Here is a 67,604-nt window from a genome sequence, read left to right as displayed (position 1 = left end):
ATAAATGGAAAGATATGCTGTGCTCATGGATTGGAAGAATTAATATTGTTGAAATGTCTGTACTACCCAAAGCAATATAGAGATTCAATGTAATCTCTACCAAAACACCAATGGCATTTTTCACAGAACAAGAACAAATAATCCTATAACTTGAAGTTCCTCAAAACATTAAAAATAGAAGTACCATACACGCAATTCCACTTCTGGGTACTCACCTAAAGAAAACAAAAACATTAATTTGAAAAAAAAAAATGCACCCTATAGTTATTGCCGCATTATTTATGACAGCCAAGATATAACATGAAAGCAACCTAAGTGTCTATCAATAAATGAATGGGTCAAGAAGACATGGTCTACACACACACACACACACACACACACACACACACACACACAGAGGAATATTAGTCAATCATAAAAAGAAAGAAATCTTGCCATTTGAGACAACATGGATAAACCTAGAGGGTAAAATAAGTGAAATAAATCAGAAATACAAATACTGTATGATCTCACTTATATGTAGAATCTAAAAAACAAAACAAAATGAACAAACAAAACAAACAAAACAAAACAAAACAGAAATAGATTAATAAACACAGAGAACAAACTGGTGGTTGCCAGAGAGGAGGAGAGTGGGAGGATGAGTTAAATAGGTGAAGGAGATTAAACAGTACAAATTCCAGTTATAATAAATCACAGGGAAGTAAAGTACAACATAGGGAATATAGTCAATAATATTGTAATAACTACACATGGTGACATATGATAATAGGACTTATTGTGATAGCCATTTTTTAATGTATATAAATGTCAAATTACTATGTTGTACATCTGAAACTAATATAATATTGTGTGTCAACTATACTTCAGTAAAAATAAATAATAAGACCTTGCCTTTGTCAAACACGCAACGAGGAAGTCTTTATGTCTGAAATCTAAACTGGTTGAATAAAAGAGACTGTCCATCTAATGATACTGAATTAGAACATTACTGAAAATGTTCTGAAAAATCTTATTTATACAGGAAAAACTGCTCTAAAAATTAGAAATAAGGCAAAAATTTTGCTTGCTTGATTATTCACTCTCATACTTGAATACTTTCTCATAATTCTGCCTGATCACAATCTGGGTGTGTTAGGGATTGTAACTTGACTAAAAAGAACCCAGCCAGCCTTGTACTATTAGAGATTAATCTGTAGAAAGCTGATAAGGTATGATGGCTTTGCTTTTTCTCTGGTAAAGAAGATATGTCAAGGTTGTGATTTTATTGCTCTGTTGTACATTAATCATTTTGAATCTCTAACAGCAATTTTTCCTGACTACATTCATCTTGGTTTTGCAAATCTCTCTCTCACCCCCACCCCCTTTTTTTTGTCTTTGAATCAAGTCTCTTTTATTCTTCCTGGGTCCTTCATTAATGAGTTTGATAAGACTTCAAAAAGTCCAAAAAATACATTTCTCTCAGACTTAGGGTTTTAGAGTAGAAATGTGGAGACAACAGATGGAAGGCTCATTATAAACAGGACAAGACACCCCCCCCCCCCGCACCCCTTCCCCCACCCAGACACAGAATATGTCTGATAAACTGCATCACTGCTGCTGTCCCACTTCTTCTAAAGCTTGCTTTTTCCTCTGTTGTTAGGAACGGGACTTTACCACAATTGGTATTGAAGACACCTCCTCAACCACTTCTGTTCCAGGAACTTCTTTTTTTTTAACCACTGCTTCCCCAAAAGCCAGTTACTTCTTCTGTCACCTTTGTTAGTGAAATAAGTGCAGAGTGGACCTCCATTTTCTTCTGTTGCTCGGTGTTGAACTGAAGTCACAGGTGGATGAATTTGATTGGTGCCCTAGCTTTAAAGATGGCCTAGGGAATTGAGTTTTCTGATTTCTACTCTGGGGAGGCAGGACTCATAATGCAGGGCAAGTTTTAGAGTATTCTAAGGATTGTGGAACCCCATAGTCAGCCAGAAAACATAACTGTTGTCCATATATGGAATGTGAGATGCTGTGTGGAGGATCTGCCATGAATAAATGCTTTGGTTCATGGGCTACATCAGTACCTCTTAAAGCCCAGTTAACCTACAGACTCTCAGGAGATAATAAAATGATTGGTTTTGTGTTAAGTCATGAAATTTAGGGGTGGTTTGCTACACAGCAATATATAACTGAAAGATACTTGTATATATTTTTTGTGTGTCTGCCTTCTTCACTCAATATTGTTTCTATCAGATTTATCCATGCTATTGAATTATTAGTTTATTCATATGGATTTCTTATATAGGATTCCATTGTGTGAATATAGTACATTTTATTTATCTATTTACCATTGAGGAACTATTTTGTTAAACCATTTGAGAATAATCTGTGGACGTTATGACAATGCATCCATCAATAGTTTGGCATGTGTGTTTCAAGAACAAGGATATTTCTCCTACATAACCACAATACCACCAGCATCACCCCCAAGACACTTAAAATTGATACAATATTATCAAATACACAGTCCATATTCAAATGTCTCCTATTGTCCCAATAATGCCCCAAAGTAAATGTTTATTATTTTAAGCTGCTAAATTTTGGTGCCATTTGTTACACAGCAATAGATAACCAATAGAGTGGGTATGACAGGGTAATAAATAACTAATGCAATGGGTCTGCTTCTTCCAGCAAAGATGTTTGGGAGATTGAGGATTCACAGTTGTCTGACTTCCCTGTGTCTGTTCATATATCACCATGTCATATCTCAGGGCCCGAATCTTCCCAACCAGTGGCCTTACCTTAGCATAAGAGACACTGTGGGGTTATACAATTAATGGCTCTATGACCCTCATCTACATCTGTGCTAGGGTACAGAAGAAAAGGTATCCTTTAAAACTGCTACAGCGGTTTTTAGAATTTCTCATTCATGTCTTGAGTTTGGATGAAAAGCTTTTAATTTGTTCTTTTTTCTATGTATGCTCTCTAAGGCAGTCTAAGGCAGCTAGCCCATAAAGGTAGGGACAAAAAATCCTCAATGAAATCACTCAGTAGTTATTTGATACCTAACTTAATCTAAAACCTGTTTGCATGTTACCTGGGATGTGAGGTCAGTCTGACACTTCAGTGATCTTTCATCTGTCCTAATGGGTTAGCACCTAGTCCATTTCCTTCCTCAACATTCCCACCACATTTATCTCAAAGTTGCACCTTGAGCCATGTGATGGCTGATTTTGTGTCAATTGGGTTAGGCTATGGTACCCAGATATGGTACCCAGGTACCCAGAGGACTCTGACTATTACATTTCCTAGAGAAAGCACTTCCCAGAGAAATCCACTCTCTTCCCTGCCAACACAGTTTAGATAAACATTGAATATCTGTACTTCATCTCTGAGTTTTTGAGAGCATATAGTCTGTATTACACATACCTATACTCCACATACAACTCTGTCATAAACATTGTTGGGTAAAGTTGAATATTGTTGAACCAATTTCCAATGCTTCTGAATAAGGTCAATGGAATTAAGACAGTTTTCTTCTTACAATGTATGCCCATAACCAGCAGAGTTAAGAATTTGGTAAAGAGGACCAAAGATAATCCATATATTCTGGCTCATTATATAAAAAAGAGGATGTTTATTAGATTCTAAAATACTTAGAATAAAAAATACATATTACTGGAGATAATTAATTGGAAAGAGATGCTGTAAATGTAGGGAGGAATCTAAGCTTTTTTAATTTCTATCTCCCCTGTCTAAATCCTGATCCTCAACTGAACACTTTAACTATATTCCCTGTATTTAATTAGATGGAAAAAATAGGGAATTATCAAATATTTGTCATGGAAATATAGAATAAATTGCTCTCAGAGCTATGATTTTCTTTGAGTCATTAATTTTATTTTTTTTTTTAAATTTTTTTTTTCAATGTTTTTTATTTATTTTTGGGACAGAGAGAGACAGAGCATGAATGGGGGAGGGGCAGAGAGAGAGGGAGACACAGAATCGGAAACAGGCTCCAGGCTCCGAGCCATCAGCCCAGAGCCCGACGCGGGGCTCGAACTCACGGACCGCGAGATCGTGACCTGGCTGAAGTCGGAGGCTTAACCGACTGCGCCACCCAGGCGCCCCAATTTTAAAAAAATCTTACACACAAATATTAGAATTATATTCCTCAGTTCGTGGCACATGGTCATCACTGGTCCATACAAAATCTTCTCTATGTTTGTTACTATTTATTTCTTTTGATGCACGTTTCCCAAATTCCAGTTTCTTTCCCTTCACCAAAGGCAACCCTTCTCCTGTGTTTTGTATATATCTTTTGGTTATATGTATTCTTGAAAAATGTGTATTGTTTTGTGTGTATATATTCTTTATTCAAAGTGAGTTGCTTTGTGCTTAACAGTTCATTCTATTACCTTTTTTGTTCCCCCGCCTCTTTTAAAAATGTTTATTTATTTATTTTGAGAGAGAGAGAGGCAGAGAGAGAGGGAGAGAGAATCCCAAGCAGGCTCTGTGCTGTCAGTGCAGAACCTGACGTGGGGCTCAAACCCACTAACCATGAGATTATGACCTGAGCCGAAATCAAGTGAGATCATGACCCAAGCAGAAATCAAGAGTAGGACACTTAACCAACTCAGCCACCCAGGCGCCCTCCCCATACCTCATTTTGAAATCAAGATTATGCTAGCCTAATAAAATTAGCTGAACAGCTTTAATCTTTTTTCTATTTTCTGGAAAAAAGCACATATGATAGGAGTTGTATACTCTTTGAATGTTTGATGGAACTCACCTGTGAAACCATGTGGGCATTTAAAAAAATTATTTTTATCAGATGCTATTAGCAACTTTTTTCATTTCTTCAATATTTATTGGTATTCTCAAATTTTTATTTCTTGTACAAATTGCATTAGTTTAAATTTTTCTAGGAGCTATCTGTCTCATCGAAATTTTTCAATTTTCGATTTGATAACTTTACCCTTTATTAAGTTTCATATCTGTAATATTTGTAGGCTATTCTCCCCTTTTCATTCCGTATTTTGTTTCTTCATTTTCTCTCCCCTTTATTCATCATCAGTCTTGTTCTAAATTTGAGTATCTTACAAATATTTTTTTAAGAAGGAGCTTTCGGTTTTGTGAATTTTTACTACATAGTTTTTGTCCTCTATTAAATTGCTTTCTATTCTTATCTTTATAATTTCCTTCCTTCTTATTGCTTTAAGTTTATTCAATCACTCTTTTTCAAAATTTTGGAGAAATTTTAGGCCATTTATATTTAACTTTTCTTGTTGTAATAAATGTATTTGAAGCTGTAAAATTCTGAGTACTGCTTTAACTGCATCTCATAAAATTTGATATGCAACATTTTTACCACCTAGTTCTAAACGTGTTATTTTCTCTCATGACTGCCTTTTATTTTTTAAAATGTCGTTGCCATTTATCATTTACTATTATTGTTATTTTTTAACACTTATTTATTTTTGAGAGACAGAGTGTGAGTGGAGGACGGGCAGACACAGAATGTGAAGCAGGCTCCAGGCTCTGCATGGTCAGCACAGAGCCCGAAGTGGGGCTTGAACTCATGGGCTGTGAGATCATGACCCGAGCCAAAGTCAGACACTTAACTGGCTGAGCCACCCAGGCACCCCATGACTGCCTTTTAAATCCACCTTATTCATGAATACTTTCTTAGTTTGCAAACTGTGAGAATTTTAGGTATCCTTTTGTTATCAAGTTCTACTTTTAGTATAATATGGCTATAAAATGTAGCTTTTTTCAAAGATACTGATACTTTGGAATCTACTGTAGTTTCCTTTAGGGTATCATGCATATCCTGTTTTTGCAAATCCTCTATGTGACTTGAAAATTTATTCATGCATATAGAGTTGTTTTTGTTGGATGGTTTCTTTTTAGTTAATTTTTAAAAATTGAAGTATGGTTGACACATAATGTTATATTAGTTTCAGGTGTATAACATAGTGATCCCACAAGTTTATGTTATGCTATGTCCAACACAAGTTGTAGCTGCCATCTGTCACCACACAACACTATTACAATATCATTAATTATATTCCCTGCGCTGTACCTTTTATTATTTTTTTACATTAAAAAAAGGTTTATTTATTTTTGACAAGAGAGAGAGACAGAGAGACAGAGAGACAGAGCATGAGCAGGGGAGGGGCAGAGATAGAGGGAGACACAGAATCAGAAACAGGCTCCAGGCTGTCAGCACAGAGTCCGATGCGGGGCTCAAACTCACAGACTGCGAGATCATGACCTGAGCCGAAGTTGGACACTCAACCGACTGAGCCACCCAGGTGCCCCAAGTGCTGTAGCTTTTATATGAATCTTTTGAACCTCATACCTGATTTCCTTTCCTTCTTTGTTTTCACTACCTTGTAGCTCAGAGCCAATTGTTTTTTACCCATCTGTAGCTGGTTGATAAATATATGCCCTGTTAAACTGGCTCTCTGGGGAAAAAAATTCTGACATGTAACATTCCTGGTTTCTGTAGAATAAATACTTCCAATCATGGCCAATGTTAAGATACCCATGGTTAGCAATTGTCTTTCACAATTTCTGAATATTTTACAATTTGCTCTTGTTTGCCAGTATAAGACAAATCCAGTACTCCATTTCTTTTCTTTTCTTTTTGATGTTCATTTTTTTAATATGAAATTTATTGTCAAATTGGTTTCCATACAACACCCAGTGCTCATCCCAAAAGGTGCCCTCCTCACTACCCATCACCCACTCTCCCCTCCCTCCCACCCCCCATCAACCCTCAGTTTGTTCTCAGTTTTTAAGAGTCTCTTATGCTTTGGCTCTCTCCCTCAGAGTCTAACCTCTTTTTTTTTTTCTTCCCCTCCCCCATGGAACTGGAGAGTGTTATGCTAAGTGAAATAAGTCATACAGAGAAAGACAAATACCATATGTTTTTACTGTTATGTGGATCCTGAGAATCTTAACAGAAGATGTTCATTTTGTATTTTAGTTTGATCCCCTGGCTTTACTTATTTCCTAGCTTTATTTTCTCTCTGCCCCAGTTTCTTCTCTTCCTTCCCCTTTTTCAGTTGTGTTTGTCTCTGTGAACTGCTACAAGTCCTTTTTGGAATGAGGGACACAAGACACAATTCATTGGCCAATAAAGAAAAAGACAGCTTTCTAATTTTAAAAGGCTTAAATCTTAGTTCAGCTCTCAAAAAGTCCGTGCTGTGCCTCACGTTTGTGTATCTCAGGGTCACTCGGTACTCGTGAGAGTTCCAACCTAGACTCAAGGAATCCCCTTCTCCAGCCAGCTCCCTCATGTGGGAACCTCCCTGCACTCTCCCCCCTACACAGGGTTCCTTTTTCCCGGTTCCTCCATTCCTCCAGCCAGAACAATGATGTTTCTCTAGGCAATTTAGGGCACTGCGGCTTTGCACCTGAGGCCTGACTTCAGGACAAAGCTGGGAGATGAAAGAGGGAGACAAATCCAAAACTACCCATGGGGAGCGTTCCTCTCCAAGTTTGGGCTCTCCTCATAGCCCACCTGCTTTTGTCTACTGTTCAGAGTCCTTCCGCACTTGCTTTTTGTCTGCTTTCCAGAGTTTCTAGTTATGATTAGTGGGAGAGATAGGTTCTTAAGCTATTACTTTAAACTTCAGAATAAATTAAATATCATGGCTAGAAAGAACTCAAGTCTCTACAATTTTAGATTTTTTTTTCTCCTCCAAATGAAACACATACTCCCAAGGGCATAGGCTTGTTTTAGGGTACTTTGAATTTATATGTTAAGCCCGAGATCCAGAAAGAAAAGCAGACAGCAGCTTCCTGGGTAGCCTACTATGATTTCTGTTAAATATATCTCTTAACTGCTCACTTATTAGCAAAATGACATTGGATATCCAAGCCATATCCCACCTTAGAAGTAGCTCAACATCTTTACCTGACAGAAGAGGAAGTGAGGGCTCACAGAAGGGGAATAACTTGTCCTGTCACTTGGTAAGTGCATGGCAAAGATTGGGCTGTAAGTCGGCCTGTTTAACAACAGTTACTCAGGCATCTGGTAATAACTTCTTAAGTGTCAACTACTGTGCTGGTAACTGTTGCAGATTTCAAGGAAGACATGATATACAATGCTTGAGGGAATGGAAAGTTTCATATAGTGGGAGAGGAAGGGCATACGGTAAAAAAAAAGAACTAAATTCCAGATTTCTGCTTTTGAATTTGCTTTGACTTTGGTTAAGGGACTAACCTTTTCTAAGCCTTCATCTGTCTGTAAATGGAAGTAGTAGTCTAATCCAGGTACGTTCTTTTGTTTGGGTTATAAGAGATAAAGTTTATAAGCATTTAGCGAATACCTTGCTCAGTGTTTTGATGGCTGTTATTGTTCTTTGAGACTCACAAATCATTCAATTTTAAGCAATTGTCATGTATTGATCTTTAATGTGAATGAACACATTAAGAAAGGGTATCTAACTTCTGGGAGGGAAGAAGCCCCCTCCCCTAACCTTCATCTCCTTGAGCACCCATTTTCCATTGACCATACCAGGTTCTGGTCCCAGACAGTTTATTACAAAATAAGGAAAGGAGGTCTGAGGAAGATTCACTTGTCATAGAATTTCGGCAGCTCATTACCCAAAATTACTTGATGGTCCACACCAGCAGCTGTAATAGTGGCCAGGTAGATGACACCCCCACTAGAGCCATCCCGGTTCATGGCCAGAGCGATAGCTGCAGAGGGTTTCAGGTTGGAGAGAGGGAAAGAGAATGACAGCCTCAGAAATCTTTTCCTTCCCGTCCTGTCTATAAGCTTACTACCACTTTCAGACCTCAAAACCCATCTCCCAGGGACACATATCAAGTGGTGTGCTGGTAAACCAACTTAAAAAAATAAAGTCTTTATATGTAACATCTCCTGGTGTTGGTGGTCTCAAAACTCTCACCACAAAAGATTTCAAGTTATGAATAGCTAAATAAGCAGCTTATGAATCCTTGAATATTTAACAATTGACTCTCATGAGCTAGCCCAAGCCCACTCTAGCACACCAGTGATTCTTAGAGTAACTGTATATTTTAATATGGGGTACTCAAAAAAACAGTCAGACTTATGCCTTTGTTCTGAAGTCCCATCTAGTGTAGCATTGTCCTGCATTCTTTCACTCTCAAAAGTGTTCCAGTTTGGACATTAAATGGTCACTCATGTATTCCTCATTGTGTTCCTTACTCTTAACTTCCTTCCTGTGTTTGAAAACCCTCCCCAGGCACCCTTCCACTTGGTTAGTTACCTTTGGTGGTGAAACACCTGCACTCCTCAGGGGACATGCCTGGTTTATATGCCGCATCCACATAACCGTAGATATAGGTGCTGCCAGAGCCACCGATGGCAAAGGGCTGCCGAGTCAGCATTCCTCCCAGGGTTCCATACACCTAGGGGAGGTGTCCTCAGGTCAGACTATGGAAGCATCAATCCTCTCCTTGCCACTGAGACAGTCAGGATATCTCTATTCTGCAGCGAAGCCCCACTATCTCTTTTTCCCGTCCGTTGAGATTATACTATGCAGTATAATCTAAGCAGTGTCCTTGGAACTCATTGCTAGAATGACATATGACCTCTATCTCCCTCTCTAGGGTAGTGGGGAACACCAAGGGAGGGAGTACATTGGGAAAGACTCACCTGGCCCCCGTCACGTTGGTCCCAGCCAGCTACTATGAGATGTGCAGACAGGTCCTCCCGATATTTATAAGAGATATTCCTTACCACGTTGGCAGCAGCTAGAACAAGCGGACATTCTTCCAGTTCCAACCTAAAGGAAGTGTTAGTAATAGGGGTCAATATAATTTCCAGACGTTCCACCCTCCTGTGCTGTTACCATGATCCCTGCCAAGGGACACCTGAAATCTGAAACCCATACTTGTAATAGTTCAAACTCCAGCTTCTCTCCCACATGTACAGGGAGACCAATCTCACACCACCAACTGTTAAGAAGATTTCAATGTTCCCCTCCTTTACTCTTTGTCCTACCCACCCATCCCCCAATTGTATAACTCTTGGCTGCAACGGCCCTGCCTCTATGGATAAAAGCAGATAAGCTTTATTTCTGCACCAGTGATCTTGGCTTCTCACAGGGTAACTGCCTGATAGTATGGTAGGCCACATCATCATCTTCTTTCTCGTTATTTATATTAGGATAGTGATTTACAATTTTCAAGTCATTTTCACGTGGATCATTTGATTCTCAAAATAACCATTGGGTGAGATAGGATAGGTATTATTAATTACCTCCACTTTACAGATGCAGAAACCAGGTTTGGGATTCAAGTGCCAGTTCAAAGATAATAAAAACAGGAGTCCAAACAAGAATTTTTCACTTTTCACTGCAGTGCTCCTGGAATAGGACACTATAGTGGTTTTCTGGTTGGGAGAACTCTAGTGATTGTGAACTGAGAACCCCAAAGCTTCATACCCATGGAGCTCCAGTTGGTAGGCGGCCATGTCAACCATGGCTTGGGCATCAGCAGCCGAACCAGAGAGAGCACAATAGATGTGTTGATGTAGTGGAGACAGCTTGTTAAACACTCGGTTTACCACTGCCTTTCTGCCGGGAAGGAGTCAACAGTCATCAGCGTTAGTGTTGCCACAATTTTTGAGGTTAATCATCCAGTGTTTGTCAAATTTATTTGACAAGAGAACAGCCACCACAGAGTACATGAAATTTAATACTTGGATTAGAGCAGGAAAAAAATCATCTCAAATTAAACAAAATATTGCAAGTAATGATCAAAATTAGACTTATTTTTCAGGCTTAGAGTTTATAATAAAACAAAAAATAGTACCTTAAGAATAATGTGCTTAAGCAATTTTTCTTTACTATACCCATCTAGAGGAAGTTGTGTGTTCTTTGGGACATAAAGTAAGCAATATTGACCTAATCCCATATACTCATCTCGCATATGAGGAAACTGGTCAGGATGGAGGAGACAAAATTAGTTCAACATGTACCGGATGAGAAGCTAGGATATCTGCTTGGCAGAACCATCTTTTCTTTCCTTTCTACTTTATTTTATTTTATTTTATTCTATTTTATTCATCTCATTTCATTTAATTTTAGAGAGAGAGCATGAGTGGGGGAGAGCATGAGTGGGAGAGAGAGACAGAGAGAAGGAGAGAAAGAATCTTAAGCAGGCTTCACACTCAGTGAGGACTTGGGGTTCGATCCCACGACCCTGGGATCATGACCTGAGCTGAAATCAAGAGTCAGATGCTCAGCTGACTGGACCACCCAGGTGCCCAGAACCATCTTTTCTATTTCTAAACATAGATGGAAGGAGGGACCCTGAAATCTTTGTATCCTACCTCCTTCTCATACCTTATTCTTATATACCCACTCCTGTAGGGACAGGCCACATAAGCATTCAGGCTCCTGATTCTCCTCCATGAATTCAGGGACCCATACACTTGCCATATATCTCATTATAGGGGCCTTTCTGAAAGGTTAACTCAATTTCTTCAAAGTTCTACTTTACCAATCTCTTCATGAATGGGTAAGAAAAATCTGTTTTGGGAGCCATTGACTTCCTTCCAGAAGAATTCACCTTGACGGGTACTTACCCTACAGACACCCGGGAGTCAGAACCCACCACAACACCTCCGTCGAACTCCACTGCCATGATGGTCGTCTGCGGAGATGTGGAGGATGGGATGTCAGAGCAAGAAGAGTCTTGATTCTCTCATATTACAGATGAGGAAACATTCCCAGAGAGGGGAGGTGACTGGCTCAAGGTCATACAGTAATTTAGGCCAAGATGACTCCCAATATGGGATTTCCCTTCCATCTTCCCATTTTCTCTATCTTCTCTCCTAGCTGCAAGAGAAGGTCATAGCCTGGTCGAAAGAATCACATCCGTAGGTCCCAACCTTCCTAAGTAGAATCCTTCCCAACTATAAAGAAAGAGGTGGGATGAGGTTTTCAGAGGTAGACATTTGGCTCGGGGGGCACTTTCAAGCGCTGGCGCCCTAGTACTTGTGGTGCAAGGCAGCCCCACAGGTGAATTACTTCCACCACGTGTGCTTGGTGTGTGTGTGTGCAGATATGGTACGGACCCAACACAGAGCAAGTGGCTGTGACCTTGGGAAACAGGGTCATGTCTTCTTTTGGCCCACAATTCTCTACCCCACATCCCCCTTAACTAGCTTATTAAACAGCAGAAAACATCAAGGGCCGCAGTGGTTAGCAGGGTCATGCATTAGTAAGGAGGGAAGAAGCCAGGAACATGAGATGATTTAACATGAAGCTTTCATTTAAGGATTTCTGATCAAGAGGTCAACAGTAGCTAGGGGAAGAGATCTGTACCGTTGAGGCGGCTTGTTGGGGGAGTTTTTCAGGTCAAGAAAAGCTGACTTTTTCAGGTCAAGAAAAGAAATTAAGGAAAAGAATTCAGGAAGGTGAAAGGAATAAAGCTATACGGTTTCTACTCCTGTTGAGTTGGAAAGAGCCTTAAAGATTCTTGGTTCGAATGAGGAGACTGAATCATAGAGGAGGCAACTGACTTATCAAGGTCACCCAGAGTTAATAGCAGACTGGGACTAAAACCCAGGTCTAACTCCCACCTCTTGTTTTGACTTCTGTTTCCTACTTCCCACTGCTCATCAGGCAGGGAGGGGAGATTTTCTGTCTTATAAATGGTTTTAGTGCATTCTCATCACCCCATAAGTTACTCTGGACCCCAGGGCTATAGCTCTGAGTGTGCTTTCAGACATATTGACTTACCATGAAGAGAGGGCCATTGAATAAGGGCAGCCCCATTCTAGAGGTTATTTCTCTAAGACAAAGCTGCCCCCAAGCCAAGGGTAGTGGCAGTAGTTTGGGAGCAGAAGCCAGCCAGCCTTGAGCCTGGGCGGGCGGATGGGAGTGGGCAGGGACGACCCAGGGAAGGGAGCACAGCAGCACCTGGGCCAAGCAGGAGCCTTCGTGGATCAGGCTGGTGAAGGGCACCACCAGCTCACAAGGAACCCCCATTATCAGGGCTGGGGGTATGAATTACGCAGGGGCCAGTTTATCAAAGATCTGTGTGATGAGCTGTCCCTTCTCAATCAGTGCCCATATTCTCCTCTCCCAAGCGCGCTCCTACTTCACCCAGGGCACCATTTCTTCATCCATCTGCACCTTCTCCGACCCCCTTCCTTGATTTAACCAGCCCCTCTCTCTAGTCCAGAGTTGAAAGCGAAAGCGCTTCAGAGAAGCTTCCCCTCGATACTTCCAGCTAAGAGCCAAAGCACCTCCTTCTCCACCAGCCTCGCGCGCCTAGTCCTTCGCGGACCCCTTCAAGACCCCCTTCAGAATAGACATGCCCTGTATTCATCGCAGGGCATCTCTACAGGCACTGACTGGCTGCCACAAACTACCTTCTCACTCTGTTAGTTACCATATTCACACCTCAGAGCTTTCGGGGTCCCCCTGTCTTGCCACCTTCTCCACCCCTCTGCTAAACCTCTAGCACAGACTACTTACCCCAGTGTGGACCTCGCCAGACCGCAGCATCTCCGCGAGGCGCCGCGCTCCTTGCCTCCAGGGGCACTGGTTTTCTTCCTGGGACCGAGGGCAGCACTCTGCCTATATAGCCCCGCGCCCTCACCAAGACCGCTAGGGGGCGCCGGGGTCCTTTCGGTGCGGCTTCGCACCAGGCGCTAACCTACTTAGGACAGAACTGCCCAGAGACAAGTGACGAAAAGGCCTGGGGTTAAGCAAGTCCCAAGGCTGGGGTAAAGAAAGTCCCGACAAGTGGGGTCCGCAAGAGGTAGCAATGAAAGGAAGGACGAGTGTGCTTGATGGAGAAGGCGGAGCCTCAAGACTTCTCTCTCCAGAACCTCAGATCGGATTCCCACGCCTTCTCCCAAAATAGTCTGGGCGGGCCACATTCTGAAGGGGGGCGGATCTACAGATCCGGCCTGCCTACAGAGCAGCCTGCCGCTTTCGGTTTCCCTTTCCGCGAAACGGCTGGCTTCTAGCTAGCGCGGCCTGAACCTGGCGTTCCCGGGACTTTCCGAAAACCCTGCCTCCGCCCGCCCTTCCCTCTTCTCCCGGCCGCCGGCCCCTGCGCCCTCACCGGCACAGACTCGATCGGCACCCAGAGCCTCCGGCACGGCGGGGACAGCGGAGAGTCCCAGGCGGGGGCGCGACCCCCGGCAGCGCCCGCGCGCCCATGGCCAGCTCTGGGCCCCCCAGGCCTTGCGGGTGCCTCTGCCCTTCCCGAACTTCCCTCGCGTGGCTGGGGATAGCGCTGCTGGTTCTCGTCGACTGGGTGCTGCTCCGGGGCGCGCTCCCCGGAATATGCTCCGTGCTGGTGCCCACCGCGCTGCCGCTGCTCCGGGTCTGGGTGGTGGGCCTGAGCCGCTGGGCTGTGCTGTGGCTGGGGGCCCGTGGGGTTCTCAGGGCAACGGTCGGTTCCGGGAGCGAAAGCGCAGGAGTCCGGGGCTGGCTGGCTGCTTTGCAGTCGTTGGCGGCGGCGCTGAGCTTGGCCCTGCCGGGACTTGCCTTGTTCCGAGAGCTGAGCTCATGGAGAGTTCCCAGGGATTCTCACAGCTCCAGGATCCTGCACTGGGGAAGTCGCCTGGATGCCTTCGCCCTCAGTTATGTAGCAGCATTGCCTGCCGCTGCCATTTGGCATAAGCTCAGGGAACTTTGTGTGCCGGAAAGTCACGGAGGTTCAGGAGGTGCGGTGCGCCGGCTTGTAGGCTGCCTGGGTTCAGAGATACGACGCGTCCCGCTCCTGTTGGTCCTGTGTGTCCTCTCCTGTCTTGGTAAGAGGGATGCGGGTAAGAGGGACGGACAGTAGGGGACTGGGCGGGCATCAAAAGTAATGGGCAGTGAGATCGGTTAATGTGGGTTCTGGGAAATGTGGATGGGGGAAGGCGACCCAGCTCTGGTCGTGAGAAGACCACCAGGAAAGAGCTCTGGACTGGGTCGGAGTCAGGAGTGGTGGACTCCAATGCTACCTCAGACGTTGCTTCACCGGCCACCTGGGGCCAGTCCTTTCTTCTGGTCAGCACACCCTATGACCTCTGGCCTTCCTAAGCAAACGCACAAAAGTCTGGTGGGGCTCAAGGTTGTGAGTTCCAAGGTGACCTGTTAAGGTGCAGGGCTGTGTTCTCAGTGTCCTCTTTCTGCTGGTGCCCTCAGGATACTGGTGACAGTGAAACAGTGGGATGGGCTGGAGGGGGGGGAGCAGTCTGGTTGGAGCTTATCTGCTTGGCTGACCGGTCCCTTCTTTCTCTCTCCAGGGGAGATGGCCATGCCGTTCTTCACCGGCCGCCTTGTTGACTTCATTCTGCAAGATGGGACAGCTTCTGGTTTCATGAGATACATAATGCTCATGTCCATTCTCACCACAGCCAGGTCTGGGGGCTGAATGAAGGCGGAAGGTTGAGAATGGGGGGCCCAGAAAAAGGGGGAGATAGAAGTTGGGGCAGCTGTCCAAAGTGCACTTCTTTGGGACCTTCTCTCTGTCCTCTGAACACACCCCGATCCTTTTTCTCTCCATCTCTCTCTAGCGCAGTGCTGGAGTTCGTGGGTGATGGGATCTATAACAGCACCATGGGTCGTGTGCACAGCCAGTTTCAGGGAGAAGTATTTCAGGCTGTTCTGCGCCAGGAAACAGAGTTTTTCCAAAAGAACCAAACAGGTGTGTCATGAAACTCTTTCGTTCTATATCTACATTCTCCCTATATGCGCCATATATCCTCTTTTACTTATAACTTTGGTCTCTCTCACACATAGACATTGTCATTTCTTATTCTCGATATATCTCAAGAGCAAAAATATTATGTTATGTTATGTTATAATATTCTGAATTTTTTCCATCTAAGATTTTTCCATGATTTATCCCTATGTGTCTATTTAGATAGAAGCTACAGAATTTCAAACCTGGAAATTTGGAGGTCACAGAGTCCAACTGCCTATTTTACAGGGAAGGAAACTGACACCTGGACCCTAAATGCTGAAACCGGCATGGTCACCTATGGATAGAGAGGAGCTTGGGGATAGAACCCGTCTCTTGATTCCCAGCCCAGTGCTCAGTATAGTTTTCTGGACTGCTTTCTAGCAGCACCCTCTGTTTTTCTCCAGCTCTGTTGTGTGACCAGCTTAAGCTCTTCTTGCCCTTGTATGCAGCATGGGGTATTCGTGTTCTTTAAGGAACAAAAATCTGTCAGAGAAATGGAAATTCACATGGGCAGCCTGCCTGCCTTCCTTCCTTCCTTCCTTCCTTCCTTCCTTCCTTCCTTCCGCCAGGCTTTCTCCTTTCTCTCCCTCCCTCCCTCCCTGCCTTCCTTCTTAAATGTTTATTTTTGAGATAGAGAGACAGAGCACCAGCAGGGGAGGGGCAGAGAGAGGGGGAGACACAGAATCCAAAGCAGGCACCAGGCTCTGAGCTGTCAGCACAGAGCCCGACATGGGGGCTCAAACTCACAAACTGTGAGATCATGACCTGAGCTGAAGTCGGATGCTTAACCAACTGAGCCACCCAGGCACCCCTAGGCTTTTTCTTTCTAATACTCATTCTCCCTACACTGAGATCCCTCAACTGCCCTCTCCCCCTTACCTTGTTTTCCTCAGCCTCCTCAGAACATCATGTTGTCCCCCCTTCCCCTCCCCCTGGCTCATTGCTAGTCCCACCTACCAGAGCCTCTCATTAATCCACTGTCTTCTTCCCAATCCCTGGCAGGAGCCATCACTTCTCGGGTGACGGAGGACACATCCACCCTGAGTGAGTCTCTGAGTGAGAAGCTGAGCCTGTCTTTGTGGTACCTGGTGCGGGGGCTGTGTCTCTTGGGGCTCATGCTCTGGGGGTCACTGTCCCTCACCATGGTCACCCTGGTCGTCCTGCCTCTGCTTTTTCTTATGCCTAAGACGCTGGGGAAATGGTACCAGGTATGTCCAGGGAGATGCCTCACCCTACACAGACCTTCGTTTCCCAGACTAGGCAGAATTCATTCCTCTCAGGGTTCTTTCCTGGCTCCCTCACTTGATTCCCCACCTTCACAGGACTCCCTGGCCCTATAAGCCATGTTCCTGGATTGCTCAGCGTTGAGCTCCATGTTCTGTGTGTACTCTCTTCTAACTTCTGCCCACAATCTTCCTTTACAAACATGATCACTGGTCTCAAGATTACGATTCTCTACGACCCTTCTCAGTGATTTCCTCTCCTGTGTGCCTCTTTAGTATCCAGGGAGTATAACGGTGCCCCTTTTGCTTTTCTTCATTCAGCTGCCTCTTCTCACCTTTAATCTCCAACTAGGTAACTCAGGTATTAGTGTCCCTTACGGTCTGCCAACCCTGTGTGACATCTCTTGTCCATGTCTCCACAGGCACTGGCAGCACAGGTCCAGGAATCTCTGGCAGAATCCAGCCAGGTGGCCATTGAGGTTCTGTCAGCTATGCCCACAGTCCGGAGCTTTGCCAATGAGGAGGGTGAGGCCCAGAAGTTTAGGCAAAAGCTGCAGGATATGAAGACACTCCATCAGAAGGAGGCTCTGGCCTATGCAGTCGACCTCTGGACCATCAGTGTGAGCACCCAGAGATAAATGCCTATTCCCTTGCCCCTGAGATGCCTTGACTCCATTCCCTTTTCCATGACTCTGTTCCACACTCCTCCTCCACTGGGCAATGGTTGGTTTGGTGTTCTCATCCTACTCAGCGTTCCTAACAGCCTCCCTCTTTTTAGGCCCTCTGGATGGCTTCCTTTCACCAAGGTATGCAGAGTCCATCCAGCCCCCTTTTTAGGGAGAGGCCACATTTTCCAGTCCCAGGGCCTTCCTTTGCCTCTCAGGCAGCACTCAGGGAGCCATAAATTCCTGCATCGGGTCCTGCATCATGCTGGGACTCTGTGGATGTGCTAGTGAGAGCCATTATATAATGGGAAAAGAACCAGAGCCATATTTGGGAATTCCTGGCTTGGTGGCTGCCATTTACTAGCTCTATGACCATGGGCTAGTAACTTATTTTCTCTTGAGACCGTTTCCTCATTTTAAAAAGTGGGATTGGTATGACCTTGTCTACAGCGTTGTTGATATGAATATTAGATGGCACTACATTCACGAAAGCCTTTTGTGAAGAGCAAAATGCTCCTCAAAAGCGATAATGATGGTGATGGCTTCTGTGGTGTAACCGAGGAAGACACCATGGAGCCCCCACGCGGCGTTCTTCCTTTCCCCCTGGGGAGCCTCCGGCTCTTACCTGGGGGAAAGGGACTTTACATCTTCATAATGACTAATGAGTCTAGTTCTTTGCACCTCTCTCGAGATTTTTCAACCCCATCACTTTTCTCTGTGGCTTTCCCACAGCTCTCAGAGATGCTGCTGAAGGTGGGAATCCTATACATCGGTGGGCGGCTGGTGACAAGTGGGGCTGTAAGCAATGGGGACCTTGTCACATTTATTCTCTACCAGATCCAGTTCACCCAGGTAGTTCAGGTGAGATCCTTCCATTTTCATTCTCCCGTGCTTTTCTGTCCCACGTTCTGTCACCACCTGTGTCACCTTCCTTCTGTTCTTTACCCTTCTCATATCACATAACCTTGGCAAGCAGATTCGTTCTCCCCCTTCTCAATACTCATACCTCGCCTCCAGGTACTGCTCTCCACCTACCCCAAGGTACAGAAGGCTGTGGGCTCTTCAGAGAAAATATTTGAATACCTGGACCGGATTCCTCGCTGTCCTGCCAGTGGTGTATTGACTTCCGTAAACCTGAAGGGCTGTGTCCAGTTTCAAGATGTCTCCTTTGCCTACCCAAACCGTCCAGATGTCCCAGTGCTGCAGGTACAACCTACCGATCCTTGGTGTTCACTGGCCGCACTCTCGACTCTGCCATCCTAAACTTCCTTCCTGCCTTCAGCTTGCTTAACACAAGGTTCAGATAGATGCTTCCTAATCCTTTGAAGGCAAAGATGAGCACCTTCTACTCCATACAACTGCCCCACACTCAAGAACGGGTTTGGATTTCTAAAGAGGATGGGAGAAGAGGCTCTCAGGGGGAAGGGTCTCACATCCTAAGGAATTGCTGAAGCAAAATCTGTCTCTAGTCTTCTGTCTTTTCTTTTGGTTTCCAGTTGTGATTTAGAATGTGATTTTTTTTTTCTGCTTTCTCATGATATGTAATACCAAGTGTGTGGCATAGCAGTCCTTGGTCCTTGCTCTGGTTTTTGCCTCACCTTCCATCTCTACTCCTTGGGGAGCTGTCATCCCTGAGGAACAGAGGTCTATGCCTATGGGAGGGTAGGAGTGGCTGTATTTCCCAATTTTTTCTCCCTTTCTTCTCTGGGGTAAGACATCATGCTATGTAACAAGACAATGACAGACTCAAGGCCTTAGTCTGCCTCTTTTCTTTTTTGATTCTCTGGCCTCCAGGGGCTGACATTCACCCTGCATCCTGGTCAGGTGATGGCTCTGGTGGGGCCCAATGGGTCTGGGAAGAGCACCGTGGCTGCCCTGCTCCAGAATCTCTACCAGCCCACAACGGGGCAGCTGCTGCTGGATGGGAAGCCCCTTCCCCAATATGAGCATCGCTACCTGCACACACGGGTGAGCAAGAAGATGGCATGGGGGAGGGCAGGGGGCATTGAGTAAGAAGAACTCTCAACGAACACTGTCACCAAGCACTCTGAAAGGAGGGCTAAGGAGTGATGGACCTTGAGTGGAGATGGCGTGTAGTCAGGAGAGAGGCTGTGGTGTGGAATTTTGTGATATGCTTTCAGTAAAGATTTTGAGTCCTCAGTCTCTGGATAACCATACTCCTGTGTTCCTTGTTCTATGCCTCTTCATCATATTTTGTCCCAGGTGGCTGCAGTGGGACAAGAGCCACAGCTATTTGGAAGGAGTTTTCGAGAAAATATTGCCTATGGCCTGGTCCAGAAGCCAACTATGGAGGAAGTCATAGCTGCTGCAATGGAGTCTGGAGCCCATAGCTTCATCTCTGAACTCCCTCAGGGCTATAACACAGGTGCTCTCTTAGCTCGTGTCATTACCCAGACATCTTTACTGAAACCTTTATTCAGCGTTCTTCCCAACACGCTGAGATCAGTTTGAAGTTGTAGGATCTTGTTCCTATGGCTTCTTCATCCTCACATCTTCCGAACTTCTTCACCTTCCCAGAAGGAAAGTGAATGCATCCAGTCCTTGGGGTGTGTGTGTGTGTGGGGGGGGGGGGGGTGGGGGTGTGTGTGCATGCGTGCGCGCACCCGCAGGCAAGCATGTGGATGCACATGTGGTTGTCCAGGCCTCACCTGGGCTCTTATCTCTGCAGAGGTAGGCGAGGCTGGGAGCCAGCTATCAGGGGGTCAGCGACAGGCAGTGGCCTTGGCTCGAGCACTGATCCGGAAACCACGTGTACTCATCTTGGATGATGCTACCAGTGCCCTTGATGCAAATAGCCAGTTACGGGTGAGAGAGACATTTTGTTAGTGACTATATCCCACCCAATCTTCCCTCCTTCATTCATCCTGTGTGAGGTGTACTAACATAATTATCCAAACCAATCCTTGGAATTCTCAGTTCCCAACAGCTGCTCCCCAAGATGCTTAGAACCAATTCAAAGAGACTATCTACAGACTCTGAATCTCTGAAGCCAAACATAAGAAGACCATCCTAACAATATTAATATCAATTGAGCTTTTACTCTTTTACTATGTGCCAGACATGCTACTAGGCTCTCTCCATGTACTGTCTCACTCATTTACTAATCATAAATGCCTGTGAGCTGGGTGTTGTTATCCTCGTTCTACAGACGATAAAATGGAGGCTAAGAGAGGCTGAGTAGCCTGCTCACTGTCTTAGAGCTGTTGAATAGCGGAGCGTAGACCCAAAGGCAAGCCTGCCTGAACTGAATGCTCATGCTCTTTACCACTAAGTTATATTTCTTTAAAACAGAATAGAAAATGCCCAGTTTATAGGTAAAGAGGAGAGACTATTTGATACCCTTTACTCTTCCCTTATGGGTTTCACCACAGGACTCTGACTTTTATTCTGCTGTCACCACCTCATGTAAACAGTCCTTAACAAATCAAAGGCTGGACAGAGGAGCACTCAGAACAAGAATCTTCAGCTCCTTGGGGTTGTTGGCAGAGGTGGCAGTGATCCTGGTGAGATCTGCCCCTGCTCTGGAAACACAGGTGTCTCCCTGGGTTCTTGACAGAGTCTGTGTCTTTTCTCAGGTGGAGCAGCTCCTGTACAAAAGCCCTGAGCGGGGCTCTAGGTCTGTGCTTCTCATCACCCAGTGTCTCAGCTTGGTGGAGCAGGCTGACCAAATCCTTTTTCTGGAAGGAGGTACCATCTGTGAAGCAGGAACCCACCAGCAGCTCATGGAGAGGAACGGACGCTACTGGGACATGATGCAGGCTGCTGACGGGTCAGGTGCTCCAGAATGAAAGCCTTCTCAGACCTGCACATGCCACCTCCCTCCCTTGTTTTTCTGCCCTCTGTAGTGGAGAATTTGGGAACAAAGGTGTTACCAGAGCTGCACAATAGACAGCTGCTTCTAGGAGGAGTGACATCCTAGAACGATGCCTGAAATTCTGCCACGAGTGTTACCCCGTCTCCAAGCTCCTCTTGATAATGCAGATTTCTTGGAAGAAAACAGAGTTCATAACCCCTTAGTGTAACTGGGTTTAGAGCCAGGTTTGTTGTGGATAGAACCCTGAAAATGAGAAGAACTTTAGAACATACAGAAAGAATACTTTCCAATAGGACTAAAGGCATATGCTGGCCCATAAACACACTCTGGATTCTTGGTATTTATAATAAAGGTGGTGTTTTATAACTGTGGTTTCTCCTGTTTTCAGTGCACCAAATGGCTCACCAGCATTTGCACACTTCACAGTCCTAAATATGCCATATCCTCCCTTAAGTTTTCTGTTTCCTATGGTTGCCCCTCCACTTCCCCATGCTCCCACGTCCGCCCCCAAGGATGAGTCAGAGTGGGATACAGCGCCCTCCAAGCACTAGCAGTTGCGGCTCGGAGCGGTGGCCTTTCTGAGGTGGAAGATGGAGGGCGAGCGCAACTAGAGGAAGTGCGAGCGCGCCAGGCGCTGAGCTCAGTTTACCACCTGCCCCGCCCCGCCTGGGTCCTTTCCCCCAGAGCTCACTGGGCTCAGAAGTGGCACCTGCCGAGGGTAATTTCAGCCTAGTGGGCGGGGTGGTCTAGTAAATCTCGTCCATTCTGGGAGGGCCATGGTCGTGTGACGTAAACAGTTGCCGGGCAGTTTAGGCCAACACAGGTTGCAAGGAGAGGCGGGGCTTAGAGAAGTTCCCTCACCGTGCTCAGTCGAGCGGGAGTCGTGCGAAGAGGTGCGAGCAGAAAGGGCGGTTCTTGCGGGTGGCTGTAGGTTAGAGGGATCGTTGAACCGGGAGGGGCCCTGAGGGACCAAGTCGAAAGGTTCAGACACTGAGCCTTCTCCTTCCCCCAGACGCTGCGGGTATATTCCTTTGCCGGTTGTCCCAGAACCTGTCCTCAAGACTCACTGCCCCCACGTCCTCCTCTTTCTCCTATTTTTATAAAATGATGCTTCTATGAACACCGCAGCTCCCGGAGGTGAAACTGCTCCCTACTTCTCACTGACTTGTAGCTTTCTGGTTGAGGCTAAGCCTTTAAGACCATACAATCCCATACCCACTTCCTAAGTGTCCAGAAGATGCCCGGCGGCGTGTTGGTGTCTACTGAAATCTCAGCGCCAAGAGGGCTTTCGAAGTCGCCCCCTCTTTCTCCTTTTCTTCTGACAGTCTATCATCCATGGTTTCCTCAACCCGTATAAGGGCGGCGCAGAGAAACCTGTTCCTAATATTCCTGGTCTCCAGCCGCCCACTGGCCTCTTCTTGGAAAGGGCAGGGGGATGCGGAAAAAATTCTGCTTCCCTCCCCTTAAGGCTGCGGGCTTTCGCTTTCGCTTCCCCTTTCCGACACATCTCCGGGTCCTAGGCGATCATGGCGCTCCTGGAGGTGTGCGGAGCCCCCCGAGGGCAGAGGAAGGATTGCGCTTTCTCCACCCTGGGCAGTCAGCTTCGCTCGGACCCTGGACACTACAGTTTCTCTCTGCGATCTCCGGAGTTCGCCCTCCCCCGAGGAATGCAGGTCAGGGCTGTAAGACACCCCGAGGGAAGGCGGGGAGGAGGGTGCATGGGGATGGGGGGGTCTCCCTTGAGACTACCCAGAGGCCAGGAAACCCAGAGCGGGCCATCCTTCCGTCAAGGAGAGCCGCGTCCAGCGCGCGGTGCCAGGGCGGGGGCCACGTGGGAATCAGGGGCCGACCGCCTGAGGGTTAGAAAGTACAGATTAGGGCAAGGAGTTAGAGGTGTGGTGGAGGAAGACCAGAGAGCTTTCCTGCCAGTTCTCCATCACACGCAAATCACCGAGCCTTTGGCATGGGGCTATTGTATGCCATAGGGGCCGTGAAGTGCCTTGGAAAACCAGCGAACTTTGGCTGTTAGCCTCCTCTCAGCCACTCAACTGTTGTGTCTTGGCTCAATCACTTAGTCAAGCAAGGTCTGGGGCATCGCTTCTGTAAAATGGGGATATTATTAACAACACCCGTTGTGGGGGTTAAAGGACTTATGAATGGAAAAAAAAAAAAAACCCATTAAAGCCACCCTTACAATGTTTAGTTACGGCTAACATTTATTTCCTTTCATATCTATTGTGCTGGAAAATGGAAAAGGTTGGTGTCACGTGCTTCTTCTTTTCCCAGGTCATTTCCTTGTAGAGATTGGTTATTAACCGTTCCAGTTATTGGTGGCTGGAGAATCTCTGCCTATCTCTTCGTTCTCAAAACTCTCCTAAGCCCTTTCCTGGAGCCCCGTGATTCACAAGTTTTCAGTGCCCCTTTCTCTGCCTTTTCTCTCTCATTAGCCCACTGAATTCTTCCAGTCTCATGGTGGGAATGGAGAAAGGAATGTTCAGATCGAGATGGCCCATGGCACCACCACGCTGGCTTTCAAGTTCCAGCATGGAGTGGTTGTGGCGGTGGATTCTCGTGCTTCTGCTGGGACTTACGTCGGTGAGTGTGTGTGTTCCAGCAGGCAGAACCTGGGGAGCTGGGCCCCCTCTCAGCAGGAGCCCAACATCTGCACCAAGGCAGAAGCAGATACTGATTTTGGGCACACAGGGAGAGTTGCAGGGTCATTCCTCCTCTCTCAAAACTCCATCTTCTTCCAGCCACCTTAAGGTGTAATAAGGTGATTGAGATTAACCCTTACCTGCTTGGCACCATGTCTGGCTCTGCGGCGGACTGTCAGTACTGGGAGCGTCTGCTGGCCAAGGAGTGCAGGTAGGTGAGGCCTCTCATCTCCCTCCTAAGCCTTTTGGTCAGTTCTGAATCTTGGAACCTCCAGATCACTGCTCCTCATCCTTTCCCCCTGTGCTAATGTAGTACTTCACAAAACAGCCTTTTGGTGATAAAGGCCTTCTCCCAAATCTCAGCCTGTGCTCCAGCTAGTAAGCCAGATAATTTGTCAGTCGTTTAGCCCTGGCGTCATCAAACCTGGTGGGACGGTATCATTTACTAGGATTTCTTCACGTGGTTTAGATACTTTAAATCCCAAATCTCTCCCTGATCCTTAGATCCTACAAAACCATTCCTCCCAAATGCTTATCTCTTTAATCACTTCCTGTGTATCAAGTGGGTTGCTCAGAGATCCAGCCTTCTGCCACCTCTGAGTGTTCTGCCCCCACTACCCTGTTGTACCCAGGCTGTACTATCTGCGGAATGGGGAGCGTATCTCAGTGTCGGCAGCCTCCAAACTGCTCTCCAACATGGTGTTCCAGTACCGGGGCATGGGCCTGTCCATGGGCAGTATGATCTGCGGCTGGGATAAGAAGGTGGGTGCTTTCCATTCTCCATGTTCCCTTCGAACAGATGAGAGGCCAGGTTCCCCATCATACATTCCCACTCCCTGCCCTACAAGACGCACGGCGCATAGAACACTGGGTTATAGAACCGTTCCGGCATATCCATGGGCTGTTTCTGGGTCCAGATGTGGACCATTGTTTCATAAGCTTGTCCCTTTCGATAAAATAGCTGATTCCAACTTTTTTTCCTCCCGAAGTTCTGTGATTGTTACTAAGATGCGGTTCTGCAGTTATTCTTTTATCCACTTTTTTGGCTCATACTTGAACCCGTATGTTACTAAAAACTCCCTCCCCAATACCAACCTGGAACCTTCTTGCTTCCTATAGGGTCCTGGACTCTACTATGTGAATTCAGATGGGACTCGGCTCTCAGGAAATATGTTCTCCACTGGCAGTGGGAACACCTATGCCTATGGGGTCATGGATAGTGGCTACCGGCCCGATCTGAGCCCTGAAGAGGCCTATGAGCTGGGCCGCAGGGCTATCGTTTACGCCACCCACCGAGACAGCTATTCTGGAGGTGTTGTCAATAGTAAGAGACCAATGCTACCACTACCACACTCCCGGGTGGGGAGGGGGGATTTGAGATTGGGAGTGTCAGGGGAGGCACAGTAGGGAGGAGGTTTTCAGCATCAGAAGAGGGGCATTGACGTTCTAGTAATAAGGTATGTTTGGAGCCTATGTTTCAGTGTCTGCTATTGTCACCTTCCACATAATACCATTGACAGAAACTTGCTGAAGTGAAAGGTGACTCCATGTTCATTCTCATTTGCCCACAGTGTACCACATGAAGGAAGACGGCTGGGTGAAATTGGAAAGTACAGACGTCAGTGACCTGCTGCACCGGTACCGGGAGGCTAGTCAGTAATGGCGGCGGCCAGACACGCCTTCTCTGGCAAAACGTGGCCGACTCAGGGACCAGGCCAGCTTACACCCCACAGGAAAGAGGGGCCTGACCCGAGCTCTGTGGAAGCGAACCAGCGGCCAGTGGGGGCAGGGTGGATTTTACCCTATTGGGTGTTCTCCGTTTCAGGGATCATTCCCCCTCCCCCAGCCTCTGGTTGCCCCACTAAACACAATAAAGGAAAATGGTTATAAGTGCCTCTGTGTCGTGGCCGTGGCCGAGTGGGCTTGAGGCTGGGGTTGTTGGGCGGAGGGGCAGGAAATAGAGAAATTTTCCCTGAGAAGAGACCCAAACCCCTACCTAAGAAATGGGGCTTCACCAAACATTTCTCTTGGGCTTTCCTTCCACACTCCTCTCTCCATGCCCCCAGGAAGGCCAATCATTGTCTGTGGACACCTATTTGCCATTTAGTTTAGGTTAGGATCCTTTTTTATAGGGACGCGACCTGAAGACTCCTGTGTGGTCCATTGTTAATGGTCTGGGTGTCTGGGAGTAGGGTACTAGAGCAACTGTTTTTGACTTTGTGAAGTCAGATGAAGAAGCTTCCACCTCACGTGTCTATGGTGATTGTGAACATGGTACCATTTACCTCAAATAACACTTTGGAGATACTGGATATTGAATGCAAAGATGGACACTAGGGGTTCCATTTCATGATGGGTCATAAGATGACAGGACCATGACTGAAGAGGAAAAGGACTCCCTGAAGAGGAGAATATGAAGACAAAGTAAGCAGGTTAGAAATATGAAACAGACATGAGGAGATTTTTTGAGTCACGCTGGAGGTGCGTGTCATGGGGTATGTCACCTCTTAAGGAGTTAGTCAAAGGACAAACCTGAAAGTAGGAAGTAGCTGAACAGGGAGCTTTTGCTCAACAGGGAGAGAGCCTTCAAATCCCAGAATGGCAAGGTTGGAGTGATTTCAGTAACCCCCTACTTCAAATCCCCCACCCCTCTTTAAACCAGAAGTGCCTCATTGGTAAACACCCCAGTAACAAAGGGGTAGTTTGGAATGCAAGTGATCCTTACTTGGGGGATATTTTGAGTTTGGCAGGTTGTTTCAATCTGAAGAGTTAGTTCTGGAATAAACAAACCTGCATGTTCCATAGATGGGCCCTGGGTCAGGCGGGATTTAGAATACTGTTTACGGCTTAATCACTGTTAAAATACACCAGGAAAAAAGTCCATTTTCCTCATATGCCAAAGGTGCTGCCAACGTAATTTGAAACGCAAATGTAGAGGCATCTGAACAAGTGCTCTGCTCAAGGTACCATGTTGAGGGGGCAGATGAAAATGAAGAATCAGGGCCTTTTGGCTCAAAATCTGGTTAAGTGGAAACCCACGTAGGACCTGGTGAAAGTGTCTGGAACCTTCTATCTAGGAGAGGTCCTGAGCGTTTTTCGCTCAGGATCTGGCCCTGTTTTGATCCCAGACCCTAAAACTGGGGCTTGGTTGGAGGAAGAGGCAGATCTCAAAATAGGACCAGAGCTTCAGGTAGTAAGAGCTTGAGGCGAGAAAATCTAGTGGTTCTCCAATGACAAAACATCTCAGCTCTTGAAATAGCTTTATTTTACTTAATGACAATTGAAAACACTTGCAACAGTGTTCTGTTCCAGAGTAACTGTTGCTAAGGGCAGGAAGCTCACTGCCAGGCTTGGCGAATGCTCGCTCGGCTCCACACTGGGGCTCCGCGGTCGGCAGGTGTCGCGCGTCCCCTGCTGGCGGCCCTGCCCGGAACCGGGGCTAGGTCTGGGGAAGAGAAAGCGAAAGCGGCGGGCGCCGGGACTCCCCAGCTCCAGGAGCGTCGCGGGCAGACAGAAGGGGGAAACGAAGGTGAGCCTGGGCGAGCGAGTTTCAGAGCTCGGGGCTCAGCACGTAGCAGAAAGCCCTCCGGAACTGCAGTCCCGAAGCCGCCGCTGGTGAGTTCGTGCGGCCGGAAGCCTGGAGCGCTAACGGACGCATCCCGACCCGCCACCCACTCCGCGCCCCCTGCTGCCCGTCCCCCTGGACCCCGGGGAGTGCGAGGGAGCCGGGCGGGGACCGCAGGGCGGCTCTTCGGAACTCGGCTGCGGCGGAAGGGTGGGGGTGGGGGGGGGAGGGGTCGGGGTCGGGGATCACGGGAAGTTTTTTTAAAGGATGAGGCTCCTGGGGCGCCTGGGTGGCTCATTTAAGCGACCGATTTAGGCTCAGGTCATGATCTTGCGGTCCAGGGGCTCAAGACCCGCATCAGGCTCTGTACTGGCAGCTCAGAGCCTGGAACCTGCTTCATATTCTGTCTGTCTCTCTCTCTGCCCCTCTCCCGCTCATGCTCTCTCTCAAAAATAAACAAACATTAAAAAAAAATTAAAAAAAAAAAGGATGAGGCTCCCTCTGCTCGGCAGAATGCCTTGTATGGTACAGGGACGTACTGATGGGCACCGGGGACCCAGGGGATCTTTCAGGGTAGGGGTGGGTAAAATGAGAAGCCCACGGGCGGGTTGGGCAGAGTCGGGATGGTGAGGCTAAGGGGAGGATTGGGACCCCAACCTCTGTAATTCCTCATCTTCCACCCTAGATAGCACCATGCGCTTCTGTGGCCTGAGACCCTGGGCCTTCCTGCTGCTGGCCGACTTGGCTCTACTCTGGCTGCTTCAGGGGACTCTGGGGGCTCTGTTTCCCCGAGGGCTTCCAGGCCTGTGGCTGGAGGGGACCCTGCGACTCGGAGGGCTCTGGTGGCTGCTACAGGTGGGAGGACTGCTAGGATTGGTGAGAACACTGCTGCCCCCTCTCTGCCTGGTGATCCCGCTGTTTCTCTCCCTGAGGGCCCTGGTCCCAGGGGCCTTGAGTGCTCCCCCAGTCAGAGTGGCTTCGGCCCCTTGGAGCTGGCTGCTGTTGGAGTACGGGGCTGTGGGGCTAAGCTGGGCAATGTGGGCCCTGCTGAGCTCTCCAGGAGCCCAGGAGAAGCAGGGCCAGGAGAACAACACAGACTTGATGTGGAAGCTGCTGAAGCTCTCCAGGCCAGACCTGCCTTTTCTCCTTTTGGCCTTCATCTTCCTTGGTGGTGCCGTATGGGGTGAGTCAGGAGAGGGCATCGTGAATTGGGGGTTGGCAAAGGTCCTTGGTGCCGGCACATGCATCTGTTCTCCTTCACACCTCTTTCAGGGGAGACATGGATCCCTTACTATACTGGTCGTGTCATTGACATCCTTGGAGGGGATTTCAAGCCTGACGCCTTTGCCAGCGCCATCTTTTCCATGTGCGTCATATCCGTTGTGAGGTAGGTGATGTTTGGGTCCATTTGGTAGTCCCACATCGTTACAGGTACCCTCCATTTCCTAACTTTGTTTTCATATCCTTTTGTTCGCAAAGCATAAAATAGTTAAACTAAAATATGCCTGCGTTTATTTATTCACCATTCTAGTTTACACACCCATTCACTCCTTCTTTCGTTTACCATATTTGCCCATTATTATTTGCATTCCATCCTTGCTGCCCTTTGCTGAAACCAGTTACTCAAAAGTACTTATTGGTCAAGCCACTGCTTTTTTTTTTTTAAATCAGTCCTCTATTCTCTTTGCTTCTTTGTAGCATTTGACATTTGAATAATCTCTTATTATTGATCTCTTTCTTCAGTTAGCTTTTATAGACTCCCTTTATACTTCCCAATCCACTCTATATCCTCTGGAGAATTTTTCTCCTTCTCTGGACCCTCAAATATAGTCTTTCCTCATGACCCAGTTCTTTGATTCTAAGAAAGCGTTTTCCTCTTGGGCGAGCTCAGCTTATCTGTGCAGGTGACTCCGGGATCCATATTTCTACACCCAGCCCCAATCTTATAATCCGGTCGCCTCCTTGTCCTTCCCATTGGATAACCCACTCTCATCTCACACTCCACATACCCAGAGCTCCAAATGTATCATACTCCCTCCTGGTCTTCTTGAAAGTGGCTTCCTCTTCTTATTCCCATTTATGAAATGATGAGTTTCCTAGGCTCCAAGCAGCAGTATCATTGATGGCTTTCTGAAGTTCAGACACTAGCCCCATCACTCTCTGCTTTCAAAGTGTTTTTCCTGTGGCTCTTTTCTGTCCATTCTCACTGTGATCTCCAGAGTTCAAACCCTCCTCATTTTACATCTGACGACCCCAGCAGCCTTCTAAACAGAGTAACTAGGTTTGTGTTAGAAGCCATATTTTGTGAAGTACTTGCTTCTGTGCTTTCACATTTTTCCTTTAAGTTTTGTTGGAAAAGTGGTTGGTCTAAGAGGAATTCTCAACAGCAGGGACAGCAGAGATGAGGGAACAGCATGACTCTGGGGCTCCAGAGAATGGGAGGGCAAGGGAATTCATTGCTGTGGTTCCCACAATAAAGTATGTGGGACGAGGAAGAAAGACTTCAGAGTGGGGAGGAAAGAGACCAAGACAGAGGGGAAGGCTGGAGGGACAGCACCGAAGGAGGCCAGGTCAAAAGCAAGTCATAGGCTATTTCTCTTGATGACATCTCTTCATTGCTGTTACAATTTTCCCTTGTGTCTTGCATGGAGTGAACCCCAGAAATGCTCATGGATTTGTATGTGTTATGATTTTGTTCCCATATCTAGCTCACCATGACCTGTTTTTTCTTTCTCTGTTTATTCCTGCCCCTCCCCTTGTCTCCCTCTCTGTTTCTCTTCTGCCTCTTGTGGTACACTTTCTCCAACCTTGCATTTCTTTTCATTCCGTGATTTCTCCTCTGCTTCCCTCACTCATTTCCTCCTTCCCTGCATCTGTTTTCCTGTTCATCCCCTTTCTCCTCCCTACCCCACAGCTCGCTGTGCGCAGGCTCCCGAGGAGGCATCTTCACCTTCACCCAGTCCAGTATCAACGTGCGGGTCAGGGAGCAGCTTTTCTCCTCCCTTCTGCGCCAGGACCTCAGTTTCTTCCAGGAGACTAAGACAGGTGGGGCCTGGAGTCCAGGTGTGGGATTCCCCTGGACATTTCTTGCCCCTCAGTGACCACTACCCCTCCCCGCCCCCAAACAGTTTCTCTTCCCGCCTCCACCTGCTGTGCCGCACAAGGAGCTGCTGTGCTCTCTTTGGGACAGGGTAGTGGGGTGGCTTCCACCGGTCTCTCTGCAACTGAGGGGGGTGTTTGGATGAGGGGGCTGTGTCAATGGGGAGGGTCGGGGCGGGGGGGGGGTGTCTCTGGGGCTCTTCCATTACACACCATTTCCTCACCGGCTCTGTCCTCCCCAGGGGAACTGAATTCAAGGTTGAGCTCGGATACCAAAATGTTGAGCCAGTGGCTTGCTTTTAATGCCAATGTGCTCTTGCGAAGCCTGGTCAAAACGGTGGGGCTGTATTGCTTCATGATCAGCCTGTCCCCTCGACTCACCCTCCTCTCTTTGCTCGAGATGCCTCTGGTAATAGCTGGTGAAAAGATGTACAATGTCCGCCATCAGGTATGTGTGGCTGTTGGGGAATCCCCAGGGGAGAAGAAAGCTCTCCCAAAGGTCTTCTCTTCTCAGCCCCGAGAGCAGCGGTTCTGACAGGCTTCAGAAGGGCCCTGACCCCTGGGACTTTATATAAATGTGTGTGTGCATATGTGTGTGCGCACGTGTGTGTGTGTGTGTGTGTGTGTGTTTGAAAGAGAGAGAGAGAGAGAGAGAGAGAGAGAGAGAGAGAGAAGGAGACAGGAAGGAGAGGGAGCATTTTTCTGGGGAGAGGATAAACTTTTTTTTTAATTTTTAAAAAATATTTTACTTATTTTTAAATAGCATACAGAGAGCAGACAGGGGGGACAGAGGATCAGAAGCAGGCTCCATGCTGACAGCAGAGAGCCCAACATGGGGCTCAATCTCATAAACCCTTGAGATCATGACCTGAGCCGAAGTCATACACTCAACCGACTGAGCCACCCAGGCGCCCCGGGAGAGGATAACTTCTTATCAGATTCTCAAAGGAGTCTGTACATACCTTCCCCACAAAAGATTAAAAGTGCTGTCTTAGAGGGTTTTAGATAGAATTTTCCCCTTTATAATTAGAGGAGGGAATTTGGATGGAGTGTAGAGAAAAGTAGAAACATGGAGTCAGGAAGTCCTGAGTCTGAATATCAGCTCCACTTTCTCTCTTTTTAGAAAAATTGTGGTAAAGTATATATAATGTAAAAATTACCATTTTCACTGTTTTTAATTATGCCATTTCAGTGGCATTAAGTGCATTCCACATTGCTGTGCAACCATCACCACCCTCCATCTCCAGAACTTTCTTCATCTTCCCGAGCTGAAACTCGGTACCTAGTAGATGATAACTCCCCATTTCCCCTCCTCCCAGCGCCTGGCAATGACCATTCTACTTTCTGTCTCTATGAATTTGATTACTCTAGGTATCTCATACAGGAGGGATCATACAGTAGTTGTCTTTTTGTGATGGCTTATTTCATTTACTGTAATGTCCTCCAGGTTCATTCGTGTGGTAGAACGTGTCAGAATTTTCTTCCGCTTTAAGGCTAATCATCCATTGATGCGTAGACCACAGTTTGTTTATCTGTTGCTGGACACTTGGGTAGCTTCCACCTTTTGGCTATAGTGAATAATGCTGCTGTGAACATGGGTGTGCAGATATCTGTTCGAGTCTCTGCATTCAGTTCTTTTGGGCATATATCCAGCAGTAGAATCACTGGATCATATGGTGCCTCTGTATTTAATATTTTGAAGAGCCGCCATACTGGTTTTCACAGTGCCTGTACCATTTTACGTTCCCACTGGCAATACCCAAAGATTTCTGTTTCTCCACATCCTGCTCCGGCACTTGTTATCTTCTGTTTGTTTCTTCTTTATTACATTCCCCAGTACTTAGCATAGAACTGGAAGTTTGTACCTTTTGACCACCTTCCTCTAATCAATCCCTTATTGAACCTACAAACCGCAAGATCATGACCCGAGCCACCCCTGCCTCCGGTCTCTGGTAACTGCAGATCTGATGATCTCTTTTTCTGTGAAATTTTTTTTTCTTTAGATTCCACATATAAATGACATCATAGAGTATTTGTCTTACTCTGTCTAGCTCATTTCACTTAGTGCAATGCCCTCAAGTTCCATCCATGTTGTCGCAAATCGTGGGATTTTCTTCTTTTTTATGGCTGAATAAAATTCTGTTGTATACATATATGTACCACTTTTTTAAAAATAAGGACTGGGGTGCCTGGTTGGCTCAGTACTTTGGCTCAAGTCATGATCTCATGGTTCGTGAGTTCGAGCCCCATGTCGGGCTCTGGCTCTGTGCTCACAGCTCAGAGTCTGGAGCCTACTTCGGATCCTATGTCCTCCTCTCTCTCTGCCCCTCCCCCACTCATGCTTTGTCTGTCTCTATCTCTGTCTCAAAAATAACATAAAAAGCATTAAAAATAAAAAAAAGAATAAAAAATAAGAGCCATCCTAATGGTTATGAAGTGATATCTCACCATGGTTTTGATTTGCATTTCCTTAATGATTAGTGGTGTTGAGCATCTTTTCATGTGCTTATTGGCTATTTTTATATATTTTGTGGAGAAATGTCTATTTAAGTCCTTTGCTCATTTTAAAAATTGGATTGTGTTTTACTTGTTGAGTCGTAGGAGTTCTTTCAATATTCTGGAGATTAGCCCCTTATCAGATACATAATTTGGAAATGTTTTGTTCCATTCTGTGGGTTTCCTTTTCTCTCTGTTGATGGAGTCCTCTGATACATGAAAGTTTTTAATTTTGATGAAGACCAACTTATCTGTTTTTCCTTTTGTTGCTTGTGCTTTAAGTGTCATAGGCAAGCAATCATCGCCAAATCTAGTGTCCTGAAGATTTGCCCCTATGTTTTCTTCTAAGAGTTTTATGGTTTTAGCTGTGGTTTAGGTTTTTGATCCATTTTGAGTTACATCCCCACCTTTTGTTAACTAGCTGTGGCCCTTTAGGAAAACTACCCCTTCTTTCTTCATTCAGACACTGAAACTGGTGTGAATTACCTTAAATGAAGGAACACAAATAGCCTGTATCTCCCACATTACCTAGCACTGAGAGCTTGGTAATATTTTGTTCCCTCCCTCTCTACTCTCATTAGTCCTTCTGGAAAGAAATGGAAGAAGAGTGAAAGAGGACAGTTTGATATTTTTAGGTAGATCAGCAGAGCATCCCAAGGGCAGGAATGAGACCTGGGGGTGTCCTATCTTCTCCCAAGTCAGCCCCTCATATCCCCTGCCCTCCTTTTCCAGGCAGTGCTCCGGGAGATCCAGAACGCAGTGGCAAAAGCAGGGCAGGTGGTGCGGGAGGCAGTTGGAGGGCTGCAGACTGTGCGCAGTTTTGGGGCCGAGGATCTGGAGATCTGTCTCTATAAGGAGGCCCTGGAGCGATGCCGGCAGCTGTGGTGGCAACGAGACCTGGAACATACCCTCTATGGGCTCTTTCGGAGGGTGAGAAGGCTGCATGGCAGGGGATGGAGGGGAGAAGTGAGGGGGGTGGGGGTCAAGGGGGCTGGGGGTGTGGGGGAGTGAGGAAAGGTGGGGGGTGGGGGGTAGGACCTAGGTAGGGGCAAGGAAAGCAATGGGAAACTTCCAGCTCATCCTGGGGTCTCTGCTGTTCAATGTGGTAGGAGTGGGGAGGGCAAAGAATGTGGACTCTTTCTCAGTGCCTTTCTCTTTTTTTAAGTTTATTTATTTTGAGAGAGAGAGAGAGAGAGAGAGAGAAAGAAGAGAGAGAGAGCGCATGATCAGGGAGCAGGGGAAGGGCAGAGAGAGAACATCCCAAGCAGGCTCTGCACTGTCAGCATGGAGCCCAATGCGAGGCTCGAACTTACAAACCGCGAGATCATGACCTGAGCCAAAATCAAGAATCTGACACTTAACGGACTGAGCCACTGAGGTGCCCCTCTCAGTGCCTTTCTTTTCACCTTCCAGATGCTGAGTTTGGGAATGCAGGCACTGATGCTGTACCGTGGACTGCAGCAGATTCTGGCTGGGGACCTCACCCAGGGTGCACTGCTCTCCTTTCTGCTCTACCAGGAGGTGGCGGCCAAGCATGTGCATGTGAGTCAGGAACCTGTGCATACTGTTTGTCCCCCTGTTTTCTTTCCTCTCTGGCCTCTGGGCCTTCGGCTTTATCTGCTGCCCTTAAAAATACAAAACAAAACAAAACAACCCCCAACTCATTGTGTTATGGAGAATTTCAAACATATGCAAAAAAAAAAAAAAAAAAAAAAAAAGATAAACTGTAATGAATCTGCATGTACCCATCACCTACTTTAAAATTCTCAACTCATGGCCAGTCTGTCTCCTCTGTACCCCCACCCATATTATTTTGAGGCAAATTGAAGATATAGTTTTATCTGTAAATGCTTTAGTACATATCTCTAAATATCTCTATATTTACAAAATCTGGCCACAAAGCCCTCATCACACCAAAAAAAAAAAAAAAAAAAAAAAAGTCACAGTAATTCTTCAAATTCATGCACTACAGTGGTTTCATACAGGTAACATATGTGTATGTACTCCATTTATCTCTCTCTTGTGTATATGTGTGGGGGCGTCAGCCATGAATGCTCAGTGCCTAGACCCCTTGAATTATTAGGATTTGCAAAACAGGGACACATTCCCCTTCCTCCATTTACTTGCCTATGCAGGGAGACTTCCCCTCATCTGCTCTTTGGTTACCCAGTGGTACAGGTTGAGTAGGAAAGGCAAAATAGCATTTAGTTCTTTCCCAATATTTACTGGTTTTCAAAAAATAATTAGTTACTTGGTCTTGATCTTTATTGTATAATTTTCCTAGATGTTTGTGAAACATCTTACATGTATGGAGAATTGGGCTAGGTACCCTGGTGGCTGTAAAGATGAGGTGGGCACCGTGCCTGCTTTTCAGGAGCTCCCTATCTATCTAGTTAGACAAGGCAGAGTGTGCCCAAATGATACGGAACAGTGATAGGAAGGGTCTGGGGATAGAAATAGTGCCATATGGGAGGGGTGTGGACCTCTCCATCCTTTACGTTGTGAATTGGCAGAAGTGGGGTTTTGGGTTGCCTTTAAATTCCATCTAAATTATACATTTGAAGGTAGGGAATCCTTTTTTAAAAAAAAATTTTTAAGTTTATTCATTTTTGAGAGAGAAAGAGAGAGACAGAACGTGAACAGGGGAGGGGCAGAGAGAGGGAGACACGGAGTCTGAAGCAGGCTCCAGGCTCTGAGCTGTCAGCACAGAGCCTGACGCGGGGCTCGAATTCACGAATCGTGAGATCATGACTTGAGCTGAAGACGCTTAACACACTGAGCCACCCAGGTATCCCTAGGGGATCCTTTTTGGATGAGGGGAGGAGAGACTTGGCCAGGGTGTCGCAGGGGAGTGTGTGAGGAGCTGGGGATTTGGCGTCTGGGGAAGCTACGTTTGATTAGCTGACCCCTCCCTTTCTGTTTTCCAGGCCCTGGTATACATGTGTGGAGATATGGTCTGCAACATAGGGGCTGCTGAGAAAGTTTTCCAATACCTGGACCGAGAGCCAAATATGCCTCCTTTGGGGACGCTGGCGCCTTCCACTCTGCAGGGGCTTGTGGAATTCCAAGATGTCTCTTTTGCATATCCCAATTGCCCTGACCAGCCTGTGCTCAAGGTGTCTGAAAGGGGGAGGGAACCTGGACCCCTCGCTCCCAGGGGGTGAGGCCTGTAGACCATTTGCCTCTCAGAAGTTGATCTTACCTCTGATAGAAAGAGAAGGGGAGGGTCTGGAGGCAAGCCTCTAACTGTTTCCTGACTTTTCTAGGGGCTGACGTTCACCCTACATCCTGGTCAGATGACTGCACTGGTGGGACCCAATGGGTCTGGGAAGAGCACCGTGGCTGCCCTGCTGCAGAATCTGTATCAGCCCACTAAAGGGCAGGTGCTGCTGGACGGGAGGCCTGTCTCCCAGTATGAACACTGCTATCTGCACCAGCAGGTGGGTGGGGAGGAAGAAGAGGGTTGGGAGAAGATAGGAGGGAAGAACCATGTGCAGACAGCATGGGAGATCCGTGGAAGAAACACAAGGAGCCCGTTGTTTTTTTTCTTTTTTAAGTTCATTTATTTGGAGAGAGAGCAAGTGTGTGTGTGTGAATGGGGGCAGGGCAGAGAGAAGGAGAGAGAGAGAATTCCAAGCAGGCTCCATGTTGTCACGTGGAGCCCAACTCGGGCTTCGATCTTATGAACTGTGAGATCATGATCTGAGCTGAAATCAAGAGTCAGATGCTTAACCGACAGCCACCCAGGTGCCCCATGAAGAGTCCATTCTGAGGGAGGCAGACGAGGAGGTAAGGATGATCCCTGCCATGGGGGTTTACGCACAGCCCTCTGCGCCCATCGCCTCTGCACAGGTGGCTTCGGTTGGGCAGGAGCCTGTGCTGTTCTCGGGTTCTGTGAGGGACAACATTGCTTATGGGCTGAAGAGCTGCGGTGATGAGAAGGTGATGGCTGCTGTCCGCGGTGCCGGTGCAGACAGGTTCATACAGGAGATGGAGCACGGACTGGATTCAGGTACCTTCGGTCAGAAGAGAAACTGGAGATTCTTGGGGGTGTGGGTTGTGTCCCCGCAAGTCCATGTCTGGTGTTTCCTTGCCCTTTGCTTGGCTCCGACTTCTCCTTCCCCAACACCAGGAGTTCTTTAGTTGCCCGTCCTGTCCGGGAATCTTTGTTCCCAACAGCCGGTGGGAGTAGTGCTCCCTCTATGAAGCGTGCTCCCTCTGTGAGGGCAGCCCCCACAGGTCCTCACACCGGCTCTCATACCCCCTGATGCGTGCGAGGGGAAATACCAGTTGTACACTTGCCCCTGCTCCCGAGGAGGATGTTGTTGTGGCCACTGGTGTCTGAAGAAGGGTATTTCTCCATTTCTTCAGATGTAGGGGAGAAAGGGAATCAGTTGGCTGTGGGACAGAAACAATGTCTGGCCATCGCCCGGGCCCTTGTGCGGGACCCACAAGTCCTCATCCTGGATGAAGCCACCAGTGCCCTGGACGTCCAGTGTGAGCAGTCTGTAAGTACTGGTGTGGGAGGGCAGGACAGTGGGACCTGAGGAGGCACGTTTGAAGGACCAGTCTATGCAGAATTGGGCGGATGAGTCTCTGTGCCTTTTCAGGGGGTGGGGAATGGAATGGAGAATTCCGGGTGTGGGAACACCCCCTCTTTCTCCACAGCTCCCTTTTCTATCCGCCTCCTGCAGTGGGACAGCTGAGCGGGAAGGGCAGTGTATCTTGCACTCATTCCAACTTTCTGGTCTTTCATGCTTTCTTCACCCTGTGCCACAAGAGATGGTGCCCACTGGGGACGTGGTGCCCACCCCGTTCTTACCTTTCTGAGGTGTTGTGACCCTCCCCCTTCAGCTGCAGGACTGGAGATCCCGCGGGGACCGAACGGTGCTGGTGATCGCGCACAGGCTGCAGACGGTGCAGAGTGCGGACCAGATCCTGGTGCTCAGGCAGGGAGAGCTGCTGGAGCACACTCAGCTCGCCGAGGGGCAGGACCTCTATTCCCGTCTGCTGCAGACACAACTGGAGGACTGAGGCCCCAGGACACCAAGCCCTCTCATGGCCACCTCCGTGACCCAGAGCAGCTCGTGCTTTCAGTTTCCCTGGGCTCGTGTCTCTGGGTAGTCATTCCTGGAGTCTGGGAGGCATGCTGGAAGTTTGGACCACGTGTGCTCTTATTGCGGCTGGCAGTGGGTGGGAGGGTGTTATCTGTGACCATTTCCCTGGTGCTGAGTCGTGTATTGTGATATAATACATCTATTTAAAAATTGTTTTCTTATTAAAAGAGACTCATAAATATGGAGAACAAACTGAGGGTTGCTGGAGGGGTTGCGGGAGGGGGGATGGGCTAAATGGGTAAAGGAGCATTAAGGAATCTACTCCTGAAATCATTGCTTCACCATATACTAATTTGGATGTAAATTTTAAAAAATAAAAAATAAAGTCAAATTACAAAACAATTGTTTTCTTATTATGTAAATGGCACATATTCGTAAAACTAACCCTTGTTTCACTTTCCAGAGGTAACTATAGCTACTACTTTGCCAGCTATCCTATCAGTGTCTTATCTGTTCTTTCAGATAAATATTAGCCAATATGACATAAATATTCACCAGGTTGCCTCTCTGTATCTTTCCCCATTCTCACTGATGTCTGTAGAGTATGGGGTGGGAGTAGAGCACAGTTCCCTAATTAACAGTGTTAATAAGACATTTGATAATATCTACCATTTATTAGAGTTTTAATATGAATAAGAACTATGCTAAATGTTTTTCAGGTATTATCATATTTAGTTCTTTTCCTCTCAACCCTATGAGATTGGTTGTTATTATCCCCATCTTACAGATGAGGAAACAGTCTCAAAGAGATTGAATAACTTCCAAGGTTATACAGTGGTGGAGTTGGAGTTGAATCCAGGCCTGACCTCTGAGTCCACAATCTCAACCAACAAATTATATTATATCTTGTGTTCATAATCTTGAATTCATAATCAGATCAGGTAAATGGCTCTGAATCCACTCTCTCTCTAGTCCCGTTGTTATTATAACTTGTATTTAGTCTTAGGGGCATCTGGATGGCTCAGTCAGCTGAGCATCCGACTCTTAATTTCGGCTCAGGTCATGATCTCATGGTTTCGTGGGTTCGAGCCCAGCATCAGGCTCTGCGCTGACAGTGTGGAGCCTGCTTGGGATTCTTCCTTTCTGTCCCTCTCCAGTTTAAGCTCTCTCTGTCCTCTCTCAAAATAAATAAATAAATAAATAAATAAATAAAAACTAAAACAAACAACTTTCATTTAGTCTTACATGATCTCATCTCCAAAGAAGTTTCCACACCATTGGTTCATCTCCTCCAGCCATTATTCACGAAGTCATTGTTTTCCTAGCAGACACATAGGGTGATGTCACTTCTGTGAAGTCCTTCAAGTGATTTTCATTCTTTTCTGCTCAGATCTTCCTCAGAGTATGCAAGGTGGTCCAGCCCATTTGTAGCCCCCTTTCCTGTTGTGTTAAGCTTCAGCCACAGCTAACTTCCTGCCCTCCTAAGTTCTTTGTGCCTTTGCATATGGTGTGTTCTTCCCATTCCCTGAACCACCCTCCCAATTTATCCCAAGTTCTTCAAGATTTAACTCAGCGGTCGGGTCTAGGAAGACTTTCCTTATCTCCTTAGTCTGGAGAAAGTACTTTCGTTGCTCCAGAGCTTGCCTTTTTCACAGCTTTTATTGAACTCTGTATCCTCCCACCACTTTGTTCTTCCACTAGACCATGAACTCCTGGATGGAAGGCTGTTTTTCTTATTAAGCTTCCTATTGACTACCTGGCACAGGGCTCCATTCATAGTAGACAATGAGCAAATGTCTGTTGCACAAATGAATAAATCTCAGTTCTCCCTACACACGCCAAGCACTGAAGATTCAAAGCCATGTACATTACTGCCTTTTGGGAAGGCCTTACCTTTGAAGGTTCCTATTCTAGGAAAGAGAAACTTTCACATTTCCAGAAACAGCAGGTACTTTCCAGTTCAAGCAATGAACTAGCCAGCATGTCTGCTGTTCTGGATTTTTTTTTTTTTTTTTTTTTTTTTACCTGGCAACTGTTGGGAACAGGGTGGGGTGAAAGTAGGTAGCTTCTCATGCAGATAAGCCTTTGCTTCATTCTGCTGTTTATGTCTTGACTATCACTGAGCATGAAATACCTGTTTGGAGGGAGAGAAATCTGGCCCGATTCCTTCCTTCCTCTAGTTATACAATAGGAATAATAATTCCTGTATCTCTCAACCTTATGGAAACTGTAGCCCTCTGGAAGAAGATAATCTGTTAAAATTCTTTGATATCTTCACTATAATGACACCCATATATTCCTAATACTTTAAGCCTGGAAGTCATCTTAAAAATAACTAGCAGTCAAATCTTATTTTAAAGAAAGGGAAACCAGCCTGAAATCACACGGCTAGTCAGTGATTGAGCTGGGAAGAAAACTCAGGCATCCAGATGGGCAGGTCAGAAAGTTGTAGCAGACCTTAGGATCTTAGGATATCTTGAAAGATGGCTATCTCAAGGAAACTCCCAGGTAGACCTGATGTCAGGGACACGTTCTGAAAATGTTCCCTGGTGGTGAAAGTGTGGACCTTAGGCAAATGCCTACAAGTGTGGTCTGTTTGGTAACCACAGATATTAATTCTGGTTTGTTCCTGAGTTCTAATTCTTTTTTAAAATTAATTAATTAATTACTTTTTAATTTATATCCAAATTAGTTAGCATATAGTGCAACAATGATTTCAGAAGTAGATTCCTTAATGCCCCTTACCCATTTAGCCCATCTCCCCTCCCACAGTCCCTCCAGCAACCCTCTGTTTGTTCTCTATATTTAAGAGTCTCTTATGTTTTGCCCCCCTCCCTGTTTTTCTATTATTTTTTGCTTCTCTTCCTTTATGTTCATCTGTTTTGTATTTTAAATTCCTCATATGAGTGAAGTCATATGATATTTGTCTTTCTCTGACTAGCTAATTTCTCTTAGCATAATACCCTCCAGATCCATGTAGTTGCAAATGGCAAGATTTCATTCTTTTTGATTGCCGAGTAATACTCCATTGTATATATATACCACATAAATGAATATATCCATTCATCCGTTGATGGACATTTGGGCTCTTTCCATACTTTGGCTATTGTTGATAGCACTGCTATAAACATTGGGGTGCATGTGCCCCTTTGAAACAGCACACCTGTATCCCTTGAATAAATACCTAGTAGTGCAATTGCTGGGTAGTTCTATTTTAAATTTTTTGAGGAACCTCCATACTGTTTTCCAGAGTGGCTGCACCAGTTGGCATTGCCACCAGCAGTGCCAAAGAGATCCTCTTTCTCCACATCTGCTGTTGCCTGAGTTGTTAATTTTAACCATTCTGACTGGTGTGAAGTGGTATCTCATTGTGGTTTTGATTTGTATTTTCCTGATGATGAGTGATGTTGAGCATTTTTTCATGTGTCGGTTGGCCATCTCTCTGGATGTCTTCTTTGGAGAAGTGTCTATTCATGTCTTTTGTCCATTTCTTCACTGGATTATTTGTTTTTTGGGTGTTGAGTCTGATAAGTTCTTTATAGATTTTGGATACTAACTCTTTATCCAATATGTCATTTGCAATTATCCTTTCCCATTCTGTTGGTTGCCTTTTAGTTTTGCTGATTGTTTCCTTTGCTGTGCAGCAGCTGAGGTCAAAGAGGTTTTTGCCTGTTTTCTCCTCTAGGATTTTGATGGCTTCCTGTCTTATGTTTAGGTCTTTCATCCATTTTGAGTTTATTGTTGTGTTTGGTGTAAGAAAGTGGTCCAGGTTCATTTTTCTGCATGTCGCTGTCCAGTTTTCCCAGCACCATTTGCTGAAGAGACTGTCTTTTTTTCCATTGGATATTCTTTCGTGCTTTGTCAAAGATTAGTTGGCCATGCATTTGTGGGTTCATTTCTGGGTTCTTTATTCTGTTCCATTGGTTTGAGGGTGTGTTTTTGTGCTAGTACCATACTGTCTTGATGATTATAGCTTTGTAATACATCTTGAAGCCCAGGATTGTGATGCCTTCAGCTTCAGTTTTCTTTTTCTTTAATTTATTTTTGAGAGAGAGAGAGAGAGAGAGAGAGAGAGAGAGAGAGAGAGAGAGAGGTATCACCAATGGGGAAGGGGCAGAGAGAGAGGGAGACACAGAATCTGAAGCAGGCTCCAGGCTCTGAGCTGTCAGCACGGAGCCTGATGCAGGGCTCGACCCCACGACCTGTGAGATCATGACCTGAGCTGAAGCCAGAACTGACTTAACTGACTGAGCCACCCAGGCACCCCTTGGTTTTCTTTTTCAAGATTTCTTTGGCTATTCGGGGTCTTTTCTGGTTCCATACAAATTATAGGATTGTTTGTTCTAGCTCTGTGAAGAATGCTGGTGTTATTTTGATAGGGATTGCCCAAGTTCTAATTCTTTTCATTCACCCCACCTACCCTCCAATGCCATTTGATCTTCTGGCCCCTTAACTTCCCCATCTTGTCACTTACCTTCAGCATCTTTTCCATTCAGTCATATTTTAATCTTTCCAAAGGAAGAAGGGAGACCTTAGGAAACTCTCATAGATTTTTTTTGGAGCCCCCAGAAAACCTCCCATTCCATCTGCTTTGCCCTGTGTGGAAATGGAGTTGAATTTCAAGTCCTTTATGCCCCAGCCCAATAGGGTAACCAACTTACAGTCCACAGTGCAGTTGTGATTCAAGAGGAGGAAGAGTGGGGTTGTCAGAATTTTGGGGAAAAGACTGGGGTATAGGGAAAACAAAGATCTTCCCAGTTTTTGGTGCTGAGTGAGTAAAAAAGCACCCATCTTATTGAGTCTGATGCCCATCTGGTGGTCCTAGGAAATACTGGGTTTTGAAACTAGAGTTTTATGGACTTAAAAGTTGTAATAATTTAAATTTATTTTATTTTACATTTCTTTATTTTTTGAGAGACATAGAGAGAGCACAAGTTGGGGAGGGGCAGAGAGAGAAGGAGACACAGAATTCGAAGCAGGCTCCAGGCTCCGAGCTGTTGGCACAGAGCCCAGCGCGGGGCTCGAACTCACAAACCATGAGATCATGACCAGAGCCAAAGTCAGACACTTAACTGACTGAGCCACCCAGGTGCCCCAACAAGTTGTAAGAATTTTAATGTCAATAATCGTTCTAGTGCTATACTACGTGCCTGACATGTATCATCTTACTTTATCTTCAGGATAATCCTATGTGATATTACTATATCAATTCTAAGAATGAGAAAATGGAGGTTTAGACACATTTACTAACTTGCCTGCATCACAAAGCTTTGGAAAAGATGGACTCTGCCCAGCTTTACTACAAAACTCCTTGAAAGAGTTGCCTATACTCCCTCTATCTGCTTACCTTCTTACTATTTCCTTTTTTAAAGATACAATTTATTTGAATAGGCCTTTATATTAATGTGATTTAAAATTCAAAAGCCACAAAAAGGTATACAAAGGCAACTCTCACTCCCATCCTTCTCATGGTTCACCAAGACCCCTTGCATGCACAATCCATGTTCCAAGCTTTATGATTGTCCTTCCAGGGAAATTTTATGAAAATTTAAGCAAATATGTGTATATGTTCTTGTTCCCTATTTTTTGCAAAGAGCAGGTCCTTAGACCCACTGTTGTGAACATTATTTTTTACACTTAGAAACATACGTCTATATAGTATTCTGTTTTATGGAAGTACCATATTTCATTTAGCCCGTTTTCTCCTATAGGTTATTGGAAGTCTTTGGTTTTATAAACAATGCCTTACATAGACATATTAATACACATGTGCAAGAATATCAGTAGGATAAAATTCTAAAGGGGGAGTTGCTGAGTCCAAGTGTATATATATTACTAATATTGATACTTGTTGCAAAATTGCCTTCATATAGTTTATATTCATGCACAGTTCCATCATCAATATATGAATTCATCTGTTTCCTCACCAACACAAAGTGTTAATTTAAAAATGTTTTTTAAGTTTATTTATTTATTTTGAGAGAGACAGAGACAGCATGAGTCGGGGGTGGGGGGCAGAGAGAATCCCAAGCAGGCTCCACACCATCAGTGTAGAGCCTGATGTGGGTCTTGAACTCATGAAACTGTGAGGTCATGACTTGAGCTGAAACCAAGAGTCTGGTGCTTTACCAACTGAGCCACCCAGGTATCCCAAGTGTTGTTAATTTTTTAGATTTCTTCAATCTTATGGATAAAAAATGATATTAAATGGTATTGTCATTTGTTTTTATTACTACTTACATAAGAAGGATTCTAAATTCAGCAAGAAGAACTGGGACACAAAGATGAGAAACACACACACACACACACACACACACACACACACACAAAACAACAGCAGCAAAACATCTGTGTAAAATATTGGTAAATTAGGGGTGGCTGGGTGGCTCAGTTGGTTAAGTGTCTGACTCTTGATCTCGGCTCAGGTCATGATCTCACGATTCATGAATTTGAGCCCCATGTTGGGCTCTGCGCTGACAGTGTGGAGTCTGCTTGGGATTCTCTCTCACCCTCTCTCTCTGCCCCTCACTCACTCATGGTTACTCTCTCTCAAAATAAATAAATTTTAAAAAGTATTGGTAAATCAGAATAAGGAAAGAAAAATGACTATAACTATAAAAATCACTAACAGATATGACTATTAAGTGTAAGAAAATGATGGAACAATCACAACATGAGAATGAGGCAGATAAAGTAAAACATTGTAAAGCCTTTGTCTTATTTGGAAGGAGGGTAGAGATTAACTTTGGATATTGCCAATTTAGGTAGCCATGTTAAAAATGTAGGAGTAACTCTTAACTAATACAATTAGAATTTAAAATTCTTCTTTATTTATTTTTATTTAAAAAAATGTTTTATTTAGTTTTTGGGAGAGATGATGTGAGCAGGGGAGGGGCAGAGAGAGAGGGGAAAAGAGGATCTGAAGCTGGCTCTGTGCTGACAGGGTGACCACAGTGAGCCCAATGTGGGGCTCAAACTCAAGAACCACAAGATCATGACCCAAGCCAAAGTAGGATGTTCATCCAATGGAGCCAGTAGGAGGAAATTAAAATTAGATTAAAAATTAATTAAAATTAAAATTAGATTAAAAATCTTATGCCAGTAGGAGGAAATTAGAGAATACTTTAAAATGTAATCAATTTAATATGAATGATGAAAGGAGAAAAAAAAGGAAGCAAAGAAAGAACATAACAAAATAGAAAACACAATAATAGTAGAAACAAATTCAGATAATTTAATAATCCCAGTAAATGTAAACAGCTTGAATATGGAGTTAAAAGAAAAAGGTTTTCAGATTGGGTAAATAATACAGTTGTCCTTATCTAAGGGGGATACATTCTAAGATCCCCCCAGTGGATGCCTGAAACCACAGATAGCAACTGAACTCTATGTATAGTTTGTTTTTCCTATACATGCATACCTTGGTAAAGTTTAATTTATAAATTAGGCATAGTAAGAGATTAACAACAAAAATTAACAATAAAATAGAACAAATGTAACAATATGCTGTAATAAAAGTTTTGTATTGTCTCCTTCAAAATATTGTATTGTACTCACCCTTCTTCACCTTGTGATGATGTGAAATGATAAAAGGACTATGTGATGAGATGAAGTGAGGCAAGTGATGTAGGCATTGTGACCTAGCATTAGGCTGACCTTTTGACCTGATGCCAGAGGGAGGATCATTGACTTATGGGCAGTCACTGAAACTGCAAAAAGTGAAACTGTGGGAAAGGGGATCACAAAATCCAGTTATATGCTCTTCTCATTAATCACAAAGAAAACCTAAAGACATGAAAGGGTTAAAATCAAGACATGCAATAAGATACACAAAACTAACACTAACAGAAGACAATGTGGTCACTTTGATATCTAAAAATATAGTCTAAGACCAAAGGCATTAGTAGAGACAAAGACGATCACTGCATAATGATAGCAAGAAGTCACTAGAACATTATACTAAAACAGGGTCAATGTACACCTCGCAAAAATGCCACAAAATGTGTCGGAAAATATAGACACAATTATAAGAATAAACTGACAAATAGAAACATATTTCTCAATAATCATAGATTAAATGGAAAAATGAGTAAGGCTATAGAACAAGCTTACTGATAGCCTTGTCTGTAGTATTTGAAAAACTGCAATTCAGGAAACATGAGACACAATGAGGAGCACAATGGCTCAGTCAGTTAGGTGTCTGACTCTTGATATCGGCTCAAGTTGTGATCTCAGGTCAGTCATGAGGTAGAGCCCTGCATCGGGCTCTGTGCTGACAGTGTGGAGCCTGCTTGGGATTCTCTCTATCCCTCTCTCTCTTTGTCCCTCATCTGCTCATGCTCTTTCTCTCCAAATAGATAAATAAACTAAAACAAAACAAAACAAAACAAAAAACATGAGACATAATGAAAGACTTTCTAAAAAAAATACTCATATAAACGGCATATTTAACAGAAAATAGTGTTACTTACAGGTCACAAATTACACTGAATCTATTTGCTATATTAATTGTAAATGAGCCTACTGATACATAAAATAAAAATAGTTTTGGATTAGATTGAGAAAAAAAACTCTGCTGTTTGCAATATACAAAAACAACAAACAAACAAACAAAAAACCCAAAACACCTAAAATAGAGTGACTCAGAAGGTCCACTTATTTATTCAAAAAATAAAATTATGAGAAGGCATAACAAGAGAATGTAAACAAAAAGGAAGCAGAGCAAAAGTCGTGATACCATTATTAAACAGATGAAATTCAAACAGAAAAAAACTGAGACAAGAAGGCACTTTATAATGTAAAGTGTAAAATTCATAATGCATATATAAGGGATACATTCAAGTTCCAAATAGCACATCAGCAACTCTAATAAGATGGAAATTAAGGGAGATACAAGGAAAATATTCAGAAATGTTCTAGTGTTAGGTGACTTTAATTTACTTTTCTCAGTGGACAAAAATAAGGATGATCACAGAAGATACTCCAACAGTATAAAATTAGATCTGATGGATATACATTAAACTTTATTGATAAGAAATAGAGAACACATCTTTTCAAGTTCCAGCAGAACATAAATGAAAATGGACTACATATTACAGCACAAAAAGCCTCTATAAATTCCTAAAAGTAGAAATGCTATAGACACTATCTTCTTTTTTTTTTTTTTTAATTTTTTTTCAACGTTTTTTATTTATTTTTGGGACAGAGAGAGACAGAGCATGAACAGGGGAGGGTCAGAGAGAGAGGGAGACACAGAATCGGAAGCAGGCTCCAGGCTCCGAGCCATCAGCCCAGAGCCTGACGCGGGGCTCGAACTCACGGACCGCGAGATCGTGACCTGGCTGAAGTCGGACGCTTAACCGACTGCGCCACCCAGGCGCCCCTATAGACACTATCTTCTAACCTTAATGGAACAAGCTGGATAATTATAAAAAAAAAATCAGAAAAGATAAATACTTCTCCACATAGAAAGTTAAACTGTCTTTTTCTTGATCAGAGAGAAAAAACCAAAAATTTCTAGAAAAATTATAATTCAAAATCAGATTTCAAAGTTCTGAGATATAGCTAAGGCAGTGCTCAGTGGAGAATTTATGGCCTTAATCAAGTAAGGGAAAGAATGAAACCACATGGCTTAGTGAAAAGAACAACACAATCAGTCACATGAAAGCAGGAGCAGATAATAAACATAAAAGCAGAAATGAAGAGTTAGAAAGTGGGAAAACAGAATAAATTCAAAAGCTTAAAATTTTTCAATAAAATAAACCACTGACAAACCTAATCAAGAAAAAAGTAGAGAAAATAAGAAATGACAAGGAAAAAATTAATACATGAACAGGAGAAAAATCATAAGAAATTATTTTGTTCAATTTTATAAAAATAAACTTGAAAACTTAGATTAAATGAATAATTAGTTTGAAAAATATACCCAGACCAATCTCTTTAGAGGTAGAATGCACATGTAGAGTAATTTCCAATGAAGAAACAGAAAAAACTTGTCAAAGAGCTACCCCAAGAAATGCACGAGTTCCAGATATATAGGTCAATGTAATAATATCTTTAAAGAAAAAGAAAAAAAAAAGAGAGAATTCTAATCCTAATTAAATGCTTCAACTGCAGCAAATGTATTCTTTTAGTGAAGTATAGTATCAGCATTAAACTATGACAATGCACCAAAATAAAAACTATAGATGAATTTACTTATTGATGCAAAAATCCTTAGAAATATTTACAATATTCTGTTTACAATAGAATCTAGTGCAAATTGAAAACAAAAACAAAAACAAAAACACATCAAGATAGGAAGCCCAGCCACATTATTGCCTGCAGAGGAGGAGTAAACAGGCTTGGATTTAAGCCTCTTCCACCCTCTCATGCTTTTGCTGCTTGGGATAATCTCCATGTCAGGTTCTCATTCACTTAGCTTGAAGTTAAAATGTTTTTCTCTACTTCCATATGAGATAAAAGACATGGGAAAGATTAAGGTAAGTGTAGGTAGGAAGAAGGGAAGAAGTTAAAACTCAGTGGCTTGAGCTCTTTCTGATTGCCACTTTTTCACTCAGCTCCACACTTGCCCCCCAGGTGGAAGCAATGCAACCATTCGCCTCTAGAAGAAGTACCCAATGTCATGGGTCATATGCTCTGTGTACAGAGTCTACCAGTTTTGGGCTGGGCTCAGATTTCCAATTCATGAATATTCAAATCTACCTGAGAGATATGGAGGGGGCAGGTCAACATTCTTGTTCTTGTCCTATATTAGTTAGGTTAAGCTAGGCTAGGCTGTGATAACAACCTTCAGAGCCTTAATCAAGCAAAAGTTATCTCTTATTCATGTAGCATCTGTTGTGGTTTTGGGTGATTCTCTAAGGGCTTCTGCTCTTCATGACGACTCAGCTAATTAGACTGCTTTTATATTCTGATTCGAGAGTCCACCATTTCAGCACAAGGTTGTCCTAGTTGACTTGGTGAGGGAAGAAGAGTCATAAAATGGTAGTTAAATTCTTTGACCAAGAACCTTTTGTTCACTGGCCATTGGCTAGAACTGGTCACATAGTCCTGGGAGATCAGGAAGTATAGTTTTCCATGTGCCCAGGAAGTAGAGGATGTCGGTGAACACTAGTGAGGTCTTCCACATCTCCCCATCTTTTTATCTGTCATGATCTCCCAGGAGACGGAATTATTATTTTGATTGGTCAGATTCCAGGGCAGGGCATGTTTACTAAGAGTTCCAGGGCCACAGTATTTAAAGTTTACATTTCACCTCTTTTCTGAATGCTATTTCTGCCTTCGGTGAACAGAGTCCCTTTGGGACCCACACTATTACTCATATGCTTGGGAGTTCTTAATCCTTCAGGGTTTACAGCTTGATAGTGGTACAAGTGGTATATAAGAGGGAACATTAGACCTTGCTTGGGTCTCATGCTTCAGAGACGCTTACCATAAAGTCTTCTATTGGGGTATATGAGAGATTTGACCAGCTAATAATAGAGTCAGTCTTTGATTTACAATTTGCTATTACTACTTATGGGTAGAGATTTCCTGAGGGCCTCCCAGCATACTTGGCAAGGCATAACTCAAGTATTCCTTGGTGTCCTGGTTAACGACCATCATAATCCTACTTTACACACCCATCAGAACATGTGCATTCTCTTAGGGAAGCGAAGAATAAAAAAAAAATTGTATCTTTTCCCATTTAGTGAAGTAGTATGCATGTATTTATTTATTGCGGATAATCAGAAATTTTAAATGAATTCCAGAAAAACTTTTTGTTTCACTGTCTCCATTCTGTTGTCCATTAGTAGTGGGTATTTCAAATTCAAAAAAATCTCTGCTCGGTAGGTCTGTTGTATCAAATATTAACTTTATCATGAACTCTTTCTAGATTAAGTTAAAATCTACTCTTTTGCATACCCAAACATTACCAAATTAATCTCATTCTTCCTGACATTACAGTGGACTGTTTCTTTGTCACTCTGCTTAGGTTATGTATTTCTTGAGAATAAGGAACATGGCTGTGTCATCGCTGCGTGGCCGGTAGTATCAGACATGGATGGCTCTGTGCTAAATAAATTATAATGTACTTACAGACTATTTTGGTTAAAAAGCAGCCTTCTCTCCTTAGCTGTCAAATAGATTTTCTTCCAACTCCTTTTTAGCAGAAGATTTTGCCTTGTCCTAAACTGAGTCCATTGAAGCCATGCAACTGGAACTTCCTCGTTCCCCTCTTTCTCACTTCTAATCTCCCTGTCTTCATTCCAGTCTCTGAACAAGTATTCCTTTTTATTACCAAGTCTGACAATCTCTTTCTTTGGATTCCATTAAGAATTTGGGGGGTAATTTCTCTTTTCTTCTCTCTCATATACAGATAACTTCCACTTAACTTAGAAACTTGTTAAGGTCTTTTTTTTTTTCCTGTTTCAAGTAAAAAAAAAATCTTTTAATGTTTATGTTTTTGAGAGAGAGACAGAGAGAGAGAGAGAGAGAGAGGGAGAGAGAGGTAGAGAACAAGCAGGGAAGGGGCAGAGAGAGAGGGAGACACAGAATTGGAAGCAGGCTCCCGGCTCTGAGCTCTCAGCACAGAGCCTGACGCGGGGCTCGAACTCGCAGACTGCGAGATCATGACCTGAGCTGCAGTCAGCCGCCCAACTGACTGAGCCATCCAGGTGTCCCAGTTTCAAGTTTTTATTTAAATTCTAGTTAGTTATTATACAGGGTAATATTAGTTTCAGGAGTAGAATTCAGTGGGTCATTACTTACATAGAACACCCAGTGCTTATCACAACAAGTGCCTTCCTTTTTTTTAAAAAAAATTTTTAATGCTTATTTATTTTGGAGAGAGACAGACAGACAGAGCATGAGCAGAAGAGGGGCAGAGAGAGAGGGAGACACAGAATCCGAAGCAGGCTCCAAGCTCCGAACTGTCAGCAGAGAGCCTGATGTGGGGATTGAACTCATGAACTGTGAGATCATGACCTGAGCTGAAGTCAGATGCTTAACTGACTGAGCCACCCAGACACGCCAATAAGTGCCCTCCTTAACACCCATCGCCCATTTAAGGTGATGGTCTTTCTTGTACATAACTTTCCTGTAGTGTGGCTTTTTTGCTCAAGTTTGAGTCCCATCCTTTCCCTTGTTTTCATTTCCAACACTTTTTTTTTTTAAGTTTATTTATTTATCTTGAGAGAGAGAGAGAGAGAGCTGGGGAGGGGAAGAGAGAGTGAGAAGGAGAGAGAGAGAGAGAGAGAGAGAGAGAGAGAGAGAATCCCTACTTGGGATTCTCCCAAGGGGCTGGGATTCTCCTCAGCACCCTCCGCGCTGAGGGTGCGGGACGTGAGCTCACAGTGAGATCATGACCTGAGTCAAAACCAAGTGTCAGACACTTAACCGACTGAGCCGTCCAGGTGTCGCTCACTTCCAACACTCTTGAAGGACTGTTTATATCTGCTGCCTTCATTTCCAATTTGCTCTTTACTCTTTTGAAATATAGCTTCTACCCTTAACACTCTATGTCCCAATGAAGGTTATTGGTGCTCCACTAATTATATAACACAATAACGTTTCTTATATTTTATCTTCTGGAACATTTTTTGCACCTTTTTATTCTTTTAAGAATCCTCTCTTCATTTTACTTTTTGTGGCCCTCTCTTGGTTTATGAGAAATCATTCTCTCCAGGTGATTCTCAATCTCTTCTGTTTCTTCTCTGATAATCACTTCATTAACTCCTCTTAGGGCAAATGCTTCAGAATGCTGTCTACTTTCTGCTTTATTTGCACACTCCATTGACAACGTCAACCACACCACAGGAGGAAGAGACTCATTGGTTAGAAGATAACAGAATGCATAATAAACAATCCGTGTAGTTCTTCTAGGATCACGTATTATATACACTATTTTAAAAAGTTTTTTTTTTTCACAGCCCATTTTCCACATACCTTAAACTACTGCCAGTGATTAAGCAGGTAACCGATTCTTGAGTGGTATAACACAACTTTACGGAAGTAGTCTACCTAGCATCTGATGATGCAAAACTCTTCTATCGTAATTGGTTATCAGTGTGAAGAGTTTCCAATCCTGAGGTGGGCAGGAAAGTATTCATACTCTTAATAAATATTTTTTGACTGAGTTTTGCGGGGGGTATGCCCCATTCTGAAGAAGTTGATGATTTTACTGTCTCACTTATTTTTTCCTTCCAGAATGCGTTCTGGGTGGGTTTCCTGGATGGTGGTTCTGCAAGTGAGTGTAATCAGGCTGGATTCCTCCATGACTCAAGGCAGAGACTCTCCAGGTAAGAACAGAGCAATTTTTTTTCCAGGTGTGCATGCAAGAATTGGCATGGGGGAGGAATGCCTTTCCCTGTGGGTCCAGGCTGCAGACCAGACTAGAATTGGCTTCTGGCTTCAAAGTGTTCTTTCCTTTAGAAGAAAAATAAGGCTCTCTCTTTACCACACACAATGTGGGAAAAGGGACTTCCTGTACCAGAGCCGCAGATTCAAGGAGTAGGGTAACAGGAAGAAGGGAAACATTTTGTCTTGCTTAGGGCCCTTATTGTGTCAATGTCTGTCTCAAGAACTGTATAAACTGGAGGCAGTCTGAAAATAGCTGCCAGTTGTTTAGACAGGAGATTGCTCTGATGATTGTGACTGTTTTTATATTTATCCAATTGAGATACACGTGGACAAAAGAACTTGGAAACAAAGTTTCTTCTTTTGGCATTTATTAACCCCAGTTTTGACAAATAAGAGAAGTTGAATGCATTATCCTCAGACTGTCCCCAGGCTACTAAGTACATGTATTTATTGCTGTTATTTTTCTAGCTGAGGAGATAGGCTATACAAACATGAGGCGATATTGCACCCTGAAGACATATTTATCAGCAGAAAACGGGATGTGATGTGCTAAAAACAGAACCTGTTTGAATGTCAGTTTCATTAATGCAAAAGAGGAACCAACCTGGGAGGGTGCGGTGGGTGGAAGATCTTTGTTCTTCAAGAATAGAAACCTCTCTGAGCTCATAATGTCCATTAAACAACACAGATGAAGAAAAAGTCAGTGCAGATCTTAAATCTGACACAAATCTGACTAAAAAATTATTTTCTTTTTCTGATTTAAACTGTAAGAAGGAAGAGCATTGGAGGTTAGAGCATCTAAGAGATGAGTATGGCTGGCCCAGGAAGGATTCTGCCGTCCTTACGCTCCACTCAGTAGCTCGCAGAGGAGAAGCTGAGAAATGAGAGCAAATTTACAACTGGAGATCAGTAACTACTATCCTTCAAGCCTTAACTCATGCTGTTTCTTCAGGGAGGTCTTTTCTGGCCAACCTGCATTATTAACCCATTTGAATTTCCTTTTTTTTTATTGTTGTTCTCAAGTCCACAGAATTGCGTTAATCTTACCCAAAGAGTTCACAGCACTTTGTTATCATTTGTCTGTGCAAGGACTCTCTCCTCTTCCCTTGTCTCCATTTTCACACCCTTCTTTCCTTAGAGAGCCATTCTAACGTGTCTTTAACTATGGGGTGGTCTTTAAGAATATTTAGCATTGCTTTTCACGTGTATTTAAAAATCTTAATAAATGTCATTGTGCATTAAATCACATTCTGTTTCTTTTCTGTCTTAACACTATGCTTTTGAGCTCTCCTTCAGTGTCGTTATCAAAGGAAAGCAGGTCAGGGAGGGTAAGTGGTTCTATGTAAAACTATCGGATAAAGAACTAGAACTCAAGTCAACTGAAACATAACCCAGGGCCATTTACCAATTTGTTGTTTAAAATTTTTCAAATTTTCAAATCTACGAAGTGTCTTAATCCATTTTGGTGACTGCAACAAAATACCACAGCCTGGGTGACTTATAAACAACAGAAATTTATTTCTCAGAGTTCTGGAGTCTGGGGAGTCTAAGATCAGGTGTCAGTATGGCTGTGTACTTTTTTATTTATTTATTATTTATTTTTAATTTTTTGCTTACTTATTTTGAGAGAGAGAGAGAGAGAGAGAGAGAGAGAGATGAACAGGAGAGGGGCAGAGAGAGAGGGAGACAGAATCCGAAACAGGCTCCAGGCTCTGAGCTGCCAGCACAGAGCCTGATGAGGGACTCGAACTCACAAACCATGAGATCATGACCTGAGCTGAAGTCAGACACCTCTCGACTGAGCCACCCAGATGCCCCAGTATGGCTGTGTTCTGATGAAGACTCTCTTCCTGGTTCACAGCTGGCACCTTATCCCTGTGTTCTCACGTGGTAGAAGGGGCTTGAGATCTCTCTGGAGCCTCCATTATAAGGGCTGATCCTATTCATGAGAAAGGGCTCCACCCTTATGACCCAAACACCTCCCAAAGGCACCTCCTACTGATAATACCACCTTTGGGGGTCAGGATATCAACATAAGAATTTGGGGGCATGGGCACAAACACTCAGACCATAGCACACTGTGTGTTCAACAAATAAGAATGATCCTTTTTCTTACCTGTGAGGACAGATTACATAATTTTTGAATGTGAAATTACATTGAAGAATAGCAGAGTAGACAGTGTATGAAACAATATGTAGCTCAAGGTAATCACTATTGATATCAGTAAGGTGCTCTGAAAGTAGAAAATTATAACAGACCATGGAATTAGATTTTTTTATTCCACCTTTAATGGCAGTATTTCATGTGAAAATCCCCAAAGACGCTTAAGCTAATTGTATATTTTCTATCACCATGTTGTTGTAGCTACTGGTATGGTAGGTATAGTGCCAACGATACTGATAGCAATATTAATCTTCGAGCCATGGATTAGTATTATTTTACTTAACACCAACAAAGGTAATTAAATCATTACCTTATTAGAGCCAACAGAGGGGTGAAGTCTAAGTAAAAGTGCAAGGGGAAAGGTCCAAAAGGAAATTCTTGGAGAAAACCCATAGTGAGTGAAAAGTGGAAGGGGTTGATTTGACATCAAATGTGTACCGTGTCTGAATTTCTTTGCCCACCTCCATCACTCCTTCACTCTGCTCCAGAGGGAATGTATCGAATGAACCCGCCATGGGCAAGAGTGCTGTTGAATTACTCCACATGGGGATGGATCTTTTTGACTTGATAACAAAGGGAGTTAAAGTCTTGGGCTTCTGAAAGCTTGGCTTGGAGAAACCAAGCACAATGTCAGCAGAACACAAATAGTCAATAAATGTTTGTGGAATGAATGTTTATGTCTCTTGGGACTCTCTTTTCGGCTTGCCTTTTTGGGATTACACATCTTCCATTTGGCTGGCCCTGTAGGATGGGTCTCAGACTGCTTTCCATGATGGATGTCTCTTTGCTAAAAGGAACCAGATGTGGCCCAGGGGAGAAGAGGCCACTTTGACCTATTTACTGAGGTCAAAAGCCTCTTCTCAAATCCGTGTGTTCTGGCATAATTTACCACGTATGGGTTCCTAAAAGTGAGGGTTGGTTTTTTGTCTATTTTTTTTTTTTTTTTGGATTTCCAGAAGATTTTGTGATTCAGGCAAAGGCTGACTGTTACTTCACCAATGGGACAGAGAAGGTGCAGTTTGTGGTGAGATTCATTTTTAACTTGGAAGAGTATGCACGTTTCGACAGCGATGTGGGAATGTTTGTGGCATTGACAGAGCTGGGGAAGCCTGATGCTGAGCTGTGGAACAATCGGCCAGATATATTGGAGAGGAGTAAAGCTTCTGTGGATGCACTCTGCAGACATAACTACAAGCTGGGTGCACCCTTCACTGTGGGGAGAAAAGGTGAGGTGGAAGGTGAGGTCTTGTGAGGTTCAGGAATCTCCTACATGTGAATGTGACCATGGGCTTTACTTCCTCATGATGGGCAATTTCTTGCTTCAGGATAAATGGCTTGTAAGCAGGGGAGTCTGTATATGTTCTGTCCCTAGTTGTGATTCATTAATTATCTTCACAGGTCAGGTCACTGTGGTCTTGGTCCCAGACCCCCCAAATTCTCAAAGACTTTAAGGACTAGTGGGCTCTCAAATAAAGGGGGTAATTGGGGGAGTATCTGATAAGGCCTAACTCATCCTTGGGGCATTGACATACCCAGTTTCTGAATCTTGGGGGCAGAGATTTCCCCACATTTCCAGTTTCCACCTGGGTGATGTGAGATTAGGGGAAGAGATTGTCTTTCAAGGAACCCTTGTCCTGGCTTAGTGGTTTTCCTTCACAATGTCTCATTTTTTCCTCTTTTCCCAGTGCAACCAGAGGTGGCGGTGTATCCAGAGAGGACCCCATCCCTGCAACACCACAATCTGCTGCTTTGCTCTGTGACAGGTTTCTATCCAGGGGACATCAAGATCATGTGGTTCCGGAATGGGCAGCAGGAGAGAGTAGGGGTCATGTCCACTGGCCTTATCAGGAATGGAGACTGGACCTTTCAGACAATGGTGATGCTGGAAATGACTCCTGAACTTGGAGATGTCTACACCTGCCTTGTTAATCATCCCAGCCTGCTGAGCCCTATTTCTGTGGAGTGGAGTGAGAATCAGCTTCTTGTACTCTTTGGGCCTGACTCAGGTTGATGCTGACTCAGCACACGGCCTGTGTTATCTCTGCATTCATCTTGGTCCCGATAGTCATCCTTCTTTCCCCTGATCTGAGGGGTCATGGAATTCGGGTCCTTGGGTTAGGGTGGGAGAAGACACGACAGATATCTATCCTTGTATCTGCCAAGAAATAAGGAGGTCTAATCACCTCATCACTTATTTCCAACTTTGGGAACAAGTATACTCTAATAATTTGTCTTAGTATTTTAGGGGGCATTCTTACGGGCTGCAAGATTCAGTAACAGAAACTCCATGGGTGCAAACCTTGGCTTCAAAGAACCATATCTAAATGTATTTCTTTTCTAGATAGCATTTGATCTGGTATCCAGAATGGACTCTGAGATTTCAGGAAGGCACGCCAAACATTGGGAGCTTTTTACTAATTTTCAGACCTGTTTCCCATAGGAGCTCAGTCTGCATATTCTTGGAGAAAGATGCTAAGTGGAATTGCAGCCTTCCTGCTTGGGCTGATCTTCCTTCTGGTGGGGACTGTCATCTGCCTCAGGGCTCAGAAAGGTAATGAGCCTCTCAGGAGTCCCCTGTCACCTGCCCCGTGGCTTCTTCCACTTCCCCTAACTTCAAAGATGTGAGGCAGGGAAAGCTGATTGTACTTCTCAGAGGTCACCATGATAGTCTTTTCTGAATCCAGAAACATTTCAGGGGGTCAGCAGAGCTGGAGTATTGATATTTCAGTTCGTCCCTATCTGTCAGGATAATCACACATTTGGTCCTAACTAGAGGCATTCTATTTCTTTCCTCTCATTCCAGGGTATGTGGAGACGCAGTTGTCTGGTGATGAGGTAATGTCTTCTTCCTTGTCTTTGGGTGGCCAATTGTTGTCCCTGTGCTTTGGCCAGAGGGAGAGGTCTTGGGGATAGGGTGTGAGGGTGGCTTTGGCTGGGTGGCACTGGGTGCTGAGTCTCTGGAATGGGAGGGTGGAGTCCCTCCTCAGACTTTGATCACTATTCCTGCAGGTCTCAAGAGCAGTTCCCTCACCATAGCCACGCTAAGGTCCCAATCAGAGCTTCTTGCCCTGGAGGCTGAAATAGTACCGAATGACTTGAGTTCAAATGACTAAGTAAAGGACTCTCATGAGGTCCATGTTCTGGAGCTACTTCCTTGAGTCCTTGGAGGAGTCCTGACTTGATTCTAGAGTTCTGTTTTCTGAGATCATCTCTCACTCGTCTGCCCTTCTTCCTCCTCCTTGCCTGTGCCATTAGTCCCCATTTCCAAGGATAGTGTGCAGAAATTCCCACCAAAGCTGACTCCCACCAGCCCCAACCTGCATACCTCCTATGGTCCAGCCCTAACCTTGTGAGTTATCCTCATGTCTTTCTGTTTCCAACTGCACTCTCCACTGTCTCCAGAAGACAAATGCTCAGAGGCACTGTTTCCTTTTCACCGTTTTTTATGACCTTTTTTATTGTAAAATAAACCTGAGGAACAGATAACCATACAAAATGTAGAATTTAATGAATTATTTAAGGCAAAACTCCTGTAATCACCACTCAGGCCAAGAAATAGAACTTTACCAGTCAGAGCAGGAGTCTCCCTGTGCCATAGGCCAATCAATCCCCTCTCCCTCCTCTCAAAAGTAATTATATTCTGGGAGGCCTGGGTGGCTCAGTCAGTTAAGTGTCAGGCTCTTGATTTCGGCTTGGGTCATGATCTCACGGTTCATGAGATTGAGCCCTGCATTGGGCTCTGTGCTGACAGTGCAGAGCTTGCTTGGGATTCTGTCTCCCTCTCTGTGCTCCTCCCCTGCTTGTGCTCTCTCTCTTTCTCTCTCAAAATAAATAAACTTTAGAAAAAAGTAATTGCATTCTGTTAATCACTTTTTAAATTTTTTTTAACGTTTATTTATTTTTGAGAGAAAGGGAGAAACAGAGTGTGAGCAGGGAAAGGGCAGAGAGGGAGGGAGACACAGAATCTGAAGCAGGCTTCAGGCTCTATGCTGTCAGCACAGAGCCTGATGCAGGGCTCAAACCCAGGAATCAGGAACCATCAGATCATGACCTGAGCTGAAGTCAGACACTTAACCGACTGAGCCACCTAGGTGCTCCTTAAATATTAAAAAAAAAATGTTTATTTATTTTTGACAGAGAGAGCACAAGCAGGGGAGGGGCAGAGAGAGAGAGAGAGACAGAGCGAGATTGAGAGGTAGACACAGAATCTGAAGCAGGCTCCAGGCTCTGAGCTGTCAGTTCAGAGTCTGATACGGGGTTCGAACCCATGAACTGGGAGATCATGACCTGAGATGAAGTCAGACACTTAACCGACTGAGCCACCCAGGTGCCCCAGCTTAGTTGTCTTTTCTGTCTCATACTTTACTATTTCTCCTCCATCCCCTTTGCCCCCCTTATGACTAATACGTTGAAAAGCCTGAGACATTTAACCTACAGAGTTTTCCATAGTTTGGATTTTACCAATTGCATGCATCTGGTGCAGTTTAGCATGTCCTTCTGTCCTCTGCATTTCTTGCAAGTTGGCAAATGGATGCAGAGGCTGGATAGACAGGTTTAAATTCTTTGATGAGTCTGTAGGTGGAGGTGTGTTTTTTACCATGAGGCCCAAACTGTCCAATTGTGTCTCTTTTTACAGTGCATTCACCTTTGGTGCTCATTGCCTAGGCCCTTGAATTCACTTGAATTCTATCAGTCCTTCTTTGTTTATATGCTTTATTGCTTCTGTAAAGAGACATTTCTCTTCATTTACTGGTGGGTTGCCCAGTGATACAGTGGAAAGAAAGGATCAGTGTTTTAGTTCTTTTACTTTTTTAATTTTCAAGTTACTGAATTTGTTTCCTACTATTATCCAAAGGTGGACAATTAGGTTTTACTTTTTATTTTTATTTCTTGTATCATTATAAACTCAAGGATTTAAATGTATTTGATGGATTTTAACTCCTGGTGGTTTTTAGCCACGAGTTCAATCATATCATCCTAGGTGCGTGGAAACTTCTTCAAGTGGCTCCTGAGTCCTTTTGACACAAGTCTTTTGATCATTTCTTTGTTATCTGCATGCCAAAATGTTCCAGGTTTATTCTGTATGTTTCCCGCTCAGACCTGAAATCAGCCATTGTTTTAGAAAGCCCTGGATTATTTTAGTGGGAAATGTCACTAAGACCGTAAGCTGGAGTTAGGAGTTCATCACTATATCAGGTCTTTTTGGTGGAAGTACAAATGTTTATATGTAACGTTCATATTTATAGAAGCACAAAGTTTATGTATATACAAATAAAAAATTAATCTCTTCTATATTACAGTTGTGTCTCCTTTCTTCCACATCAAGAGTTCTGGTTTTCAAACACACAGGGAGACATACAATTAGAATATCCACCTTTACTCATTTGCTTTTCCTGAATGAACACACACAGCAGTCTGAGGATGATGACACTTGTGCTACGACCACCAAAATGATTACTGAAAACAGTTAATATTCCTTTTGCCTCTGTTCTCCTCATCATCTTTCCTTTTTATAGTTGTCCTATATCTATGTTATGGGTCATATACCATTTCAGAAGATACTTGCTCCCTTTTTAGTCTTAGTGCTGTGAGTAATAACATGTTTAATGATGACTACTATTCCTTATGTCAGTGTCCTTTAAGTGCAGGGGTGCTCCAGTTGTGGTCTATGGACTCCTGGAGGTCCCTGAGACCCTTTTGGGAAGTCCGAAAGATCAAAACTATTTTTATAATAATAAGATCTTATTTACCAATTTCACTGTATTTGTAGTGATAATGCAAAGTTTACAGTGGGTAAAACGTTTGGTGCTTTAGTACAAATCAGGGCAGTGACACCAAATTCTATAAGCAGTCATGGCATTCTTGACTGCCATGCACTTGCAGTGAAAAACCCTGAAAAGTGCCAGTTTCACTTAAAGATAGCCTTGATGAAACAATAATAATCATTAGTTTTTACTAACTCTTGAATCTCAAGTAGGCATCTTTTTAATATATAGTGTGACAAACTAGCATTTCTGCTGCAAAGTGATGGAAAGGCATTTATTTTGTGGAAAAGCGCTGTGTAATTGCTTGAGTTGTGGGTGAAACGAGCCACCTCTTCTTTTTCTAATGGACTGTCATTTTTCTTGAAAGAATGAGTGACAGACACAGTATGGTTATTTGGCCCTGGGTATTTGGTAGGCATTTTCTCAAAAATAAACAAAAGAAGAATGCCACTTCAAAGAAAATGATATTGACAATGAAAATTAGATTTTCCAGAGAAAATCCACAGGCAAAACCTGTGTTTGCCACAGGTTCCCCATAACAAAGGTTTTTGGATGAGATTGATGGTGATATTACCAAATACGATTTTTTCATATTGTTTAGTGACCCGTGTCAACATTTTGGAGATCCGCATAATCCTGTGGACCCCCTTCCAAATGATCAATGCATGATACTGCAAAATTATCACGGATAGAAGGCCCACTCAAAGCACAAGGTAGACCAATGAATTTTAACATAACATAACATGAAAAGACCACTGATAAGATTTCAGATTCCACATTGTAACTAATTTGTAAAGATTTATCATTTGTTGAGTTGTAGTATCTTATCAAAGAAGAATATACACAATAGCTGAAAGGCTATTAAAATTCTTCCCCTCTTTCTTATTATATATCTGAGTGCAACCACATTTTCTTCATGCATTTTAACTAAAACAACATATTACAGGCTAAATGTAGAAGAATACACGACCAAGTGAATCAGTACTAAGTGAGATATTAAAAAGATTCTTTTAATGTAAAATAATTCATTTTCTCTCACCATATTTTTGTGCTAGAAGATATAGCTACTTTTCATAAATATGTTATTTATATTAATATATAATGGGTTTATCACTGTTCTTTATACAAATATTAAAAGTTTTTCAGTTTTAATTTCTAATGTGATGAATATTGCTTCACATAACCCATATAAACTAAAGCTCTTTGGAGTTCTTAATAATTCTTAAGAATGTAAAGGGGTCATGATACCAAAAGTTGTGAACTACTGATGTAATCATTGTGGTTGTTTGAAGCTCTTTCTTTAGTTATTTGCTAAGAAGAGCTCAAGGAAGTCCTTATATTTAACAGACTTCCAGTCAGTTTTGCTGGATATAAAAAACCTTCGTTCCTATTTTCTGCTCTTGAATACCTTAATGTTACTGCATTTTCACGTAACATTGCTATCAAAAAGTCTGATAATAACCTAATTATCAAGTCAGTTATTGTTTTTGCTGAGATGCCTAAGTAGCATTTTCTTTTTCTTTAATGTCCAGAAATTTTATTAGAATATATCTTGGTTTTGGTCATCTTGGTGAGTTTCTCAAATAAGCCATATAGTCTTTCAATATATGGCTCAATTTTTTTTTTTAATTTTAGGAATGTTTTATTGAGTTATATTTTTTAGTATTTTCTTTTGTTTCTTTTTTAAGGAACTCCTACCATTTATATATTGGATTTTTTTTTGCATATCTTCAATATTTGTAATTTTGTTTTGAATTCTTTCTCATTCCTTTTTTCTTTAAAAAATGTTCCTTTTTACCTTCTTTCTTTCTCTTGAGGCTTTCATCATTGTGTCTATTTTGTTCTTTTGTTCTTTCTAGTTTAGCCTTCATTTCTGAAGTGGATTTTAATTTCATATTATCTCCTGAGTACTGTAACCATATTTCTAAAATTTTAAAAAATTATTTTATTTGATAAATTTGACGTTATATTTTGAAAATTTAAGGTATACAGTATGTTATTTTGATACACTTATATGATACACTTATGATTGCCATTGAAGGAATATTTAGCACATCTTATAATAGTTTCTATATTGAGATTTTCTAAGTCTGATTTATGTTGTTGCTTCATATTTTTTTAACACTTTCTTAATGACATTTAGCTTGTTTTGAAATAGAGTACAGCTTAGAATTTTTGGTAGCATGACTTTTCTGGTGTGTTTTCACTGTCTGTAAGGATTTTATTCTCTTCATATTTATACTAACTTTGTAGAAGACACACCTTCTGTCCTCTTCTGTGGCTCTTTTTATATGGAATTAATCTCCTTGAGTTTTATTTTTATTTAGTTATTTATTTTTCATTTTTTTAAAACATTTATTTATTTTTGAGAGAGAGACAGAGTGTAATCTGGGGAGGAGGGAGAGAGAGAGAGAGAGAGAGAGAGAGAGAGAGAGAGAGAGAATCTGAAGCAAGATCCAGGTTCTGAGCTGTCAGCACAGAGCCTGACATGGGGCTCGAGCCCACAAATTGCGAGATCATGACCTGAGCCAAAGTCAGACGCTTAACCAACTGAGACACCCAGGTGCCCCATCTCCTTGAGTTTTAGAAGGAGGCATACTTCAGAATGTTTATCCACTCCCCAGAGCGCTCTCTTCTGTTGTTTTTGCATAATGCTAAAAAATATGGCAGCTTGCTTGGGAGAGTTCCAGACTCTGTTTTTGTCCCTCACTTTGAGCTTCTTTTTCTTCATTTCCTTATTTCTGTCTGGCTCAATTTTGGTTCCACTACTCGCAGTGTTTTCCTCAGTGTAAGGCTCTGCCTTGGAAAAGTTCCTGGATGGTCAGTTTAGATAATTCTTAGGGGTGAGACTGCTCCACCCCCTTCTAACCTTACTTTGTGTTCAACTGCTGCTGTGGGATTGGGAAAGTCCTGCCTAGTTTCATCTGCTGCTCTTGTACTGGTCTGCTGTGTTTTTCAATGAGTATCTGTCGACTGTTTGGGATTTATCATATTCTCAGACATGTCAAGTGCCTGGGTGCTTCTCCCAATATTCTCTACCACAGACACTTATTCCAGGGATATCTCGTGACTATTAGTGGATTGTCACCCACCAACTTGTATTTTGAGGTACATGGATGAACCTTATCACCTAGTTTTGTTGAAAATGTTAATGCGTTCTTTAAAATTAAACTCCATTTTGTTATAATTATATAAGATGTACTTACAAGAAATAAGAGATCTCATGTATCCTTTATCCAATTTCCCCTAAAGGTAACTTCTTGTAAATTATAGTAAATTGTCACAGTCTGAATAGTGACATTGATTAATGCAGATACAGTCTATTTCCATCATCATACTGTCCCTCATCTTGCCTTTTAACAGCCACACCTGCTTCCCCTTCCACTCCTGGACCCGTCAATCCATTTTTATTTCTATAATTTTGTCATTCCAAAAATGTTATATAAATAGAATCATACCCTATATAACCTTTTGGGATTGAATTTTTTTTCCCCCAGCATAATTCCCCATAGATTCATCCAGGTTGTTGTGTGTATCTTTAGTTCGTTTGTTTTTATTGCTGGGTAGTATTACTTGCTATGCATGTACCGCAGTTTGTTTCCAGTTTTTGACTATTGTGAATAAAGCTGCTATAAACATTCATGCACAGGTTTTTGTGTGAACACAGATCTTTACTTCTCTGGGATACATGCTCAGGAGTGTAACTGCTGGGTTGCACAGTTTTAAACTAACTCTCAAACTGTCCTCCAGAGCAGATTTCCCACATTAGTTTCACCAGCAATGGATGAATGACCCCATTTTTATGCAACCTTGTTTTCGGTATTGGTATTGTCCCTATTTTTTATTTTTATTAAAATTTTTTAATGTTTATTTTTGAGAAAGAGAGAGAGAGAGACAGAAGTGAGTGGGAGAGGGGCAGAGAGAGAGGGAGACACAGAATCTGAAACAGGCTCCAGGCTCTGAGCTGTCAGCACAGAGCCCAATGTGGGGCTCAAACTCAGGAACCATGAGAGTCTTGTATATTTCATCTTCTTGTACATTTCACCTGCTTTGATGTTGTGCAGAAAGGGAGAAGACAGGTTCTATTTCCCTTGCTGAGAATCTCTGAACCCTTCTGAAGTTACACAATTGCAAGGATTAGCAGAAAATGTTAACATTTTAACCTAATATAGTTAGTTAAATTTGTGGTAAACAAATTCCCATATAGGATATATATTCTGGTATATTTAAATATTAACTGAATACAACACTATTAATCTTTACAGTATGGTATTTATTTATTTTTTGAAGAGGATTAAAAATGAAAAGTAATAGAGTTTTCACCTTGGAAAGTAGAAATGAATTTTTCCCTTCTTTTCATTTCCTTCAGTATTTTAGTATTTTAGACTCATTTAACCTTTTTAAAGCCTTAAACATTTTTTTAAATGTTTATTTATTTATTTATTATTTTGAGAGAGAGAGAGAGAGAGACAGAGTGTGAGGCAGGTGGGGCAGAGAAAGAGAGAGAGGGAGACACAGAATCTGAAGCAGGCTCCAGGCTCTGAGCTGTCAGCATAGAGCCTGACGCAGGGCTAGAACCCATGGACCACAAGATCATGACCTGAGCCGAGTGGGCCACTTAGGTGCCCACCCAGGTGCCTGTAGACTCATTTAACCTTTTAAAGAAAGTTATAAATAGACATGGTTTAAAATGTCATGTATTTGTATAAGGCTTATAATGAACAACAGCAGACCTCACTGCCTCCCCATTTTCCCTTTCCAGACACAGACTTTGTTAGGTAGTACCATTTTACAAGTGAGAAAATAGAGGCTTAAAGAGGTTCATGAACACCCAAGTTCATATGGGTCGGAAGTGATGTAGCTATGATAACTCAAATCTGTTTGACCCCAGAACTTGATCTCTGAGCTATATTGCTCCTCAATTACAAGATCACTTTCCTGATGAGGGAGCATAAGGCAAGCTGAGGGCAAAATACAGGCTAACAGCACTGCCTCCCTCCAGGTGGGATATGTGTAATGTTCCTAGGACACTCCTGGATGCCCAAGAAAAAGGCAAATGAAAAATTAAATTCCCTTACTGCCTATAGCCCATTGACAAGTCCTTGAAACAGGCAGAGTGACCTTTCTCTAGGAGCACAGCTGCCTTGATGATGACATTTCAATAGGGGCAAAAGGTAATCTTGGCTTAACATTATCCTGACCGCCCCCCTCACCCCCCACCAGGATCCTGTGTCTCCTTAAACACATAAAAATTCCTTTGCAAACCTCCTTTATCTTTAACCCCCAAGTATATGTTGGCAATTATACTCCAAGCATATGGCCCTGATATACATCTGAAGGGGCTGATGACTGAGGTTTTACTAAACAGTAATAAATTATGTTTTTCTAATAACAGCTAGCCCCTTAAGGTTCTGGAAACCTTGCTTCCAAAATTCCTTAGAGACTTACTCTGTCCCTAACCCCCTCCCAACTTGAAAGTATATAATTAGTTACTCTTCACAACCCCAGTGCAGCTCTTTCTGCCCACAGGTCCTATCCCCATGCTTTAATAAAATCACCTTTTTGTAGCAAAGACATCTTCAAGAATTCTTTCTTGGCTGTTGGCTCTGAACCCTATCTTCACCCCAATCTCCATCATTCTTATTTCTGCTGTAACAATCACAAATTTAGTGACTTAAAACAACACAAATTGATTATCTGGCAGTCCTGGAGGATATAAGCATGAAATAGGTCATATGGGAATAATCAAGGTGTCAACAGGTCTGTGTTCCTTTTGGAGGCTCTAGAGGAGAATCTTTCTTGCCTTTTCCAGCAACTAGAGGCCACTTTGATTTCTTCCCTAGGTGCCCCCTGCAGCAACACTTCACCCAGACTTCTGGTCTGTCCTCACATCTCCTTTGACTTGCTCCCTCCTCTGACAGGTACCTCTGCTTCATTACAGTGCAAAGTCTCCTCTGAGGGAGGAACACAGGCTTCATTAACATAACATAGGATGCCTGTATGGACACATTTTCTAAGTCTGCCTGCCTGTGCAATTTTCTGCCTTCTTTTACATTGATGAAAAAGCTCCTTTTTCTGAATATTCATCCTAAACCCTAGTTAAAAAGAACCTGCTCACCTTTGCTGGCAAAGTCCTAGCTTTGGAAATTACTCCCCATGACCTCCTGGTTTGCTGCAAATAAAGCTTCCTTTGCGTGACAACTTCACCTGGTGTAGTCTGTACCTGTAACTCACAAGGGAGCAAAGTCATGTTAGTGGAAGACTTCAACCACTTCCATTTTGACCTCAAACTTTCTGATTAAGTTCTTTCCAGCGTATCTCTTAATTCAGGCAAAAGACCCTGAGGACAAAGCATTCTGTGATGGGAACAAGAACTACCCCCCCACCACAATATGGGCTGCCCTGAGCCAGCAAGGCCCCACGCGACTGCCCCCAAGACCATGATCCACCTGACCTTCACTGCCCACCTGCACATACCCACCCACCTTTTCCTCATACAAATTTGGGTGTATTTTCTCCACTCTGGAGGCCGTCTTTGAGATGCTAGCCTGCTGTCTTCCTGTGTTGGCCTCACCGAAATAAATTCCTTTCTTGTTTCACCACCACTCCTCTCTCTGCCTTTGGATTTTGTCAGCAGCCCTGTTTGGGACCCCTGGAGCTAGGCACTCTTGCACCCCTGGGTCCCAGTTACATCGGTTTGGTTACAGAAGTCTTCAGTGTCCTTAATGTTCTGATTTGGGTGGTAAGCAGCAGCATGGAAGTCTCGGTGGTGTCTAAACAGGGTGGCTCTCCATTGGAGAGGGCCCCCCCACCCCAATGTGGGGCAATGATTGGGTGGAAGCCAGTGGCCTGGTAGGTGAAATAATTCACCTGAGGTAGAACAAAGGAGATGGTAGTTTATTGACTATATCACCAGGGAGCAATGGGCAGGACACAGAGGAGAGGTCTTCTGCCAAGAGGCAGTGGGTGTGGAATACACTGCAGGGGAGCAGCGGGCAGGACAGCAGGAGAGGCAGTCTGCCTAGAGGAAGTGGGTGTGGACTATACCGCAGGGGAG

The 67,604-nt window shown here is 43.8% G+C and overlaps 5 protein-coding genes across 11 annotated transcripts; 4 read left to right on the top strand and 1 right to left on the bottom strand.

The window, feature by feature from the left end:
* Nucleotides 1-8,376: 8,376 nt before the first annotated feature.
* PSMB9 (proteasome 20S subunit beta 9) lies at nucleotides 8,377-13,950 on the bottom strand. 4 transcript variants are annotated; one of them, XM_060614339.3, is made up of 6 exons: nucleotides 13,473-13,950; nucleotides 11,573-11,825; nucleotides 10,428-10,559; nucleotides 9,638-9,767; nucleotides 9,249-9,390; nucleotides 8,377-8,694 (listed from the first exon to the last, which is right to left on the bottom strand). In XM_060614339.3, the coding sequence occupies exons 2-6, from the start codon at nucleotides 11,629-11,631 to the stop codon at nucleotides 8,567-8,569; spliced, it is 591 nt and encodes a 196-aa protein (XP_060470322.1). In that variant the 5' UTR covers nucleotides 11,632-11,825; nucleotides 13,473-13,950; the 3' UTR covers nucleotides 8,377-8,566. The 4 variants fall into 4 exon arrangements, with proteins under 4 accessions (XP_060470322.1, XP_060470321.1, XP_060470320.1 ...); XM_060614338.3 differs by having other exon boundaries at nucleotides 10,428-10,564; nucleotides 11,575-11,825; XM_060614337.3 differs by having other exon boundaries at nucleotides 11,573-11,640.
* A 46-nt stretch (nucleotides 13,951-13,996) lies between these two features.
* TAP1 (transporter 1, ATP binding cassette subfamily B member) lies at nucleotides 13,997-21,770 on the top strand. The gene is made up of 11 exons (XM_060614250.3): nucleotides 13,997-14,761; nucleotides 15,242-15,356; nucleotides 15,512-15,642; nucleotides 16,684-16,889; nucleotides 17,327-17,524; nucleotides 18,302-18,430; nucleotides 18,587-18,775; nucleotides 19,364-19,537; nucleotides 19,793-19,955; nucleotides 20,259-20,395; nucleotides 21,166-21,770. Exons 1-11 carry the CDS (start codon nucleotides 14,164-14,166, stop codon nucleotides 21,376-21,378), a joined length of 2,253 nt encoding a protein of 750 aa, XP_060470233.3. The 5' UTR covers nucleotides 13,997-14,163; the 3' UTR covers nucleotides 21,379-21,770.
* A 464-nt stretch (nucleotides 21,771-22,234) lies between these two features.
* On the top strand, nucleotides 22,235-25,951 carry PSMB8 (proteasome 20S subunit beta 8). Its single transcript, XM_060614319.3, has 7 exons — nucleotides 22,235-22,297; nucleotides 22,925-23,077; nucleotides 23,852-23,999; nucleotides 24,158-24,269; nucleotides 24,691-24,820; nucleotides 25,178-25,382; nucleotides 25,630-25,951. The coding sequence occupies exons 2-7, from the start codon at nucleotides 22,931-22,933 to the stop codon at nucleotides 25,716-25,718; spliced, it is 831 nt and encodes a 276-aa protein (XP_060470302.1). The 5' UTR covers nucleotides 22,235-22,297; nucleotides 22,925-22,930; the 3' UTR covers nucleotides 25,719-25,951.
* Nucleotides 25,952-27,501: 1,550 nt separating this feature from the next.
* TAP2 (transporter 2, ATP binding cassette subfamily B member) lies at nucleotides 27,502-38,259 on the top strand. Of its 2 annotated transcripts, none has more exons than XM_060614252.3 (12): nucleotides 27,502-27,673; nucleotides 28,309-28,806; nucleotides 28,896-29,010; nucleotides 30,538-30,668; nucleotides 30,965-31,170; nucleotides 33,951-34,148; nucleotides 34,632-34,760; nucleotides 36,146-36,334; nucleotides 36,485-36,658; nucleotides 37,071-37,230; nucleotides 37,590-37,726; nucleotides 38,073-38,259. In XM_060614252.3, exons 2-12 carry the CDS (start codon nucleotides 28,317-28,319, stop codon nucleotides 38,250-38,252), a joined length of 2,109 nt encoding a protein of 702 aa, XP_060470235.3. In that variant the 5' UTR covers nucleotides 27,502-27,673; nucleotides 28,309-28,316; the 3' UTR covers nucleotides 38,253-38,259. The 2 variants fall into 2 exon arrangements, with proteins under 2 accessions (XP_060470235.3, XP_060470236.3); XM_060614253.3 differs by lacking the exon at nucleotides 27,502-27,673 and adding an exon at nucleotides 27,688-27,833.
* A 14,127-nt stretch (nucleotides 38,260-52,386) lies between these two features.
* Nucleotides 52,387-61,615, top strand: LOC132666301 (HLA class II histocompatibility antigen, DO beta chain-like). Of its 3 annotated transcripts, XM_060614310.3 has the most exons (6): nucleotides 52,387-52,557; nucleotides 55,739-56,008; nucleotides 56,468-56,749; nucleotides 57,223-57,333; nucleotides 57,586-57,617; nucleotides 57,792-61,608. In XM_060614310.3, exons 1-6 carry the CDS (start codon nucleotides 52,431-52,433, stop codon nucleotides 57,816-57,818), a joined length of 849 nt encoding a protein of 282 aa, XP_060470293.3. In that variant the 5' UTR covers nucleotides 52,387-52,430; the 3' UTR covers nucleotides 57,819-61,608. The 3 variants fall into 3 exon arrangements, with proteins under 3 accessions (XP_060470293.3, XP_078302927.2, XP_078302926.2); XM_078446801.2 differs by having other exon boundaries at nucleotides 56,546-56,749; nucleotides 57,586-61,615; XM_078446800.2 differs by having other exon boundaries at nucleotides 57,586-61,610.
* The last annotated feature ends 5,989 nt before the right edge of the window (nucleotides 61,616-67,604 follow it).

Source organism: Panthera onca, chromosome B2, assembly GCF_046562875.1.
Source record: "Panthera onca isolate mPanOnc1 chromosome B2, mPanOnc1 haplotype 2, whole genome shotgun sequence".
Taxonomy (NCBI): Eukaryota; Metazoa; Chordata; class Mammalia; order Carnivora; family Felidae; genus Panthera; species Panthera onca.
The sequence above is the reverse complement of the archived record's forward strand: the minus strand, read 5'-3'. Positions and strand labels throughout refer to the sequence as shown.

Bases quoted from the DNA above. Each gene is read 5' to 3' on its own strand.
- LOC132666301 (XM_078446800.2), top strand. From the start codon at position 52,431: ATGATTTTACTGTCTCACTTATTTTTTCCTTCCAGAATGCGTTCTGGG. The intron at 52,558-55,738 runs GTAAGAACAGAG...TTGGATTTCCAG, and splicing joins TCAAGGCAGAGACTCTCCAG to AAGATTTTGTGATTCAGGCA. The intron at 57,334-57,585 runs GTAATGAGCCTC...CTCTCATTCCAG, and splicing joins CTGCCTCAGGGCTCAGAAAG to GGTATGTGGAGACGCAGTTG.
- TAP2 (XM_060614252.3), top strand. From the start codon at position 28,317: ATGCGCTTCTGTGGCCTGAGACCCTGGGCCTTCCTGCTGCTGGCCGAC. The intron at 36,335-36,484 runs GTGTCTGAAAGG...TGACTTTTCTAG, and splicing joins CTGACCAGCCTGTGCTCAAG to GGGCTGACGTTCACCCTACA. The intron at 37,231-37,589 runs GTACCTTCGGTC...CCATTTCTTCAG, and splicing joins GGAGCACGGACTGGATTCAG to ATGTAGGGGAGAAAGGGAAT.
- PSMB8 (XM_060614319.3), top strand. From the start codon at position 22,931: ATGGCGCTCCTGGAGGTGTGCGGAGCCCCCCGAGGGCAGAGGAAGGAT. The intron at 23,078-23,851 runs GTCAGGGCTGTA...CTCTCTCATTAG, and splicing joins CCCTCCCCCGAGGAATGCAG to CCCACTGAATTCTTCCAGTC. The intron at 24,821-25,177 runs GTGGGTGCTTTC...TGCTTCCTATAG, and splicing joins TCTGCGGCTGGGATAAGAAG to GGTCCTGGACTCTACTATGT.
- TAP1 (XM_060614250.3), top strand. From the start codon at position 14,164: ATGGCCAGCTCTGGGCCCCCCAGGCCTTGCGGGTGCCTCTGCCCTTCC. The intron at 15,643-16,683 runs GTGTGTCATGAA...AATCCCTGGCAG, and splicing joins TTTCCAAAAGAACCAAACAG to GAGCCATCACTTCTCGGGTG. The intron at 19,538-19,792 runs GTGAGCAAGAAG...ATTTTGTCCCAG, and splicing joins ATCGCTACCTGCACACACGG to GTGGCTGCAGTGGGACAAGA.
- PSMB9 (XM_060614336.3), bottom strand. From the start codon at position 13,502: ATGCTGCGGTCTGGCGAGGTCCACACTGGG. The intron at 9,768-10,427 runs GTATGAAGCTTT...CACTTCCTTTAG, and splicing joins TACCAACTGGAGCTCCATGG to GTTGGAACTGGAAGAATGTC. The intron at 9,391-9,637 runs GTGAGTCTTTCC...CACCTCCCCTAG, and splicing joins ACCAACGTGACGGGGGCCAG to GTGTATGGAACCCTGGGAGG.